Source organism: Thunnus thynnus, chromosome 14, assembly GCF_963924715.1.
Source record: "Thunnus thynnus chromosome 14, fThuThy2.1, whole genome shotgun sequence".
NCBI classification, from domain to species: domain Eukaryota; kingdom Metazoa; phylum Chordata; class Actinopteri; order Scombriformes; family Scombridae; genus Thunnus; species Thunnus thynnus.
In genome coordinates, this window is record NC_089530.1 from 17,953,654 (window position 1) to 18,020,888 (window position 67,235).

At 38.3% G+C, this 67,235-nt stretch overlaps 1 protein-coding gene across 2 annotated transcripts; it reads right to left on the bottom strand.

Annotated features, from left to right (window-relative positions):
• Nucleotides 1-1,180: 1,180 nt before the first annotated feature.
• Nucleotides 1,181-46,015, bottom strand: LOC137197143 (VPS10 domain-containing receptor SorCS1-like). 2 transcript variants are annotated; one of them, XM_067610318.1, is made up of 27 exons: nt 44,934-46,015; nt 30,573-30,640; nt 29,806-29,905; nt 29,420-29,578; nt 27,301-27,374; nt 24,129-24,193; nt 23,401-23,519; nt 22,973-23,062; nt 21,871-22,050; nt 19,883-20,029; nt 18,142-18,244; nt 17,789-17,865; nt 17,046-17,137; nt 16,800-16,907; nt 16,370-16,487; nt 16,101-16,234; nt 14,834-14,947; nt 14,377-14,548; nt 13,901-14,087; nt 12,863-12,996; nt 12,625-12,748; nt 10,216-10,328; nt 9,176-9,310; nt 6,245-6,344; nt 5,811-5,919; nt 4,618-4,772; nt 1,181-3,050 (listed from the first exon to the last, which is right to left on the bottom strand). In XM_067610318.1, exons 1-27 carry the CDS (start codon nt 45,657-45,659, stop codon nt 2,992-2,994), a joined length of 3,762 nt encoding a protein of 1,253 aa, XP_067466419.1. In that variant the 5' UTR covers nt 45,660-46,015; the 3' UTR covers nt 1,181-2,991. The 2 variants fall into 2 exon arrangements, with proteins under 2 accessions (XP_067466419.1, XP_067466420.1); XM_067610319.1 differs by lacking the exon at nt 44,934-46,015 and adding an exon at nt 41,730-41,809.
• Nucleotides 46,016-67,235: the final 21,220 nt, after the last annotated feature.

A 67,235-nucleotide genomic window follows, 5' to 3' on the forward strand; every position in this document is an offset into this window, starting at 1 on the left:
TGTGAAAGAACTAGTAGTCTAGAGTATTGCTTCTTCTCTGTCCTCAGACACAGCAAGAAAAGTGTTGCGAATTAAAACGGCAAAGAGGCAGCTAGGTCGGGGGACATCGCTGTGTGGCTGATTGGCTGAAATAACTCTTCACACACAAAGCCGCAGCAACAAGGCCCTTGTTCCTCTGTTTTGCATTTTGTTTGCCACTTCAACAGCTTCATATGACACACCAATCTTCATCACTCCAACAGCTATCAACGCCCCGAGAGTCTTATTCTTGCTCCTACTCTCAGTCTAAATTAACACCAAGGCCTTTCTCTAACGGCCCTGGGATGTTCCGCATTGCACAATCAAATTGAACGGTGACAATCACTAATGGATGATTCGTTGCAGCCAGACACTGTAATGTAGCACTCAATGAAAGGAAACACGCTCATCAATTTCACACTGTGGCTAACACAATATTGCTGTGGGTTATTGTTGTGGGACATTTTTCATTCAAGGTGCTACTCAGTCTGGGAAAATCTTCCTTGATTATGTGTGTGTGTGTGTGTGTGTGTGTGTGTGTGTGTGTGTGTGTGTGTATGTGTGTTGATTTCCTGGAGAGGGGATAATTAATTTGTTGCACAGTGGGAGAGTCAAGGAACCAGCCCATTAGAATCACTCCAGGCTACTTGGTGCTTTTCATTGTCCTCCCGCTTGGCCCCATTGTATCATGCATATGACTGCACTGAAACTTTGGCATGCTAAGCAACACTTGTTAGAGACAAAGCAGAAAAAACAACATATTTGACAAAGTGAAAGCGCCTGTCGATCAAAACTACCAATTTCTGTGACAGACTCATAGCCAGCTGAAGTGAAGTCATAGTTTTGCTCTTCATGAAGTCTGCTGATTGACTAAATCAAAGGTCAAACACAACAGCCGCAGTCAACTACACGGATTTTAACAGATCGGAGACAGCAAAAATGAGCTGTTTATCGTTGTGTTTCTGCTTTATTCCGCAACCATGGTTACTTCTGCAAGGTCAGATGAAAAACACACTAACAACCCACTGAATAATCACGTTACTTGTAATGAATGAGTTGCCTAGCCTCTGAGAAACATTTTCTAACATTTAATTTTTTTCTCCTAATTAAGACGTATTTTTAGTATCTTGAAAGAGGAAGAAAAAAAAAAACATCATGCAAATATGTTCACAATTGTATTCACAGGTTGATTATTGGGGCTTAACAAAAATCTGTTAAGTAAATTACAAGCACAAAATAAAACTTCACTGATATCGGTGCGGAGAGAGCATTCATCTGATGACGAGTTATTTATGCTTCAGGCTCAATCGGAGCATTGGAGGGAGGAAGTATGGAGAAGCCTCTAGTCAATTTGTCCCAATGACATACGATGCTGACAACACTTAAAAAGAAAAGTTTGATGAAGAAGAACTTCAGTACTTATACCAAAGAGACAGCAGCTGACCAAAGCTCTGTGCGTAGGCTGAGCCTTGTTGACAGGAGATACGTCTTCTCTATCTCTGTGTCCCTCGCAGCTAGAGAGATGAACAAATTTGCAGCCTTTTGTCCGCTGAGTCCTTGGGGGCAAACCTAGAATAAACTGCAGGCTCCTCTGCATTAATGTAAACTGAGGGAAAATGCCATGTGTTGATGTTGACATCGTCACGGTAGATAAACAGTCCAGCGTAAATAAAAGGTACATTTAAAACAACCTGAATAAAGAACATGTTTCCATTCAAATCGGTTACAGTTTCAGTGTTGTGATAGATCCTTTAACAAGGCAGCCCAACCTTCCCAGTGAGATCAGTTCAAAGAAAAGCAACAAAACAAATTTCTATCTGTGTCAAGGAGTCTTAACTTTGTGGTGGTAAATCTGGTATCTGCGTCAAAAGAATAACTAATAAATCTTGAACTAATAAGTAATTATTTAACATATGGATGTGGCACTGTAGTACTTTTTTACTGCATTACAGCAAGTGTTTGCTGCACTGTCGTTAACACGGGAATTATTCAGAAAATTTACATTTTGTTCTCTTTGTAGAAACCAGAATTCACAAGGAATGCTCCTGGCAACAACAACAAAAAAAAATGTGTTTGAAAAGTTTAAAAGTCACTGCATTGTTTAACAGTCGAACTGAAAACAATCAAATATAAGATTTCTGCTGCAACAATAATCCATATGCATGATTTACATGAGACAGAAGATTTGTGTATAATCTGTTTTAGAGTAGGTTTAACATTTATCATTCCAGTGCCACTAAAACAACTCGAGTCCCCTAAGCAACAGGGATTTCTGTTGCACAAACAAGAGGGAGTTCTCATATATACCTATCTAGTATATCCATTTTGATCTTCTGCTCTTATTTTTGCTATGACATATATAACATTTTGAGCGACAAAGAGACAGGCTTGATGGAATACACAGATCTGGGACTCGGAGCCATCCTTCATCTCCTGGATATTGCAAGCTTTCATTTGATGAGAATCTTCTGATAAGATTTACTGATTGTACAGAGCTTAATGAATCTGGTTCCCTCACTGTCTTACTCAGATAAGCTATTTCCACATAGTTAAACAAACTCAACTTCACAAACACAAGCCCGAAGAACAGAAATATGAGCATATTTGGAGATATTATTATACATCACTTCTGTTCTGCTGTTTGATATTTTCATATTTGAGCAGACGCAGCTGTAACCAGCTGAGACAAATAACTTTTACTTTTCCATTATGGATGTACATTATTTACATAAAAAGATCAATGTCCTTGCAAAAATACAAGTATTTTCAGTCAAAAAGTGTCCCTTTTCAAGAAGCAAGTATAAATCTGTACAGTCTCCTCAGAGGGATTAGGCAGCACAGTGTGAACTGGTCCATCCATGCATGGGTAGCAAAACACTCGAGACCATTCATTGTGACCGTGGTTTCATAGCTTGCTGGAAGTAACTGCCAAAGAAGATGTATTGCTTTCGAGTCGGTCATAGACTCTCAACATTAAAACACATGGGGCGCTTCATCAGAGAGCTTGATGTCTGTGTGAGATGGCAGGTAGCCTGGCAAGGGAGAAGAAAGAAAAAAGACAGGAGGAATTTTATGTAGCTATTTGCATAAGGGTGTATTTTTGCAGGGAAACACATTTATCTTGGATGGGTCGATTGTTTAGCTACCGGTAGAGGTAAATCAACTGGAACTTCATAGATATTTCTTGATGAAAATGCTTTCACAACTCCGCTACTTTCCTGATGCACAAATTATTTTATTGGGTCAAATAATTCACCTAGACATTCTCATCACTTTAGCTTGCACTCGATTGTGCCTTACTTACTTGTGAATACTAATACGTCGCTATGACAAACTCAGGTGGGCAAATACATAAATATACAGCACATAATAATAACTATGTCTTGACAACTCATATAATAATATGGGGAGAGGAAGAAATAGCATCAGCACTTAACAATAAGTGAATATCAAGTTTTCCTCCCCTGTCAGTGAGCTTCAACGAATGACCACTGTTCCTCTTTAGCAATTCTATTTTTAATATACTGTCGTGACTTTTGTGACAACTTTCTTGGCAAAAGAGATGGTTCACCCAATTCCTCTCACTTACCCTTTATGGTACCTAACTACAGTATGGTTTCTGAGCTGAAGTTTGGAGATGTCAGTATTTAAACATGAGCAGAGAGACAAAAATTGTAAGTGGTGAATGTGAGCGATGCTGCAGTTTGTAGTTTGTACAAAATAAGATGAAGGCATATTGCTGGTTTTTAATCCGTGTCATGCCAAATATTTGACCTATCCCACATGGGATTATAAAACACCTCTATATATCAAATATCAAAACTGTAAAATTAGATATTTGGGTAACACACAGATAAAATGTAAGTAAGATTATATGAACATCTGTTCGATTGTACACCAAATAGCAGAAGAAAGACAAGAAATGCTATAAGCCTAATTTTGTTTTCTAGGCTTTCTCCAAGTAACTATCTCAACCAAACTTAAATGTTTTGTATGCGAATGGCAGGTGATCACACAAAGACAGGAATCACATCTGTGAATGTATTAGATATGAATAAAAATAGGATGTAATGTGACTATTCTTTTACTCTGGATAATCCACAAACATTGGAGCTACTTTCTACTTTCTAGTCTGTTTGAAAATTGTTCACAGTGTGTTCTGTGGATAATCCAAAGTAATGGAGAAACAGTTTCAGAGAAGAAACAAACACAAATTCATTCTCCTTCACTGTACTGGGGTGGAGGAAGTAAACTTGGAGATGGATAAAATTTCAAAACCTTGATAAATAAATCCAAAACTATCTGGACGGCTAGATGCCACTTGAGGTGAATGAGTACATATGTATTTTTGTAAGATGGGTGAACTGACCTTTTATGTAATTCTGCTGTTTTTATCACACCACATCAAATGTTTAGATACCTGTTTTGTCGCTTTAAAAACCAACACGTTCAATGCAGATGGTGACTAGAGTGATAGAATACAACACTACATAAAGTTGTCAACATTGTTCAACATATACTGAAAAAAATGTGAAAATAATCCCTATGGATACTTGAAGAATGCCTGCAGCTTTAAAGAAGAAATAGACACACCAATACCTCTGCTTTTTGAGTCTAACTGTACATCCACATGATCCAGCGAGGTCAGCTTATCCCCCTCAGGGTTTGGGACGGCTATGGAGGTCACTGTCGGGATGACCTCTTGTTCTTTGTCAGGTTGCTCTGCTGTATATGTGTTGATGCCTGGGATCTTCCTATAGGTTGTGCAGAGGAGAAAAAAAAAGAGAAAAGATGATAAAAAAAAAAGGCAAGTTAATGGAGACCTGCCATCAGGTCTGTTTCACTAATGCTTTCACTACACATAATGTGTCACACTATTTTTAACTGTTAAGGATGGGAGAGGATTGCTTGAAAGCTGGAAACTAGGGCGTTTTGCATTCCTCTGGGCATTGCACTCTCACTTTCATATTGTTCACCTCAGTTTTCAATCAATTTTTCATCCCCTCAGATGCACCCCCAATTCTGCTTAAAACTAGCATCTTGCATTTCTAATTTCAGATTCTCCCCTCGTGGCTTTGTGCTGCAGCTGGTGCTGTGACATTTGAGGCGGATTTTCAAACTCAGAATTGATTTTTTAATGTAGTAATTATGATCCTGAAAGTTACAGTAAGTCATGTTTTTACTTTGTAATGAGTAAAATTCTGCAAACTACAGACAAACTAAAGCATTTCACTGTGATTGGCATGAGGATTACCTGCAGTAGAGGATGCTATTTACTGTATGCCCCTCACTGTATAATATATGTTGTCTCAGGACTTATCTCCTCAACCTTTCCTGCCATGCTGCAGAGTATGCCTCACCTTGAATGGTTGTGTTTAGCATTTCCGAAAGGTCAACCCTCACATTGTCAGATAGATGAATATTGATAACTGCAGGTCTCTGACACCCATTCAGCACTCTGGGAGAATTGATTAGACTGTCATTCCCTGTAATATTCTGCAGATTGAGACAGAGGGGAATTGTCTCATTTCTCGAGCTATTATTGTGTCGTGGCTGTCCATAACTCAGAGATATATGGAGTCTGAATACTTCTGGAAAGTTTTAGGAGTTCAGGAGTGAGGTGCTTACTTGTAGATAATGGGGCCTGCTCTAAACAGGGCCGTTATGCAAACACACGCATAAACAAAACGACATCATAGATATTTGCAATGATATGAGTCTGAAAAGCAGTTTCCTTTTGACTGTGCTCTATAATAGTTACGATGTATTATATTATATCCAGTATACTGTACCTTTTAAATTTATATATTACAAAGACAGCCAAGCCCATCAGTACGACTGACACAAGCATGATGACTGCAGTGCTGCTGTGACCACTATCACTGCTGTCCACGAGAGGAGCTTTGAAGGACAAAGAAGGAAAGAAAATGAGTGCACATGCAGTCCAAAAGAGGACAAATGCATATTTTTTATGTGTATATAATTATATAAAAATCTTATTATATAACAATGGAGAATCACAGCTGTCTTTTGTTGCTGACTGAGGCAGCAAATGCCCAAGCAACACTTTATCTTTTCTTCATCTTCATCTCTAAACTGGAAGAAGTACACAATCTAATCTCATATAAGGAGCACCGAGAGAACCACCTGAATTTAACCTCTTTTCCAAAAATGGACGGTACAGCCGTTTATTCGGGTAGGTGTGCGGCAGAGACAGCATACTCACCTGGAGACAGCCGCGTGGCATACACATTCACCTGCACTCCCGGTCTGAGTGTGAACTGGATGAGGTCTTGGTTCAGAGCACTTAGCAGAACCTGAGAAAGCTATGAGGAAGAGTGATAGAGCAGAGAAGACTGTTAGCGGCGGCTGCACAGCAATATTCTACAGTCATCAATATTTCAGCCTCAGTCATTTCATCCAACGGCCTGAATTATGAATCAGAATTTTTGCTTCCTTCTAAAGAGGAGCAAATGTTGATATGACACAAAAAACCAAACCTACCACACCAAACCCAGCAGACTTTTAATGCCGATGGAAACCCTATCAGGTAAAAGGGCACTGTGCTTATGGTGTGGCAGTGACATTTAAAGAAATTAAATCTTTTGCTCTTTCTATCACAACAGGGACTTTTCCCACCTCCGATTCTTTGTTATATACCTATTTTCAAAAAAAAAAAAAAAAGAAAAAAAAAGCATGCACTGATTTAAAAAGTTCAGTGAGGCAAAGCTATTGGAGATCAAAGTATTTTCTAATATCATAAAATTGCTGTTTTAATTTTCCTCCCTGATGTGCCTCAAGTTCCACTGCTTTTCACACCTAGATGAAGCAGTCATTTAACAAGAGACCAAAATGCCTTCCCAGAGCCCATTTGAGTCCTTAGCCATGCCTCACTAATTCCATCTCGCTCTTTCTAAAATCTTTCCACTGGTTAAAATTAGACTGCTCTACACAGTATGAATAATTACTTTTTGTTCTAGTGGCATATCAGGGTCAGTAAATCTATTACACATTTTAATAAGCTGCTCCACACATATACTCGACACATACACGTGTGTTTTGGGCGCACACACTCACTTAATGCATCCACGTTGCAACTCATTCATTGGAGATTAGAACAGTGAACTGAAGATTTATTACCCCTATTGTCTATGTGGTTCTGCCAGGTAATCAGACAGGATCCAGATAAATACATCTCTTTAATTCCCAATCCAGGCCACCTGCCCCAGTTTGTCTCCTTTCTTGACGGTGCCAATTATATGATGCATCAATGTAATTAAATACCTATTAACTTAGTTCAAGACTGACTGTGAGCCAGCAAAATTATGTTTACTTGTGATACATCTCTTATGATGAACAAATTAGTTTGTCTAGCTGTTGTTTCAAAGACAACCCTGTTTTATTGTTTTGTTTACATATTTAATAGCTTTTTAGAGATCAGTTTTGAGTGTGCCATAGAAGACAGAGATCTTATTTTGCTGTAAGAAAACAATAAAATACATGCAGCACTGTGACTTGATATGTTTATGATGTTAATACTATGTAAAGGTTTATGCAAGTTTCAAAACTTCTAAAAAAGTGACAATGACAGTATGGCATGTACTGAGATACTGTGTGTTATTTCACTGCTGATGCTGGTTTAGTGCTTTTACATGGGAAGACACTGCCCTCTAGTGTTGACATCATGCATTACTCCTCAGGAGGGATGAAATACAAAAAGCATGTGTGGCAACATTACGTCATTAAGCACAAAAGCAATAAAGACATAAAATATAATTTAAAAAAGCTTAAGCTACTGTGATACAATGAATCAATTCAGGGGAAAAGTTTGTTTGTTTGTTTGGTGGCAAAGAAAAAAAACATAAATTAACAATTAAAGTTTGTATTGCCTGATTAAATCATTACAAAATGATGAATGCAGTAAAATTGAGAACATGTTCTTTAATTGAATGACTCTGCAGGGAATCTAAACAGTGTACTTTAAAATGTGGAATATAAATGAGGAAGATGTGTTGTGTTGCTATATTAGATGAAATGGATCTTGTGTGCCTGCATGCTAATAACAGTGAGGCTATAGAAAACATATTCCTCTTGTTCTCTTTGTTTTCACTTAATGGACCACATCAGAGTTTCTGCATGTTTTAGCCCAATTAGTGCAAAAAAATGTATACTCTTCATTACTGCTGACCTTTTCCGAGGCATACCATAGTGATTTCCTAACCTACCAGGCAGCCATTGTTGTCCATTCTTTCCACTGCAGTATTAAAATACATTTGCAAAGACTTTAAACTTGGTTGACTTAGGTAATCCATCACAATGAGCATCATGTCTGCATTTGTTTTTGTCAAAGTTAACCTTATTGTTGCGTGGCAATGGAGTGCAGACTTTCCAAATCAGGCTGCACTTAAAACTGCGTTACCATGCAACGATAATGTAACTTTGACAAAAATAAATGAGAGCAGACATAATGCTCATTGTGATGTATTGCCTCACTGAAAGAAGTTTTAAGTTAAGATTTAGTCTCTAAAAGTAGATTTTCATGCTGTGCTGAAATGAACGGAAACCAATGACTGAAGAAAGAGGATTTAAGTGTATATAAAATGTACAATGCTGCGCAAAAGAACTGGAAAATGATTAATACCAATGTAAATGTTTGATTCTCAGCCTCTTGTTAAATAGATTTTGTATCTCAAGAGACTGAAAAGTAAAATATATGAGTAAAACATAGAAGAAAAATGGGCCATATAATGTAAATACATGGGTTGGTCAATATACATCTGTATAGAAATGTACTAGTTTTATGGCTTTACGATCTTTCCAAAAAGTCAGAGACAAGAGTATTTTTTCAAGTACAAGTATCTTTTCACTGTATCTTGAATACTGTGCACAAATACTTTAAGTGCTGTGCTGTGCCGTTAAAATGTAATCTCCTGGTGAGAGAAACGTCAAAATCATAAAATATGTTCTCTTTTTAAAACAAAATCGTTTAAACTCAGAAGTGTTGCATGACAAACTAAAGGACAGTAAAGGGATGTTTTCTCTAGAGAAAGTCTCCTGACTTCCTCAGCGTACTTTTGTGCACTTTTAATTATCGCAGAAAACCACATTATACTGAACATCTGCCACAGGCCATTAAAATGATTAGACAAGGCAGTACCTGATCCAGGTGTGCCCACTTTTCATCCATGGCTCCATCTCTTGACGTCCTCTCAGGCACAATGAAAATCTCCGCTGTGGTTGGTAAACCTGGAAGCACTGTGACCAGGAGCTGATCTTCACTGATACCTGTGACCTTTAATAATAACAACAAAACCTCACTAAAAGGCCTTTTAATTGACACTGTTCTGGGTGATATTCTACGCTACGCCCTGCGATATGATTCTTGGGGGTCGACTGTATAAATAAGTAAATGGTGTTGGCTTTCTGCTTCATATATCATTTGCCTAAGTACCAGTCACTGTCAACATATAATGCACAAATCAACTGGAACATGCAAGTTCAATTTGACAGTCTTTGGTAAAGGCCAGGGCTTTTAGTGCATTTATGCCATAACCAGAGGTCTCCTGTCAGTTTCCTGGTGTAAACTGTGGTAATATCTGACAAGACAGAAGGTCAAAGTGAATGTTTCATACTGAAGGCTACTGTAGGATATATATAGAGCTCACTATTCAGGTCTTTTACATAACATGCTGCTTTTTTGACATGCCCTATACATTCTGAGAGGGAAAACCAGATGCACTTAACCACATTTAGGCTCCCTTTACTTGAGGTTTTGGTGTTCTCTCGAGGCAATGGCATTCAGCTCTTTAGAGAGCAAATAGCAACTGCCATAGCAGTGCTTTTACTGCCCTTTAGTGTTTTGACAAGTTCAGTTCAAAGTGTGTACTAGTAATAATGATTTCAGGTGATGTACAATCAGCCCATAGAGGTTAACAACTAATTACAGAGCAAGTGAGGTTAAAGACACTGCAAGTAGTGGAGTGTAACACTTGACACAAGACCACACACATACATTACTAATGCAGCAGAACCAAGAATGGAAATGTTATTGGCTCACTGAACAGAGGCTTGAATTTTTCACTCCAGGCTAGTGCAAAGCTGTTAACTGCCAGAATCTGAATGAGGTCCTCTGGATTTTAGCTCATTCCTGATTATATTATGGTTTTTATAATATGAGAGAGCAGCTGCATAACTGACCTGAACCATAGAGCTCTTCACCACTCTCCCGATGTCCTCTCTCCACTCAGACACCCCGGGGTTCAGCTCATCCAAATTAGAAGAAAAGGCCAAAACATGCGACCGGAAATAATCTGAAATGCAAGCAGAAATCTGAATCAGACTTAATATTCTTTCTTACTTCTTGATGTGGGAGCCCTCCTCACGAAAATCCAGTTCAGTAATCAAATAACCCTACCCCTGATTGTAAGGTTGCCTGCACAGAGTAGAATCTGTTTTTCATCAGATAATATGGGTATGATAAGCTTACATGGCAACATGATTGCCCAATAGAAATTGATAATGAGGATTGGACATACAGTATTTCTGTCTCAAAGTTCATAAATGTTCATATTAATCATAACTTCAATTAATGCTTTTTAAGATGCTGCATGGATATACTATAACCTTGAGAAGATACATAAGATGAACAATATGTCATTATTATGTTCACATTGCAGTACAGAGGCCATTTTTTGCATATGCTTTGTCCTTTTAACCTTATTATGGAAATCTTTTGTTGTTATTCATGTTTGTGCATACATCATTACACATGCACTTTGTTTATCAGGTACTATTAGATAGGACAGTCTATCTACTAGATAGTGCAGTTCACATGATGAATAAATAAATAAATATATATGTAGATATACATATAAAAAAAAAAAAATCTCCCTCTCACCCCCCTCCCATGGGGGGGTGGTGATTTGTCTTCCTCAAGCTCGGGTCCTCTAGCAGAGGCCTGGGAGTTTGAGGGTTCTGCGCAGTGTCTTAGCTGTTCCTAGGACTGCGCTCCTCTGGACAGAGACCTCAGATGTTGTACCCGGAATCTGCTGGAGCCACTCTCCCAGTTTGTGGGTCACAGTCCCCAGTGCTCCAATTACCACTGGCACCACTGTTGCCTTTACTCCCCACATCCTTTCTAGCTCCTTTTTCAGCCCTTGGTATTTTTCGATCTTCTCGTGTTCCTTCTTCTTGATGTTGCTGTCGCTTGGGATTGCTACGTCTATCACCACTGCCTTCTTCTGTTGTTCGTCGATCAACACAATGTCCGGTTGGTTAGCCGTCACCAGCTGGTCAGTCTGGATCTGGAAGTCCCACAGGATCTTGGCTTGGTCATTCTCAACCACCTTAGGAGGTGTCTTCCATTGTGACCTTGGGACCTCCAACCCATACTCAGTGCATATGTTCCTGTACACTATGCCAGCCACTTGGTTATGGCATTCCATGTACGCTGTTCCTGCCTTCATCTTACACCCTGCTATTATGTGCTGAACTGTCTCAGGAGCATCTTTGCACAGCCTGCACCTGGGGTCCTGTCTGGTGTGGTAGATCCCCGCCTCTATTGATCTTGTACTGAGTGCCTGTTCTTGTGCTGCCATGATTAGTGCTTCTGTTCTGTCCTTCAGTCCAGCCTTTTCCAGCCACTGTTAGGATTTCTTGATATCAGCCACTTCTTCTATCTGTCGGTGGTACATGCTGTGTAGGGGCTTGTCCCTCCATGATGGTTCCTCCTCCTCCTCTGCTGCCTGAGGTATTCACTTAGCAGTTCATCTTTGGGGGCCATCTTCCTGATGTATTCCTGGATGTTGGTTGTTTCGTCCTGGACAGTGGCTCTGACGCTCACCAGTCCTCGGCCTCCCTCGTTCTGCTTAGTGTACAGTCTCAGGGTGCTGGACTTGGGATGAAACCCTCCATGCATTGTGAGGAGCTTTCTTGTCTTGATAACAGTGGCCTCTATCTCCTTCTTTGGCCAGCTTATTATACCAGCGGGGTATCTGATGACTGGCAAGGAGTACGTGTTGATGGCCCGTATCTTGTTCTTCCCATTCAGCCGACTTTTCAGGATATATATATATATATATATATATATATATATATATATATATATATATATATATATATATATATATACGCCTTTTGACAAAAAAATCTCAGCCATAATTCATGGTATATATATATATATATATATGTGTGCATGTTCATATGAATTTTCATGTTTGGAAACATTAAGAAACTATTTCAACCAGAAACAAAAAGAGTATGTGTGTATGTGTGTTTATTTGTGTATATACAATTATGGATTCCCTTTGACACACTCTGTGCAGAGCTTTCAGCCACATTTGGCTGAGGATGGCATTTTCACATCACCAGAATCCCACAGCTAGGTCATGTGATAACAACTAAACCATCTCCATGACAAGTGAACAAACTCCAACCACTGATCAAGACCATGAATTATGGCTGAGATTTTTTTTGTCAAAAGGCTTCAAAGGTTCAATAAAAACTTTTATTAATTCTCTCTCTCTATTTGTAGTTGCAAAAGTTTTCACTTTATTGTTGTATGCCATGGCTGTTGGAGTGTATTTAGAAAAGTAAAATGAAGCTCACCATAAACTGCCACAGTCATTTGGTCCTGGTGCACAGTATTGCCGACTGAAGCCTGGACAGTGACAGTGTGACTTCCCTCCTTGGAGAAGGTGAAGGACATCCCTCCTTCCAGGGTCACTACAGGCTAAACGGCAAAGACACAGACAGTAGAGAGAGAGAGAGAGTGATGTGACTTGTGAATCCATCATGTAATTTGGTTAATAAACAGCATGGTAGAGAACAAGAAAGCAAAGCTCACCTCTGTTTTGTTATCAAACCACCAGTAGTAGGTGACTGTTCCCACATTGCTGGGGCGTAACACTGTTGTCAGGTTTACTGCTTTGTTCTTGATGACCACTGACGGAGCTGAGAGCTGGACCTGTTCAAGTTGACCTTTGAAGCGAGAAACACACAACCATATAAATCCACATCTTTTTGTCAAAACCTGGCTAAATATACTACTTCCATGTTGTAATATCGCACCCTGACAGAAGCTGTGTTTTCAGTCATATTCTGGCAAAATGATGACTGGAACACACAGAGTATATGGATGCACAGTGGAGAAGTTGATTGCATGGCAGGAGTGGTTTGAGAAGTGTCTGTGGATGTTTTGATGCTTTTTGCTACCATGAAAATGTCACCATTGGAATCCATTATAATGAGCTGAATTCAAACTGACCACCGCTGTTCGTCTCTGTCAATGAGGAAACAACCAACAGCCGTCTTTCACGCCCACGCGGGATGACTGATACTCAAAACTTTGGATGGAGATATTGGATGGAGTTTAACTTTAATGAGCCAATTTAAAGTTACAGAACAGTGGTGAGCATATTTGTCACATTATTTTGTCTGATTTTTTTTCCCTCTATGGGCTCACAAGTTGAAATGTTTTGACCAATTTAAAGGCTTGTTTGATCTTATAGCTGGTGTTTATGTGCCACAAAGGATCAAGAAAATAGCTTATAGTCTAGTCACTTTATGATATCAACCAAAATGAAGTTAGTTCTGAATAAGTTCAGCTTATTATGATGCAGGAAACACTGTCACTGCACTGTCAGCCAATGCAAATGATGAGCCTTTATACTAATCCACACTTATATTAAAGGGGTATTTAATAAGTGATTAAAATAATGCTGACAATAACCCATGTTGAATTCAGGGGGAAAAAGAGCCAGTTTTCTCAAATTAACACATTAAAAATAATTGGATGAATGATCCTGCACTTAATGCTTCAGCAGCAACTATTAGCTATGGCCTGTTACTCATCCTGAAGTTTTTTTTTTTCTTTTTCACTCACAGGAGACGTGGAGGTAGAGTATCACCCTGTCAAAGCCCAGAGTGTTGGTTGCTGTAGCAGACACTTGGTAGATGCCAACTTTACTGTAGATATGCTTGACCCCGTCATCGATGGAGCTTATGTTAACATAGGATATAGCGGTGCCGTCACCGAAGTCCACTGTTATACTCGTCGTGGAGCTGAGACCCTTCAAAAAGAAAACAAAATACTGTCACTCACACTACGCTCGCAGTTGTTTGTCCCTGTCCTCACTGACACCCGACAGAGCGCCTTTTTTCCAAATTATCTGCAAAGACGAGGTCAAGTGGTGAATCATGATGCCGCATATTTATTTGATATTCTGGTGGTCCAGCCTCTGTGCCGCGTTCCTGACAGCGTCTCAATATTCAAATAAGGCGCTAACCAAAGAAGAAAAAGCATGCAAGTACCACCCTGTAATACACAAAACTATTGCTTTATTTAAGTGAAGTCAGCACCTCTTCCAGAAAGACCAAGAAGGTGACATTCTTCCCCAGTGTTGCTACCAGTGTTCCCTCACTGGTGAAGAGCTGGAGGCCCCTAGGGACCTGACTGGGACACTTCTGTCGTCTGGGGCTGTACTGCAACAGAGTTCCCTCAGTGCAGTTGTTAAACAAAGCCCTGCGATATCTGGAATTCACCAAAAAAGTACAAAAAGACACAGATGAGGACTACATGAATGTAAAAGCAGACACAAGCACATATGCACACATTCATGTATAAATATAAGGGCTGGAAGATATTCATAAGGTGTACAATATTAAAAATGGGTCAGTCATTGGTAGTATATATTTATTTATCATTTTCACACAGAATAGCAGGTGATTTTCAAGAAAGTTGAGCTTGACCGTGACCAAGGGCATTTGTGCACACACTGCTCCCTCGGTTCTTGACGAAACAAATGAATTGATGTACCCTGTCGTGTTGAGGAAGCTGTCCCCCGTGATGCAGTCTCTCGATGTTGCTGAAGGAACAAACCAGAAAGCCGGAATGCAGCTCCCATCAATCTGCCTCTCAAATCCATAGTCGCTGTTTCATTTGGAACACAAGACCAGAAAAGATACACGGGTTGTAATAAATATTAGTTATGTTTTATTAAAAATCTCAAATATAATTACTCAGCTCAAACAGAATCATTCATAGTAAGCTAATGTCTACCATAAACAGAGGTGTTCTAGGCTAAAGAAAAGTTTTTATAGCACAACAGCTCAGAGTACTTGAGATTTGATGTTTTATGTATCAAACATCTGAGGCAGAGAAAAAAATCATTGTTCATGTTTACACAAACTATAATTATACCTTGGCAAAGTCAAAGGGATCTATCAGATTTCTTTCATCATGATCAGGGAAAAACAGCCTCAAAAGCCCAGAGTCGGAAAGTTTAGTAAGTCCTTTTAATAATAAAGTGGTGTTAATCTTGCTAAATATACTCGTCACCACGGTTCAATTAGCACTAGATCAGCACATGACGTTCTGACATGAAGCAATACTTCTGTCAGACAGACAGAAGCAGCTTCTAATAGCGACTAGAGTGAGCTATTAGCTTTAGTTTTCATGCAAATCTATTCAAGTGCACTTGATATGAGTAAAACATGCAGCAATGTACTGCTGTCATATACAGTCTTTGAGTGTTGGGGCTGGGCAGTGATTCAATATTACAGGTTCTGTCACTTAAACTGTGTTGTGGTGATATGATCATAGATTGTTACTGTTGATGATTCGATGCAATTTGTAGTTTAAAATTAACAAAATTAATCTTTACATTTTTGTTTTACATGACCACAGAACACAGTTAATTGTAATTTTGCACACAATTACCATATTGTGATATATATTGAAATCTGAAAAATGCTTTCATTAATATCAGGATATTGATAACAACCACAATCTTATATCAAAATGACATCTGATCTTAGAAAATTGCTAAAACCCAAGACTAAAAACAACTGATGGCATGTTTTTTTTTGTTTTTGTTTTTTTAATTATAGTGATTAACTTATATCCTAAGTTGACAAAAAGATAATAGAAAAGATAACAACAAGGCGTGACTTTTGAAATATAACTCTTCAAACACTCTTGTTGTGCCTTAGGTTTGCTTCATAGACTCTGCCTCTGGAGATTGATAAAGTGTTACACTGGATTTAATGAAGTGAAAAGAGTAGCTGCAGAGTGGGGAACTCACCACTCAAAATCTGCCTCTGTGCACAGGCAGGAGTCTGACATCTGGGAAATATACTGATCTCTGGCCTTGACACATTGAACATTTGCTTTCAGTTTTTGGAAGATTCGCTTCATTCCCATGATGCACACTTCTCCCTGTAATGAATAATGCATCATAAACATTTCAGAGATTCTTTTCTTGCTTTTATTGTGTGACTGAGTCAAAAGAGATTCACTTGAGTTTAATCAACGACTGAATCTTCCAGTTAAGGAGTAAGAAGAGCTACTTACCTCATTGTGTAACTGCCACGTCAGGTAATCTTCAGATGTGCAGCGATGTTGAAAAATAGACCGGAAGTCAATCTTGACAAGTTGCCACTCAGATCGATGACTGAAGTGACCAAATATTCTGCACAAGCATGTCAGAAAAACAAGGTCAAAGACATTCAGTATATGGGGCAGATTCAAAATCTGCTGTGTGAAAACCTTGTAAATCCGCTTTGGGCAATTTCAAATCACTGACTTTAATCTATGTTTCTCTGTGGGTTGAGAAAATCCTCTATATCTTAGGCGAATGAAACACTTTCAAAACCACATTAAATAAACTCAACACTGTGTATGTACAGTTCTTAGTCTTCATTGGGGTAATATATAATTAACCAGTACAGTAATTAACTAAACTAGAGACATAGCAATTCTTTATTGTTCCTCCATATCTTACGTCATTATGAGGGTGTCCTCTCCAGGCTCCCCAAGCACCCCATCAACGTAGAGCGGAGAGGAGGTGAAGCTATATTTATCCCAGTTTCTGCCCTCATCGAAACTCAGCCTGCGGGAGAGAACAATGGTTAGATCACAGAGAAACCAACCACAAATAGAGTTGAATTCAGTAAAACATCCCTCTCCTCATTTTAGAGATTGAGTATAGGCTCAAAAAAAGACGAGGCACATCCTTGGAGAGCCTTACCAAATGTGTCTAATTGGCAGAGGTGTGTGTCGGATGGCCACCAGAGATCCTCCTTGATTCAGGAAAAACACACTGTACTCTTCCTGAAAAGCCTGCAGACATAAACCAACTTCACTTCATCACAAATTCAACATAAAGTATCCACTGGTGACAATATCAGGGAAACATGCATACTAGTGGTAGAGAGTAGAAACCACAACTGTACTTTCCACAAGAGACTCAGTTGTGTGAACAAACAAAAGCGTCAATCAAGTGTTGCTCTCTTCGTTGATTTACTGAGTCTTAAGCCGATGGCAAAAATCCGTGTGCTCCCGTTGGTTTATTTGTTTTACAGATCAGAGATGCACCAGGCTGGGTGTCAAACCTCAATATTCTTTTTGTCAACAAACAAATTGTGTTTGTGTCACCAAGAACTGAAAAGCGAGAACTGAAAGCTGGCATTGAATGCTCAGTCAGATTTTTGCTCACTTATTCTTTATTCATATAATGCCTGACTCAAGTCATACTTTTTTTTCATTTTGTTGTATTGCTGTATTTGCTGTATTTTATTGAGGGAAAGTTCAAATAAAGGACGAGTTTTCTGTATTTTGTTACATGGGAAAAAAAAGGTTTTGTAGAAAATGCAGTTGTTGTTTTTTTTTAGCAAAGTAATATATCCAAAAAGCATTGATGCAGAAATGCAAGTACAGATCAGCATCAGAAAATTTATATGCAATCCTATTTTTAGAGTTATAATACTGCACCTCCTTCCAGGTGTTTCCAGCATCAGATGTGATGAAAATGCTGACATTAGTACTGGTCAGTTCTGGTCCAACCACACCTAAATACAAAAGGTAAAGAAGCACTATTTATTATTTCACGCATGTTACATACTGTAAAAAAAGCAAAATAGCTGTAGTAGTTTTTCAACATGGAACAGATGTGCAGCCAAGATTAATTTAATGTCATTTTGTAAACTGTTGACAGCTGAGAAGGCCTTTTATTTATTTGTGCTGGGAATACAACAAAAGAACAGAATGACTATCCTCTGGTAACCAGCATTAAAGGTTGGAGAGTAAACTACAGTATGGATGTGCAAAACAAATCATCTCCTCACCTGACGCTATTATAATTCCTGGAGCTGAATCTTTGCTGACAATGTTTCCCGAGGTGTAAGGATTCTCAGACACATGAAGGTGCAGATGCAGCGAACAGTACGGCTGAGAAACACACAGGAGATTAGCTGACTGAGGTAAGACTGTGAAAATCAAAGTTTCACAAACAACATAAGAACTGCTGTGAATACACTATGAATGTATCCTGATTCAAAATAGTTAATTATTATTTAATTGCTTACTATGAAAAACATAAATGCTGCGTATTATATTCTTTGGACATCTGGCTTTATTAAATCACACACAAGAGAAAAGAGTACCACTGTATACAAGAACTGCATCAGTGCAGTCATTATCACAATAGTTAAGACACAATATGCTGTATCTGTATGTATGCAGTATCTCATCTGTTCATTAATCATTACTAAACTATATAAAGACATACTACAACTAATAATAAAACTAATAAAAAAATAATAGAGGAATGCTGAATTAATAACTTAATATTCTTGGGTTCACCATCTATTAAGTACAGTTAAATTGAAATAACTGTGTCAGTTTAAAAGAGCCTGATATAGACAAGTGAAGTTGTGAATTAGGTTCAACACCAAGGCAATTAGGTTCAACCATGGGTCATGTTGTTTTGGGACTTTTACATTTTGGTTCCACCAGCACATTAGAAATGTAGGCCTTTATGGTTTGTTTATTTCTTTTAATTCATTTCAGTGTATAATTGATTGATAACATATGCAATTTTTCCCATTAGTAAGTAAGTGCTAATAGAGTTACAGCTTATTTTAATACTCATTTGACTAAAACTTACTCATATGCAAATATATGTTCCGTGTTACTCTTTGAGACAAGAGATGTACTTTGTTGATTTTCCATCAATATTTCCTGATTCTGAATCATTTATGGTTCCGATGTTGTTATCTTAGGAAAAAAAACTGCTTCAACACACCATTTCTGTCAGACCACCACCTATATGTGTTGGTGAAGAACAAATCTCTTCTGGTCAAATCTAAAGCTAAAGTTGTGGAATTAAATCATTTGGAATTCACACATTAAAATTTAATTTCTGTTTGGTTAATTAGACTTAATTTCAGCACTGTTCAAATAGCATAGAGCAACCTTGGTATTAATGCCTCTCATCGTCTGTGGGCCGTATTAGAATTAATAAGCTTATATTATTGAGATTTTCATGAGCCTTGTATTTCTTTTTTTTATCTATAGCAGATTTGTAAAAATCATGTAGAAGTTTTAATGTAAACTATGAAAGTCAAAACTTCAACTTTCATCAAAGGGCCGGATATTTTTGCCTGGAGGGCCGGATTTGGCTATCAAGGTGAGTTAAATTATTTTTAAATTTAATTTAAAGCCTGTCTCCACTCAAAAATGTGTTCCAGTTGGATATTTGAGCTTAACTGTGCAGAATGATATATGTGCAGACTGCAGAGTTTGGACACAAATCATAATTCAAAGCAGAGTATTTTTACATGTCTAAATACATGTCTGGGGGGGATCTTTAATTATTGAGTTATTCGTCTATAAGTCTTTTCGCAGCCTGACACATGCTGAACTGTCTTGCTCTGATAACTCCCTCCCATCCAATACTCTAAAAAGCTCTATACAGATTTATTTGCTCTATTTGACCAGTATATGTTGTGACGCAGTGTAGCACATCTAGAGCAGATAATGGAAATCCAAATAACCAAATGTATCCTGTGTCAGTGGCCCACTTACCTGTTCACAATAGACCTTGTTTCCTTGGAGATCGGTTGTTGGAGCCTGTAGAAGACGCCAGTCTCTCCCTTTGTTGTATGTGATATAAGTTTTCACTTGGTTCTCAACAACTTTATTTGACAGGAACACCCCTTTAATCCCGGCAACCTGCAAACATGAGAGACGGAGAATGGTATGGGGAAAAATAACAAAAAAGACAGGAAAAAAAAACAACCTTAAATTATTCAAACTTAAGTAAAGCGGAAGGCCTAGTTCGGGGAAGATGAGATGTCTGAAAGTGCTGGTTTTTCTGACAGGAAGCACTATTTTGGACCATCTGCAGGACTCTGCAGAATCACAACATATCAAAACAACATACGGTACGGCCCTGAGATATTTCTTCTTCTTTGTCTTAATGTGCACGGAGATGCAGACACTCATGTGCAGCTTTCACTTTGTGTTCACATTGCTCTTCTATTTAGAGAGCACAAATGTTTGTCATTTTAAATCCTCTACTGGTCAGTCGTTGCAGCTATAAAAGCTATTTCTGGGCATAAAATGTGTGTGGAGGTCAGTGATCAGTGAGAGTAAGCACTGCTGATGGCTATCTTAGGTGTTTGTGATGCTTTTGCTGCTTGCTGCACATGAGGATAATTTAGAGCGAGGCATACATGTGCAGGCACGGCAACCTCATAGCATGTCTGTCAACACAGATATAACATGCTCAGAGCACATGTTAAAGCTGCTGTTTTGCCTCCCTTTTGACTATGGGCTGTAAGTGATACTAGTGTTTCCTAAACTTGTGCATAGATGGTGGTTTACATAAACCTACTAAATGGTTTTTTTGTGAAAAGGTAATAAAAAAAAAGAAAAGGTAATGAAAGCAGCCAGAATGTGAATGTGAGAGAGATGCTCAAATGCTGCAGAATAAACTGCAACATGCCGGCATCTGTTCCATTATGGTGACTCAGGACATCCAAGACATCTTAGCACAGAGTACACTTAAGGAAAACACGGCAGAGAACCAAGAATAACTCTCAGGAAAGTTTTAGGCTGTGTGCTGGTACTTTATTTGTCAAAGTCTGTCTGTTTTATTGGCTGAGAACTCTCCCAAAACAGGAATGTTCTCCCCATGTTTTCTCCAGTTTTCTCTCACAGTTAAAAAACAAACAGCAGTTAGGGGGGAGTGGAGACTGCATGTGAGGAGTGAATGTGTTTATCTTTCTATAGGTGTTAGCCCAGATCGATGCCGGACTGATGAATAAAGCTAAGAGATACGTTAATTAAGTGTAGGGTTGCAAATGTATTATTTTTGCATTTATTTTATTTATTTTGCAATTATTTTGTCAGTGCAATGTCAGAAAATAATGAAAATTAGCCATTAGTTTCTAAGAACACAAAGTGACCTCTTCAGTTTTCCACTTTTGTCTGACCAACAGTTCAAAACCTGAGGATAGATAGTAGATAATCAATAATATAATAAATAATAATCTGTAATAACATAAAACAGCAAATCCTCACAGTTGAGGTGCTTCAACCAGAAAATGTTTGGCATTTCTGCTTGAAAAATTATTTCAATGATTTCTTAATTATACAAAATATTACTGATTGATTTTCTGTGAATCGATTAATTACAGTAATCTTTTGTGCGCTGATAAAATGTATAATACGTTAAGTACTGGAAGTATTGGAATGTACTGAATGTGTTTGCACAAATATAGCACTGAGTGTAGGAAGTATTTCATTTTGCACAGTAGAAAATAACTATGCATGTATAACTGCATTGATTATTGCACAAATTAGTTACAGCATTCTGAAGGGGCAAAGAGCACAAAAAATTGATTAGTTTTGTAGTTAATATTCATGAACATGACACACTCCTCTTTAAACTGCAGCCGTTATGAAAACAGGTCAGTGATTTGAGTTGGTCCAGCTTGGCATGCCTGACCAACCTGAAAACATGTAAGCAGATGACAGCACCACCCCCCAACTGCACAGTCACTGCCTACCTCATAGAGGTCTATCATGATGTTGCCCTCTGGTCCTCCACTGCTCACAACATTCTCCAGCATCAGGGTGAAGAACAGCCCTCTGGACTCAGACATGTACAGGTTGTAGGAGTCATTCTGGTGCCAGTCCTGAATCGCGGCCACCACCTGGTTATCATCCGTGCTGATTATCTGCAAGTCCTAAATATATTAAATTCATGAGAACAGAAGATGCAGGCGGCTGAGAAACAGGCTTTCTATAAATTAGTCAACTGCAGCCAATACGCATTTAGTTGACTAAAAAGGATGACTGAATAGTAGCGTGCGTAACAGTAGTCACAGAGCCAGTGCAGCAAGCTATTGATTCATCACTTCTTGACATTATTCAGTCAGGATCAGCAGCGATTAGACCTCAGGCGTGTCATGCCATGCACTAAAAATGAAGACAGGCTCCATTTAATTTTACTGAATCTCTTATTCAGGGTGAGGCGAGGTGAAGGATGTGTGTCCTTCTCAAGGAAATTTTGACAGTATACATGGATGGATGGATGAATGGACAGATTGATCGAAACAACACTGTGGGCACTATATCTCTCCTGTTGTTATGACACAGTCTCTCAAATCACTGAGCCCCCCTGCTGTGCTTTTAGTAAATGGAGTCCAGTGCACAACACTGTTTTGTGCAAATGCAAATGGAGTTTTCTGCTTCAAAAAGTTCTCTTGGAGTTCTGGGTAACAATGAATGTGCAACTCCAGAGCCAATTTGAAGTAAATATCTGTTGATATAACTGGAAGGGTAATTGATTAAAAAACTATGCATGAGTGTTAAATAGACAAATGATCTGAACATATAATTATGCATAAATGATCAAATTTCAGGAGGATAATAATGTGAGGAAAACAATTTAATGGGTTTGTCAGCAAGCATTATGAATAACTGGGAACAGCCCTACTTGAAATCATTTGTAAAAATCATCCACAGTAAGTCATCATGACACTGCAAAATAGCCTGAAGGAATAAATTGAGTGTTTCACAGACAAATTAATGTTGCACTTGTTCTGCTACTTGCTCCTCTGCAGGTGCTCAGTTGATCAAACACTGCATCCTTTCCAGTAATCTTACCTTTGGCAGAGTGTACTTGGGAAGCTTCATTGGGTAGAAAGCATTTCTTTTATAGGACACATAATGGACAGATTGGCCACCTACTGGCACCTAGAAAAGCAATAAAGTGCAATTTGCAGTTCATCACATTTCAGATAAATATTCATAAACTTCACTGTGCACACTGATTGCTAGCAGCATGTATCAAATAATTTAAATCGTGATCAAAAACTCTGGGTTTGCTACTAATTAGGATGTTCGGCATTATGGTAGAGTGGAGTTGAAGTAATACACAACACTGATTTCAATTTAATGCCATCCTTTCCCAGGATAATGGGCCCTTTTAGCTAATGAAAGACATGACTGTACATTAAGATGCGATTGGATGCAGTGGTTTTACAGCTTTTAATTGTCTTTTAATGAAGCCAGACCTTGCGATAAAAACCCACCTGGATGAAAACGTATTCATCCTGAACCACCAGGGAATCAGGGATGATAAATCCAGGGAAAGGCTTGCCCTTGTTTCCATCAGAGCAATTCTGAAGTTTACAAGTTATGTACTGTGACCCTGTGGGTAAGCAAGAAATGAATGCTAAAAATACAACAAAGAGAAAAACAAACAGCCTTCTGTAGTGCACAATCAAGGTTTAACAAATGCTGATGGTATTAAGTGAGCTATAGAGGCAAAATTTTGGAGGCCAATCCTTATTCTCACTAATAGATAAAGTAGCGAGAGCTGTCCCAATGTGTTAGCATCAGCCAAATGAGGTGATCTCCCCGGGGACAAGGCATTAACACACGAGGCCTTATGGAAGTGCCCCCCTCTCTGCGCTGCGGCCAAGAAAAGAGCCAAGTCACAGCCTGGCCCTTGAAAAATGAATTAACTTAATCGTATGAAGAGTCTCCACACAGCCAGTGCAGATGGAGAGGAGAGTTTTGGTGCATACAGTGAAAAATAGCTGTAATTTCTCACTCAATTTTTTAAATTATGGTTTACGAGTCACAACAAAGGCTGGTAATTTGATGTGATGTCTACTCTCATTTCAATAGCGGATAACATACTGTACACTAACACATTAAAGAGAGAAGGTGGTCTGACCTTATGTGCTTTAGTATGGTGTTTTCTGACAATTTACTTTTCAGTGGGTTGCCATGGTAACATCACTTTATTACTCACGTCCATCAGTGACGCTGATCTCCAGGTGGATCATTCCTTGCTCTTTGTCTAAACCCAGTCTGGACCTGCAACATTGTGACAAACATCTGAGAAATATTAGATTTCTGCTTATGCAAATGTTCATCTGTGCATTAGTATAGACATCATATACCAACATTTAAGACAGTGGTTCCCAACCTTTTGTCACTTGTGCCCACTTAAAATTAAGTCTGCTTGTGACCCCTCATCACAGTTTATGACCTGCTCAGAATTGTGAGCAGTTCAGACTAAGGCTGATTTTTCTTTCTCAGATGTTTTCAGTTTTTTCCATTTAAAGTTTTTGTCATTTGAAAGATTTTTAGATTATATTTTATTTTATTTTCCCAAAAGATTAGCTACTAAATATTTACAGCCTAATAACTGCCGGCTGTGTAGCCAACTGAACTAACAAAACCAACGGCTTGCCAATATACGACTTGTTTACAGTGGACTGAAGAGTTAAAGAGGTAGATATGAAAAATGGTCTACTTATCTACCTTTGATAACCATGTTAACAAGTAACATTTTAAATTACATTTCACAAAAATAACACAGTATACCTCAGATTACAAATCATAATGCTAACAATGTCCAGGTGACTAGCTAGCTAAATAGTGTTGGTGAGATGAGCGTTAGCATAATCAGATATTTCTCACTCATTTCAAACTGCATGAATACGACTAACTCTAACATACATCTATAAATGTATGTATATAAATAAAAACAAAGCGATATACAGTTACAAAGGATTAGGAGTTCAGTTGAATATACAGATTGTTATTTTTGGCAGTTTTGTTACTTTAGTTTGTTATTTACTGATTAGACATTCCTCAAGTTTTAATGATGCAACCTGATTAAAAAACTAGACTAACTTACAAAGGACTTACACAAACTTATTAATGGATTTACGAACAGCTGGTGCGACCCAGTCTTGAAGTGTTGAAAGTGTTTTTATTTCACAAATTTAATAAAAAGGGGAGCCAATAATTGTGCTGTATGAAGTATGCAGCATGTGTAGTCTTGGTCACAAAGCATTTGCCTTTTAATATTAACTTCCTTTTTATTTATATTGGACATCAGGTGGCTTAGTAAGGCATTGAAGCAGAAAGCCAACTATTTCCCAATAAGGCATATTTTGCTATTGTGAATCAGAGCAAATAATTTTAACAAAAACAAAGAAAAATAAGAAAACTATTCACACAATACATGCATTTAGCTCACAGTAATTGTTTCTGTTTTTCTGTTACCAGAGGCGCAGTATGGTTTACATTTAGACTTTGATTTTCATCTTGTTTTTGTAAGGGAACATGGGAAATAAAAGATGCAGCTGTGTTCTGCACTGTTCTCTCAGGAGCAATAATACAAAATCCTTATCTATAAACACTGGCCTGAAGGACATCTGACCTGAACTGCACTTTATGGGCAAGGTGTATTTAGCCATTTCATTCACTTTCAACGGAGATTCTTCATGATTGCTGTTAAGTGCAGAGTGACAGGAGTGACCACTTGCTGTATTAATAGCAGTGGTTGTGACAGAAGATGGGTTTCTTCTCATTTTCCATACTGTGTCTGAACTATAATATAAAAAGCCCCCGTCCTGCTTCCCTCAGCACTCTGTAATTGCCTCACAGCTCCATCTCTTTTAATGGACTTTCTGTCAAATACTTCATCCAATTCTATCAGTGAACAGCAGCCCTTGCTCTTAAATAAACCCCCTGCAATGTTACACTGTGTTACCCCATAACACATACCGCAATGTCTGCCTAGCGAGGTTGCACGTTAACATGTTTTTGTAAATCATGTTTGTCATATTTTTTTTTAGATAAGATGAGCAGTGCAGGATGTGATGAAAGTAATTCTTTCATAGTGGCTCTCTGATGGTGGGGGGGAGTGTTTTTTCTGGCATGTTTTGGTCGACTTATTTCCTTGAAGACAAAAGGAAGTGCTAACATATTTTATCAGCAAAAATTTGCCCCAACAACCCCAACAAGAAATGATTGTCATACTGTATATCCACATTCTCTTTGAGAATAGACATTAAAGAGATAGTCTCAGTGTTTTGTTTATGACTAAAATCTATCTATTCCCTTAAGTGATTTTTATGTACTGTAACATTGCTAACATGTTGGGTCACAGTATTTTTCCCAGATTAATGCAACATCTGCAAAAAGATGTACTGTAGGTCTCTCCAACCTCCTTGATTAATCTGCGGCTCTGCTTTTTTTAGTGCTATGGAAACATGTGTGAAAAGGATTTTGTAGCCAACAACTATAAAAAAAACATTATAAATTAAACATTTATTCCTGTACTCGCACCCAGCAGCTAATAACACTAAAACACTCAAAGAGACACCCAGAATTTTTCCCATTGAAACCACACTATCAGTTGTGATTCTGTATACAATATACATCAGGTATCATCCAAAATAAATGAAAGATTGATGGATAATGTTTGGATATGATTATATTTGTAATACACTGTTGTATCTCAGCACTATCCCAACAATATTTCACAAGCAGAATGCCTTCAGCAGATCAAATATTAATAGGTATGTGTAAACTAGACGCTTAGTACATTATGTTAAAAAAAAAAAAAAGATAACATACATTATTTATCAATACAAGATCTGCCTACCACAAAACCTAACTCAGCATTCAATAATAAAAGCAGTGGTTTTAAAATGTGTGATTACCTCTTTAAGACTGGGTGGCATGTCATTTATTTCAGCTTCTACTTTCAATAATAAATGTCATCAACTCGAGAAATTTCATGAAAATTCTCAAAAGTGCTTTTCACACTCAAATCTGACTCAGAAACATTTTGTGTTTTTGTTAACTTTAAATGAGCTGCTGACTGATCAGAAACACGTAATGTTGCTGCAGTGTGAGTCAGAGCTCTAAACAGAGTCTGTGAAAAGTTGTCAGAATGGTGAGCAGAAATCATCCAACATTTTCTGGCATATGTAAATATGTACAGCGAAGGCATCTCCCCTCTGTACCACTGTTGTGTGAAAAATCCATTTAAATCCATTTATTAAGGTATAATTGTTCTGTGTTTGTCTATTATTCATAGTATTACTAGAGTATATCAATATGTTGCAGCATTTCTCTCCCCAAAAGACAAACGCTCTGCAAATGATTGATTGTGATCTCACCAGTAGAATCTGTTGGGGACGACGCTGTCATGCACAAGCTGCCATCTCCTCCCAAACTCAACAGAGACATACAGCTGAAAAAGGAGAGGAAAGCATTAACCAAATTAGTTACAGTAGAAATAATGGTTTTCCAAGTGAGAATATCCAAGAGAATTATTTGCTGATTTATATCCAACTGTATTATCAAGCAGCTGTCAGAATTTTAGATTTTTTGGAGTCAATATGTCGATGTTGTTTTGAATACTGCACTACTGAGTGCATACTTTATGTGAAAATGCATCAGTTATGAGGAAATTCAGCAGTTTCTGTAAAAATACAATGCACTGATACTCTGAGGCTAGGTTTTTTAAATAAAAAAGAAAACAAAATGGTAAAGATTATCTGTTCTGATCCCTTCCATCTGTTTTGAGAATAGGGGGTTTTTAATACACAAATTGGCTTTTGTATTAAAATCTAGGGCCCCCTTTACACATTGCATTAAAATGCATTTTGGGTGATCGGATTACAATCAGACAGTGCTTGATCACATGAGAGTACAGGTGTAAATGCACCCAAGATGCATCGAGGATGGACTGTGATGCGATCTGATTGGATCAGGGATGCATTGTGACCACACTGAACACAGGTGTGAATGCAATTGAGCTGTCAATGCACATACAACAACTATGTGGACGGAAAAACGTAATGTTGCAAACCAGCGAGGTAGCAGCCATTAGCCGGTTAGCAAAGCTAAGCTACTAGCAAGAAAGCAGCAAGAAAGCTACGGATATTAAAGACACTCTTGGATGGAGTCAAGAAGAGAAGGCTTCTTCCCCTGCTTCGAAAAGCAAACAAAAGTCCATACAAAAGTGGAGCTTCACAGATGGCTCCCATCTTTTTTTGTTTTGTTTTGTTTTGTTTTGTTTTTGTTTTTTTGGAGAGGAGGATGTGGATCTCATTGTGGACACTGGAGACACATATTAATATCAGGTATAAATGTAATCAGGTTAAATCATATCTGGATACGAGATGCATTTTAATGCAAGGAGTCTCCTTTCACTTACTTACAGTAACTCAGTACGATTCCACCCTAATTGGTATTATAAAATAAATAATTCAAGCCATAAAGCCATTAGTCTCCTTTTTTACTGCAAAGTTGGACTTTTGTCCAAGCATTCAAAAGGCCAGTCATCTTGGCATACTGTAATGATCGAGCAGCAAGCATCTTAAGCTCTGAGCTTTACAAGGATTAGCAACATCATTTTGACTTATCTAGGAGCTTACAACTTTTAAAAGACGTGACGGACAATCAATAAATGGAAAATCAAACCAAGCTAAGATTAATTTCATTCTAGCAGTGATAAAAGAAAAAGAAAAACACAGATGAAATTTAGCTTTACAGAGACATACAGGATGACCTGAAGGCAAACTTCTCTAGAGCGTCTTTATTTTGACCCGTCGATGGCTCTCAACTAAGCTTTCATCTTCCTCCCTGCACCATTTATCTCACTTCTCAGACCTTGACTGTTTTTCTCTCTGAAATCAAGTCTTCCAATAGTGAAGGCCAAGTTTGATGTCTGTAGCGTTGAGTAAAACAGACAGTAGGGTTCTCACAAAGAGTAATGAAGGGTGTGTGTGAGTTTATGCTCACAATTATGTGAGAGTGTGTGTATGTGTGTGTGTGTGTGTGTGTGTATGTGTGGATTGTTTGGACGTGTCTCCATTGTTAAATTTCCCCTTTGCTGTCTAGGACACATCCATTTAAACTTGGAGTGTGCAGCCAGACCTTGTGACCTCGGGGAGCAGGTGATCAGCTGCCTCTGTTTTGGCAACTGCAGCCTTGGCTTAAGTGGCAGATGTCTCTGCCCATGAAGACCACGGAGGCCAGACGCGATTAACAAAATTAATGGTTCAGCCATGACAACAACCTGTGTTCATTTTATATAGATATAAACTTTGTTGTAATCCACCAAGCTTGTGATGTAATATAATCACAGAAACAGACAGAACACTCATACTGAGCTAACAAGTGCAAGACAAGCAGCAAATAAACCACACACAACACCCCTTACTCCCACCCAGAGATTTTTATGTCATATTTTCAGTTTTTATTTCATGCCGTCTGACAGCTACGTGTTACCTTTTGGTCGTGGCTGTAAGCCAAGATCCAGTCCTCCTGCTCGGGGTGAAAAAGCAGGCTGAGGATATCAAACGCTAAGCTGTGTTTCTGATAGGACGCCCCCTCGTCAAGGCTAATGAGCAGGCTGCTCTCCACCTCTGGGTCAGTCAGTAACATGATCTGAGACAAGACAAGAAAGGAGACGGTGGAATCAGAGGCCCACCTTGACAGCAACCATTCCGCAGGGCTTAAGTGTGCTCGTGAAGTGCGCTGCCAACAACACATGCACGGTGCAGGCTCCTGCAGGGCTGCTACTTAGTGAAAATGACACTATCTCTGCTGTACAATGATAATATTGACAGATATATTCAATAAAGATTTTTCACAGCACGCATGTGGAAACTTACCTTCTTCTTGTTGTTTGGACTCACGTACAAGTAGCTCAGTATGGTTTTTGGCCCAACTTTCTCATTAAGTTTCTCATATGTGGTCCCATAATCAGTTGACCTAAAATTCAATTATAGGATAAAGTAAACAGGCTTTTGTGGCGAGTAACGGAGAATTGAGAAACACCTACTAGTTAAGATGCTAATAGTATCATTAAGCATATCAGGCAGGCGGAAAATTGCAACAGCAGAAGTCATAAAGCAATTTGCTAGATGAATGGAGATTTCTCTAATTATTAAAATAAACAACAATATCCTGTGTGGCATGTATGGCAAGGGGATGAGATATTATTATCATTATTGACACTTTGGGTTACAAACATTGTATACTCTAATGTTTGTAATTTTCATGTTTTATAACTTTAATGGAGGATTGAGGACATAAAAAAAATCTACAATTGCAGTGTTTATGAAACTCTTTCAGAACCAGAGATGTCCTCGAAAATAAATGTTTGGCCTTCAAAAAATTGGACTGTTTTTCTCAGTTCATTCATTGTCACCAAAATACATACTGGTCTCTGTTCCTTGGTGACATTTCAGAGACAAGATGGCATAAAATGGTTTATACAGGATAAAACACACAGGCTCCTAGATTTTTATAACAGAATATTTTGTTTTCAAGAGCTTTGGAGAATTATGCCATCACTAAACATTATGCAAGTCATTTTGTTATAAATGCGACATCTATTTGTGTTACCACACAAACACAGACTAGCAGAAGATCTTACCTCCATAAAGAACTCTCCGTTACTCTGCCGGAGTTGAAGTCATAGTATTTTGTCAACATGAGGATCACCTGCGAAAAAGATAAAACAGATTACTAGCTTCGAAGGAGCGCATCATCAGTTTTGAAAAAAGTGTCACATAGTGAAAGAAAGAGCCAAGACGTTCATGCTCATGTCTTTTAAATTACCTGACAGACACAGCTTTATTAAAACCCAGCTGCCCCGTTTGTCTAAAGCCTTGTGCATATTCTCCGAGGATAAACAGATAGCATATGTATGCTACAATGTTTTTAAGTCCCAAAGGAGAACCAGCAAATGCTACCACTGCTAAGCTATGACTAAATGAATAAATAAGTCAATGCTATCATTCATTCCAGGCACACAAAGGCCTCATAAATATCGTGGGCATCTTTTTTTGAAGAGGATCATAAAAAGTGTTATAGTCGTATACACAGGCCTTTACTTAATACCCGACAAGCTGTTGATTTCAATATGTCTTGTAAATTACTCCAGATAGTAATGAATGGCTCATTGTGGACTCTTCTATTTGCCTCTTGTGTACATACATTCAACTTGTATTTTCTTTTTTCGTCAGTGAGGCAATGACATGAGGAGAAACTGTAAAATTTCACTTGTATCTTTTACACGTTGATTCCAGACGCACGAATCCAATGTATTTTACTCAGCGAGTCATCATAATGTAAATGTCAGAAGTCTCTCACACAAAAACAGTTGTTCACCCTTCACCCTTTACACAAATTAATTGCTCAAGCAATGCCCTTCTTGCACTGTGCAATCATAAAATCTACAGATCATACAGCTCTCTTGGGAGGACTCTCGGAGCATCTCGTTCAGCTTTTTCATGCCTATCTTCTAATTATCAAGTGTTCTGAGTGTTCGGAGTAACATTCCCTGTACAAAGCAAGGACTCCATCATGTAAACAATAATTTTTTACTGCTTTTTAAAGCCCTTCTCACACAGTTTGTAGCATCCCTTGTAGTGTTTTCTTCTAGGTTTTCGCTCAAATCAAACAAGTCAGTCCTCATCTCTGCTAGATAAAAGCTTGGCCCATCTTGAAACAAATTGCCTCAGTGATAGACAAACACTGTGCACACATTAGACACTTCCAGGTGACTTATGTGCAACTGACTCCAGCATTTGGCAAGAAAAACATATTCAAAAACTATAAACTATAACTAATTGGCTGAAACCACTTGCTTGTGGATATACTGTGCTGATGCAACACCACAAAATATAATAACAGCAACTCTGATGTAGGTTTTATACCCCTCACATAATAACAAAAACACCATTCCACAAGTACTCCACCTTAAATATTGGCTAATCACTTTCTGATTGTCTTTATTGATACTGTTTATTCCAGTATCAATGAAATAATTTTACTGGTACATAACTCCTTATGTTCTTGCAGTATATTAACTTTTTAGTAAAATAAACATCATTGTCCTAAAAGGTCTTACATTTGCCCTAAATTATGTGTAGTTTTGTTCTCTTTTGTTTCACTTTATGCGCCATCTTGTACATGTAAGTTTGTGTCCTCACTGTGACACCACAAGTTTCTGAAGACAGAATAATGCAATTGAAACTTTAGTTTTAGTTTATTTCCTAATTATTTACCCTCGTTGTGAATACGCTGACTAATGAAACTCTAACTCTGCTGTGACTTTGTGCTGAATGTATAAAATCCTTTATATGAGGCTAGTTCAGAAATAGTCCAGTTTGTTATAGCTGCAGTACCAACTGTCCAGACCGGGTTGCAGAGATTTATGGTCTTCCAACAAAATGGCCTTTACACTTTCCAAAAGTCATACCCTCATGGACACTGTCATACACAATAAAACAACCCACAGCAGCCTGAAAATTAGGACAAATTACACCCCCCTTCTGTATGGCAATTAACTTTATGCATTTACTTGGGTAGGATCCAGGACTACAGTCATATGTAATTTGAATCCAGCAAATTGCAGCCTGAAAAAGTTTCCGAGGGATGTTGAAAGTTTAAGGTGAAGCTCCGTGGCTGCAGTTAACACATCAATACAGTGATACAATATTCACTTTGTAGATTATTCTGTGTGAAACAGGTGTTTGAAGTTCAACATGTCACACAAGCCATTAAATCGCTATTTGAAATGAACTGGACAAAGGCTCTTCTTTTAAATATTGCACCATTCACCAGATAATGGCATAACTTACTTTCTGAATTTAAATAATAATGCCATATGTATTAGCATATCTTTCCCTTTGAATTTCGACAACAGTGTCACATTTGATGTCAGCTACCATGCAGTGCATATCCCATTAGACTGCAGTCGCACCAACATATCGCCAAACTGGATTACTTGACATCCAAGAGCAAGCAAATTGATTTTTCAACCTCTAATCCTTTGTAAATCTTAAACCTTGGAGGTAAATGGACTGGGATGAATTCGATCATTATGTAAGAATGAATGGAGGCTTAATGGTGACTTAAAGGGCTTAGGTTGAAGAGATTACTGGTGTGAAATGAAGGTGTTGTATGAAGAGGAGACTGGGTGAGGTACGGGTACCAAGAATGCAGAGGCGAGGGGGGGGGGGTCTGTTATTGAAGGATGAAAACCTGAGACAAATGAAAGGAGCGACAGAGCACACATTGCAATTCATTCCCACTCTCACCAAGCCGTTGATCCAGCCTTATCAGCTGTTGGAATTAAGTTGCCTCATCAATAAAACTGTCATCACATTTAGCCACTGCAATTAAACAGATGGATGATTCCATAAAAGCAATTGTTACAGGAGTTACTGACTGGAATATTAATAAAAAAGACAAATATGACACATTAAAAACTGGTCATGTGTCTAAAGTGTTTCCCTTACTTTTTGCCAAATGCCCCCTTTGATCCTGAACAGGAATAAGCAATGAGAACAAGTTAATGTTTCACACCTAAAATGTCAGTTCACTTAAATAAAATTTAAAAAATCATATTTTCTCATTTACCCATAGTGGTATACAGCCATAGTTTTGGTACTATTTAACAACATTTTGATATATGCAACTCTGAGATTTCTGCTTTCTACCCATATGATGGAGGTAAATGGAGTCTTGCTTGTGGTTCACACAGCACAGCATTGAAAATGCGCTATTAAAAATTCAACAGTGTCTTTCCTAAAACAGCTTTTATGACTGAAACTACTTTGTTACAGTAAAAACAACACTGTTGTTGACCTCACTGTCAGTGTCTGCAGATAATCCAAAGTGATGGGGACTCTGTTTCTGTAAACAGATGTGTTTTCATTTGTTTTAAATTTAAAAATGTAAAAATCATAGATCTAGTGAGCAACTGAGATAGAAATTTATTCACGCCTTGTTTTCCTTAAACCTACATTAATTGATTTTTTTCCCACTTGTGGGCACCACAACGGCCGTAAACAAAACACTAACATATCACGTTTTAAAGTTTGATATAGCAAACATGTTAACAAGCGTATGAGAAACATTAGTATTCATTTGGAGCTGTGTTTGTGTCTACATGATGAATCTAAGTCCAGTTTTGATCTGTACCAACTCCACAGGGAAATATCTGGCTCTTTAACTGCTAAATGCTCCACTATATTCAGCAGCTAGTTGCTAGAGATTATTCGCAGCCTGCTGCATCTGGATGCTGACGAGGGCAGTCAGAATGAATCAAGACAGTAAAGTTGTGGACTGTAAAACCAAAACAATGAGCTAAAAGAGGCTGAAATGCGCCCTAGGGGAAGTGCAGAATCGGGTCATTACTCTCTGAGGGTTTGTGACTACAAGCTACAGAAGTAGTCATGATCCATTTAAAATATAAGAAAATGTATTATAGCAGCTTGAAGATTTGAATTTCACATTTTCATAGGACATCTAGATTTGGGGTAATAATGATATTTAAATTAGTGAGACTTTAATTGTGATGCCTTCAGTAAGACAAACTCATTGGGAGGGAATGTGTGAGAACATCTGCCTACAAGATGTTAACACTACAGAAGTATTAACAGTGTGGCAATGAATACCTTTCAAGGAATAAAAAACACTCCCGTTAAAAAAAAAAAGCAAGCTTAGCGAGAAAATTCAAAGACCCTGGGGGCTGGTATAGAATTAAGTATGAAACTTCACTTGATAAAATTACCAGATTAAACAGCATCATTTAACACATTTAATAAAGAAAGAATTGTCTATTTCTATTACATCGTCCTGCAACTCACTCGAAAGCAACAAAAGCCTTCAGGAGAGCAAATCCTCGTGCGCTTCAATACCACCTCAGAGAGATATGTAATGTACAGTGGCTTTTGTCTGCCACATCAATTTACATCACTTCAATAACAAAGGCAACATTTCCTCGTAGACCAGATGTTGTGTTGAAGCTGGGTTGTTTGAAGTCAGAGCTGTTGGCTCTCCCATGGAGAACAGGTCACTGCAATCATAAATTATAAAGCAACTTCACAATATCACTTTGCAGAAAATAAACTATTGGTGTCCCGATAAAACCTGATTTACACGGAGGGAGTGAAATCACAGTAAATAATTCCTCTGAAGGTTGGGATATGTGATTCAAACATCTTCTGTCGTTGCTTTAAGTACTTGTAGGGTATTAAAATGATTTGATTCAGTACGTTTTTTAAACATGTAATTCTTGAAATTTAAAGTTATAGAGTTCAGCTTTAATGTGACTGATGGCGACATTCTGTTACCTTGGCAGAGTGTAATACCAGTGATCTGTGAACATCACATCGCCAGCATTTCAAATTGACAGCAAGCAGATACTCCATGTTACAGCTACGGCGTTCAAGCAGAACGGCAAGTGTCTGACTTTATTGGGATCCTCATGTTGAGACAACAGCCCTGCGTGGAAAAAGCAGCTTGGTTGATAAGCCATCTGAAACGGCTTCCTTCTTCTTAGGGCTTATACTCTCGCATCATTTGCTTCTTCACCATAAATGAAAACCCAGGGTAGTTCTGCTGCTAGGCTGCAGCGACCTGCTGAGCCTGGAAGCTTCAGCGTGCATGAGCAGGGGGTCTGATCAATGCAGGCAAGATTAGACAGCAAGTGGGCAGGTTTTTCAGCCCAACCAAAAAGTTGTGCCCACTGTGTAAGGATGTGTTTTTTTTCTCAACTACTTTTAACTCCTCAGCACTTCATCTGAAATGTAGAAGTGCTGAGTGAAATGGTAAAAGATTAGCTGCATGTTGACAAACTAAAAGCTCTCAGGACTCTTTAATAAAGTGCATTTCCTCTGACATAAATAAAGTAAAATAGCTGATTAGAGAAATATGCTGGGGAAGGATTTCTCTCACCCATACGTCTTCTTAGTCTCACCAATAGTACTTGAAATCTTCTGTTTGCCAAAATGCATCGCTATAAATCCAAAATGAGAACTTCAGTGAGTGAATCAAAGTTACGGTTTTGAATGTGAGGCCTCTCTTAAAGTGTAACTCATGTGAGCAAGTAATGGAGGCGCCCACTGTTAAATTAAAGTCTTCTGAAACACAAAATGTGGTGAACAACAGCCAAAAAAAGAACACTTATGAAACAGCAGCCAAACAGTTTTTTCTCATTCATAGATGGAGCACTGAGACATTGACTGTATTGTTTTTTTAGGGGCCCAAGCAGCAAAGCTGATGGAACCCTATTGTTTTTGTTCTAACTTATATTTTTCTCTGCTAAAAGTGTTTGTGCAGCAAAAACCATAAGACCTAGAAACACAAAAATTTGCAGGTGAGTTGCAAAATCCACCCACTACTCAGGCACATGAAATGACATTTATTGACCTCAAAGTGGCGTTGTAAGAATCAAGTTTACGTTTTTGCAGTTATCTCGAAAATGGCTTGGTCTAGAGTCAAAATTCTAAATCTAAAAATGTCAAATTTGTAACTTTTTCTCAATTTTCTCAAAATCCTATTTTCGACATCTCGTCAGAAACCGCTGGGCCAATTGTCCCAAAACTTCATATACAAACTTCACTGATCTTAAGTTGTTAAAGAAATTTCGATACATCTGTTGAATATTGAATCATGAAATTATACATTTTTGAACTTGTATTTAACTTTACATGAATGCTCATGAATCAAAATTGGCTTAAGCTACTGTAACCAAACTTGGTGCACGTGTACGGATGTCAGGTCCAAGCTTCGCTGCGCAGTCCTGGGATGTTCTGCCAAAAGGGGGCACCAAAACCTTAACATTTTTTGTCCCAATGGTCTAGTGTTCTAAACACCTATCCTGTAACTGTAAGGTCACCTGTTCAAATCCAGCCTGGCACAAAGGTGTGTGTATCCTCCTGTTTCTGTCCATCTGTTGTGAACTCTGTGGTTTAAAAGGCGCACAACACATGTATGTTAAATTATGTGCTTGGACCCCACTTATCACTGCTTGCTGCTATAATTTTAAAAATGTTTTTAATTTAAAAACACAGATTAGCTGAGAACTTTACATGTTTAAAATGCAGTGGTTATTTTTTTTTGCTTATTGACACGACATTACCTCACGTTAAAATGAACAAACTGACTCTTTGCTTTCCAACTGCTGCTACAATTATTCAGAAGCTTCTGCAGCTGTTCATGTAACAACACTGAGTCACACTGAAAACAGAGGCAACACGTAACAAAAATGTGGAACTGCATAACAAACACACAAAATCAAAGAAGTGCAAACACAGAGACGTGTCTGCGGCAACAATAACAAAAAAGGTGATATCTCATTAATGCATTGTTCTAGCCAAATTAACTTCATCCTGCTCTAAAATAAAATCTTAGCCTTAGTTTTATGGAATTTCTGCTCTATTGGACAGCACTCAGTGAAGAAGAAAGGAAACCCAGGAGGGGAACACAGCTTGCCGATAAAAAAAACACACTCTGCGGGTTTCAAGGCGTTAGAGAACTTCACCACAGGAAGGCTTGGTGGCTTGGCAGAGCTGAACTCAGCCTGCCAGTAGTTTATGCGCAGTGCTGAGCTTTAAAGAAAAAAACAGCCCCTCTGTTTATCCATGCAATGTAGGCAATGCCACATCCTGGTATTTGTCAGGGAAAATAAATTCTTTGTCTTATGTCGTCTTAGGTTGAGTCAGGGTGTTACAATTCCTATCATTATGTATTTCATGAATTTATTTATGTTTCTTTAGCAGGATGTGTGATGTGATGCTCGCTTCATGAAACAACTGCAAAGTAACCCCCCTCCTCCTCCTCCACAGCCTGTCCATCACAGAAAGGCGCTGGTGGAGGTCTACACTGACTGTACAACAGGGATGTCAACATGCTATATGCAGCATACTACATGCATCACAGTGTCCAGAACAGGGTTGTTTGTAATGGTGCACTGAGGAAGTAAAATCAAGGCGGGGAAGGCAGGCAAGATAAAACGGTAAAAAGGTTTTGCAGGCTTAATTGAATGAACCTATAGATCACTTTCAGTCTCCACCTCCTCCTCCTCCTTAATGTGCAACAAGCTGAATTTTCTGTAGTTATTGTCCCATACTGCTTTCTTCTAAGGATGGGATAATAAGAAATTTTAACAAATAACATGTAAGAACAAAAATATCGATAAATAAATTGTCTGTATCCAGCAGATAAATATTCAAATACTGTACATCTATGTTTATATCCTGCAGGTTTCCATTCTGACAGATGGGAATGATTGGCTATTAATGATGAGAAATTTTAAGAAATCTCATCACAACAAAATGTTCCTCAGAATTCTAAACTGTGGTGAAAAAAAGGGAGCCACCAATCAATATAAATGTGGTTTCAAACTTGGCTCTGGTGTATTCGGTAAGTGCAGAGCATTTTTATGGATGAAAAACACAATAAATATTGTTGCTTTTATTACACAACTATCAATGATTATTGACAAACTGATAAGGGGTCTGAGGCCTATTTTTTGCATTCCTCTGGTTAACCCTTACTGCTCTTTGACGTGTACATTTCTGTAACATTTTCTTCATTTAAGTCATAGATTTTGTTTATACTGTACTATACTCCATAATGAAAATTGTTTTTATTTTTCCTTTCCGCATGAGTTTGCATAGTATAATTTATTTTTGTTTACGCCTACTTTATCATGCATATATTATATCATATTCTATTTCATATCTTTCATATATACGGTATTTGACGTAAGATATAAGGCCAACTTCATACTCAAAACGACAGCACATTCAGTGTGTTTCCACACTGCTGTTGAATATAGCACCTACTTCAAATATAGTATTCTTGATATGACTCCAGCACTTTTTGTTCAATAGTATCTCCAGCAGAAAAGGGAACCTGCAAGTCACAAAGGGAGCAGAAATGACTGAAGTTTTTAAAAAATGCATATTCGATATATTTTAGGCCTTACTTTTGCTGTACTATAGCTATTTTGCATACCATAAAAATAATTTTCTATACATTTATTCCTAAATTCTATTTGACAGTACAATGTTGAAAACCAAATTTGCATACCATGCACCCTATACTGCAGAGACTTTTTATTATTTTAGAATATCTGCTGCTGCAATGAATTAAATTAAAACCTCAAATAAGAAAAACAGTTTCTGACAACCATTGAGCCATGCTGCTCAATAATTGTAAAACATACTGTACATATAGTAATTTCATTTACCCTTTCTATGCTTTTATGCAAGTATTGACAGAGCCTATCCTTGACAGTCAATACAGAGTTAAATTCTTGTATCATATTTTCATTCACCCTGAAATAACTCTCGCTCCATTTGATCTCTAACTGATCATTTATGCCTGTTCGCCTCAGACAAATGACATTGGCGCTCACAAACGTGAATGTCTGGATAATTATAGCAATAATAACATGACATTGGTCTAGCGCCAAGTGTTACAGTATCTTTCATGGAGTTATACTCAAATATGTCTACTCAAGGTATGACAGCCTCTCGCTTTAAACATGAGAACTGGATTATTTTATCAGAGAAGGATAGATGTTTGCGTTTTCATACTTTCACAGCAAAGTCATCTCCAAGACAGCCTCAAACATAACAAAAAATACTTTAGAGACGTTCGGATGGACCTTGAGGAGGATCCTAAAGTGGAACTGGAGAATACAACATAATACAATATTTTATCCACTGTAAGTCAGTGAGTCAGAGACGCAACCAACAGTTCAAATGAAACTGACTGCGTACCTGGCCTTTCTCCAATTTGCAGAGGCAGATGAGATGACTGACTAAGGACTCAATGAAGCAGATGAGGAGAGGCAATGCATCAGGTTATCAAACACAAGATCTGTGAAGAGGAGGAGGCCCTCCACAAGAAAATGGAGGTGCTGAAAACACAACAAAACTTGGATTCGAGTACCCAAGAGCAGGACGTAAATGTTCAAGGGCTGTGAGATGAAGGAGGCATTTCAAGAACTGAGCAGCTGCTTCTTAAGTTTGCTCAAGGCAGAGATAAAGAAGAAGTTTTTTCCCTAAGAGAAGAAGAATCTCTTTACCAAACATGGATAAACTTAACAAATGCTCCAGACATGGAAGGTTTTGAGAACCCAGGAGCTGGACATTAAGCTCAATATAGAGAAAGATTATAACCTCCTTTTGGCAAGAAGAAAAATTATGTATGCTCCCGTTGGTAAACCTTGCTGAAAAAACAAACACTCAAGTACATCTTCTCAGTAATACAAAATAAAATTTAGTTGCTCAAAATAATAGTATTAATATTAAATGCTTATTATTCTTGCTTTTGATGCAAGCAAATTCTTGAAGCACGTCAATTAAATACTATAATCTTTTGCATTTTTTCTTGGTTTTCATGTTGGCTGAAACACTGAATTGGCAGTGCAGTTTAGTTTTCAAACTGTGATAATTGGACAAATGATAAAAGAACATCCACCAACTAGGCTTCAGCAACCAAAGACTAGCAAAACAAAATCTTAAATTGAACAGGAAAACTAAATATCAAGACAAATCAATAAGAGGCAGTCAAATTGGCTAATGTCCTGTAGGCCTAATACTAAAGCAATTATCAGATTTCAGAATTGGCAACAAACACATCATCACAGGCTGTACAAGTACAAAAGTCTTGGCTTGATTTCATACAGTAGTCAACATGTGAGGACAACTGCCTGAAATGTCAAAACATGGTTTGACAGCAGCCCTTTCACACATAAACAGCCAGAATCACATTAACAAGCCAGAGGAGATATTATGCAGAACACTGCAAGCATTTCACCAGTCCCTAACCTTTTTTCTCTTTATTTATGTTTGTTTGTGCAATTACAAATTGTCTCCCACTCCTAAGCCTGTAAGATAAGGTTGCCTATTGAAGTGTGACTGGCTGCCTTAAACCTCTTTCAAATCTTCTTATGCTAATGGAAGCTGGTTGCAGTCATTATGACTGAACTGTATCTGGTTGAACAAGTTTAACTTGGCCAAAGAGATTACGTTTTAAAATAGATTTATAAAAGTACACCAGCTGAGAGAAAACTGCAAGCTTCCTTGCTGACCACCTGGCAGGCACCTACACAGACGGTGTAAGTGCCTGCCAGGGTGTGGCATGTAGCTAAAGTGGGAATTCACACACACACATTAAACTGTGAGTGGGTGGGATATGACTGTCTGCCATCAGGGGGAAATTTATCGAAGCAGGACTCTAAAGTTTGCCATGTAACTGTGAAAAAGATAATGCCAAATCCTGGTGATAATGATCTGAATGTGTAAGACAAAATATCTGAATAATAGCTTCATGTATATAATTTACATAAACATGTTGATTGTTATGAATTATAAACAACAGTTTCTCAAATATGTGATAATACTTGAAACTTTTTATTAATGTTACTGTATTTGGAATACTGCCACTCTTACACTGTCATATAATGGGTTTTTTTTCCCTTTAAAAGTGAATTATCAAAGGAGTAGCTCAACATTTTAGGAAATGCTTCTGAGCTTTCTTGCCAAGAGTGAGAGGAAGAGATCAATATACCACTCTCATTTCTGTACAACAAATATAAAGCTAGGGCCAGCAAGCAATTAGCTTAGCCTAGCATAAAAAACGCAAGAAAGGGGGAACAACAATGACAGCCAAGAAATTGTTCCAGCACGCAACAAACTACACTGTTTGTGTGGAATAAACAAAAAAGATGTAATGTGCTAATTAGTCAAATTTAGAGTTGCTGGTAGGCAGATGTTGTTACCTTCGGACAGAGCCAAGCTGCTTCCCATTGCATCCAGTCTTTATGCTAAGCTAAGCTAACATCTCCTATGACAGTGGTGTTGTTCTTCTCATCTAAAATATCAAAAATATTACATATCATCAGATATAAAATTATTCCTTTAAGGAAGGTAAAAGTTTTAAAAACTGTCACTTGACTCGGAATTTATTTTGGTGCCTTTTTTGCTTCTTTCTATTTATTTGCATCTGTTTTTTATCAAGAATTACAGAGGCTCAGTACTTGAGGATGTACAATGTGCTGTAATAGTTCCAGATTGAGTTCCTTTAAATCTAGTGCTGCATTTGGTGCATTATCAAATTTTCACATCTCACCTTGTGAAATGGCTTGGTCTTGCTCAATGTATTTTAAACTGGTTTTGGTGAAAATGCAGCATTTAGATACATTTGTAGGGCTGCAGCTAAAAATCATTTTAATTAACGATTAACCTGTTGATTTTTTTTCTCAATTAATCGATTCGTTGTTTGGACTGTAAAATGTCAGAAAAAAGGGAAAATGACAATCACTGTTTCCAAAAGCCCAAGATGACATCCTCAAATGTCTAGTTTTGTCCCGACCAACAGTCCACAACCTAAAGATATTCAGTTCACTGTCAAATTCAGAACTAAAACAACCAGAAGATATTCACATGAGAAGCTGGAGGCAGAGAATTTGGAAGTTTACTTCTTAAAAAATGACTTAAAGACGATTGATTGATAGTTGGCGATTTACTTAATAGCTGGCAACTAATCGATCAATCAACTAACTGTTGCCGCTCTAAACATTTTGGTAGGTAAAACTTGGTCCCATCTTCTTACTCTACATGCTGCCCTTTGATGATGCAATCAGAGAACATAATGTCAATTTCCACAGCTGTGCTGATGACACACAGTTAGGCTGTACATTTCTGTAGAGCACACGACCACAGTCAATAAATAGATTAGTAATAACTTTATGCTTGGAAATGAGGCCAAAAGAGATGCACTGGATCTCTGGTCCACCAGATCAAATCAACAAGTTTCCAGCCGAGGCCCAATTGTTAGCATGTTATGCTGTAGCTTTAGTTTTAAATCACACTTTCATCTAAGAAATAATGCCAGGGAACAATCCCTCTTAAGCCAGCAAATGTCAAATACCAAATATAGTATATTGTTCAGCCTGGATTGCATCCTGCACCTTTAACTGGTCTTCCTGAAAAGTCTATTTAGGGGCAACTGTCACTTGTTCAAAATTCTGCTGTCACACTCCTGACAAAAAGAAAGACAAGAGAGCATACCAGTTTAGCTGAACTTATCACAACTCCTTGTATCTTTCAGAACTGATTTCAAAGTCCCTTTGCCCGTATAGAAAGCTCTAAATGTCTTAGGTCCAGCTTATATGGCAGACTCCCTGTTGTTTTGTGTGCATTTCACATTCACCTGGATCTTTCAGTGTTAGATGTTTAAAACCGCAGACATGTGAAAATTCAAGATGAACCTTTCTCCAAACTGTGGAGTACCAGTTCCCTGGATATTAGGGAGGCAACCTCTGTGAACATTTTTAAGCAAGAGCTTAAAACACATCTATTTCTGTTAGCTTTCAGCTAGACTAGAATGTTGTTTTTTCTCCCTACATTTAGTATTTTACTGTACTGCTGCATTGTGTTTCTCTTTATTATAAAGCACTTAAACCCTCATCTTCCCAACATTTTTAACATACAAGGACTACTGACTGGGGTCCCTGTGGACCCCAGGAATAAACTACTGTAAGAAACAACCATCATAGCAAAACGTTTTTTTTCTTATTTCTTCTCAGAGCATTATTGGTTATTCATGTAATTAATGTCATCTGAAAAAAATATTATTTTTAGAAAGTTACAGTTAATTTGCATACTGTGTAAAATGAAAATGCATACTTTTCTTTAATACAAATTGCAGCTTTTATCTTAAATACAATCTTTCCACAAAGCCTTCAAAATGACAGAGTGCCCCTACCCTCGCTGATAGTGTGTGATATTTTAAATTAGGATCCATGGCAAACATGAACTCAATAAATAGTTCCATCTATTAAAACTGCATAGACAGAATTGGGTGCTTTTGACTGGGGTCCCCCAGGACCTCAATGCATCAGTATTTTTTTTTTTAAAGCACTAATTAAAACAGAAACAGAAAACAATGATAAGAAGTCACTAGGAACAAATTGATTGACAAAATCATGAAAAATTGGAATGATAGAATAAAGCACCTGTGAGATATGACAAAAAGTATACCTCTGAGGTCTGCCGGTACCCCTGTCAGTAGAATTAAGATTAAGTGACATTCATTGTATGAAAGGTGCCATATAAGTGAATTTATATTATGATTATCATTACTGTTGTTGACTATGTTATTATTATTATTATCATCATCTTCATCATCTCAACCTATCTGCTGTTTAATGACTTTTTTTGACACTTCTACCCTCAGGTATCAAAAATAGATTAACATCTATTGTGAGCAGGGTGTTCTTCATTATAAGGCACAGGCAGCGAGACAGTGTGCTGTATACTGCACTTAACCTTTTCAGCATTCTCTGTCTATTTTCAGGTAAAGGGTATGTGGCTTCAGTATAGATACTGTACATTTATTGATGCCATTGATGCACAAAATATGCATATAACCAACTGAAAAATCAGTGATTCACCAAAAACAGCACAATGTGTCTGTGTATGTGTGTGTGTGTGTGTGTGTGTGTGTGTGAGAGAGAGAGAGAGAGAGAGAGAGAGAGAGAGAGAGAATGACAAGGATTTTCTTTAAAGTCTATGCAGAACATTAAACTTGTATTATTTTGACTTTTTTCCTTTAAAGTCTAGCCCACCCTCCAAGTCAGCTAATCAATTGTATAAAAGGGCGTGTGTGTGTGTGTGTGTCTGTGTGTGTGTGTGTGTGTGTGTGTGAGAGAGAGAGAGAGAGAGAGAGAGAGAGAGAGAGAGGAGGGGGGGGGGGGGGGGGGGGGGGTTGAAGACACCCACCCGAGACTGATTCCCTCAAACTCTGCAACCTCCCAGCAGCCTCACAGTCAATCTCTATTAAGTCTAGTCTGTCTGGTCGTTCTCGGTGAAAACTAATGCCTCCAGTCTCTTAAATGACCACACAAGATTCATGAGTGCACATTGACCACACTGCGTCAAAACATGCCCGTGCGTAAATCTAGAGCACATTAACTACTTACGCTACTGTTCTGTCCGGACCAGTGCACCATCGCCTGGTTATGAGCCGTGTCCCCGGTGAGAGCAAATGTCGAACTTGTCAGCTGAAACTCCTCCTGGTCCGCAAACGAAGCATCCTCCCCGCCCTCGGGTCTGAAACCGGACCAAGTCTCTGCGCTCCTCGCACTTCGCGTTCGTCTCCAACTGGCCACATCCTCGTCCTCATTCACCGTCACATCGACCTGTGCCCCATTTTCCCCGTAAAAGCTGTCATTCTTTCCATCACTGCTGCTGCTATTTTCGGTGAAGTTACCGTCACTGGGAGAGGGGGCAGCCGCAGGTAAATCACTTTGAGGAAACACTTTCGGGTGGGAAAGTTTCTGCTGACCGTTTAGCGCGTCCTTCTGGAGGCAACTTGTGTTATTCCCCCCCAAAGGTTGCTGTACTTTAGACGAACTTTCTTCGCTCGCGGGTAATTCCGCAACGTTGAGCTTTTCGTCCTCTCCGGTGATGGATTTTGCGCCCGGTGACCCCTCGGTAAATCCAATAAATTCATCAGCTGGTTCCTCGCCAAAATGCGTCAAATCCAGCGCCGAGACTTCCCGGGGAAAAGCTCTGATGAGCGGCAGCTGGCACGAGGGAATGCACCTTACCTCCGCTTTTGTTCCGCCCAGGATGGAAGTTAGGGTGAAGAGACAAATCCACTCAGAGAAAATTAGAAAAAGACAGTGACCGAGGCGCGTCTCCATTCTACGTTAATTCCGACTTCAAGCTAGCTGTTAGAAACACATCATGTTCACTCTTGAGCGTTTGTCTGTCATCACCTGGCGAAGTGGAGTCCGTGAATGCACTGTGGGGAGGTACAGCAGCGCGCGGACAAGTGTTCCCAAGTACTGATGCAAACGATGCATCAGAGGAGGAGCTGGAGGCTGAATCCTGCACGAGAGGGGAGAGGGGCCCAAACCCCCGCATCCTCATCTCAACCCCGATGAAAAAATAGCGACTGTTAGTGCATTTCATTAAGTTCAAGTTATATCTCCAGAGACGCGTGGTCCCCTAGGGGTCTTTAATCTGTTTTTGATTAGTAGTGTGCCAGATATTATGTCTACTATGAAATATTTGACCGCATCATTATCCTATAGGAAATTACTCATCAGATTAAAATAGTTTGAACTGTGCTCACATGCTGGGGTCCCTGGGGAAGACTCTAGAAACATTATGGGTCTGCCTCTGGTAGTCTTTGTGTGGAAATGTTCCTGACAGGGGCTTTATGGAAGATACAATGAGGCTTTACATTTTCCATTAGCGCAGGCCCAGGTAATCAATTAACAGGATTGCCTGTGTTCACTGTCAATTATGCCATGCAGGTAATGACTTTGTTGTGTTGTCTGCAAAATGGCTTGAAAACAGTTTCACCGAGGCTGCACTCCTGCAGTATCCATTCAGTACAGCTGAATGGAGAAAATACATATTCCCTAAATTTTAGCTTCTGTTTTTTTGTGCCCTATTCTCAGGTTAATGAGGGGTTGTCTGACAGAAAATAATGAGAAGGATTCAAACTAGAAGTGAGCATGTAATCATTTCCTCTCTCAACCTTCTCTGGTCTCTGCTGTTGTATATAAGAGTATGCAGGTGTCTGCACTGCCATGGAAATAATTGAGAACCCATTATTGCCATGCAATGCGGACACCCTGGAATATATTGTTATATTTCTCTATACTTTGGGCTTTGTTCCAGTTAGCTAATGGTAAACCATTAGGGGCACTAGAGCCTGTCCAAACCCTGTGATTAGATTCTATTCCTGGGCAACATTTAGTCAATAGGATGAGGATGCTGTTGACTGTTGACTGATGCCGAAGAGACTCCCTGTATTGAGCTGTGTTCTCCCCATCGCTCTGAGCTGCGACGTGATCCTGTTCCACATACGGGTCAACTGCACAGAGACGTCTTTCATTGGCAGCCATTAGTGATGCAGTGAGCAAGAGCTGTCTCAATCTGTTTCAGTTAGCCCCCACCAGACAAGGGGAAACCAGTCTATAATGCAGATTGATGGCTGACTGAGAATTTCAATCATGGGGAACATTGGCTAAAAAGCTCAAGTCTTGACTGTAATGCAAACCTAAAGCATCAGCGATTAGAATGCAGAAGACTTCTTAAGTAATGCATGTGTGTGGCACCAATACAACTTTTTTTTTTTCTTACATGTATTTCTATTTGCTGTGACTTCATCAGGGATACATCTGTAGTGATCATAATGGATTTTTGCCCGACCTGTCTGTTTAGTTTAGACATGGATGGTCGTACACACGCTGCTACGTCTGTGTATGACTTGTTTGGATGCTTTGTCTTGCTTTGCTTGTAATACTTCTACAATAGAAATAATTTCACAAGGGTGGAACAAAGTAGGGCTGCAATTATTTTCAATTTCAAATAACTATTTACACAATAACATTTCAGAAAATAGTGAAAAACACCCATTGCAGTTTTCCAGAGTTGCTATGTCAGAAAAGCCCAAAGCCCAAACATATTCAAGTTAACAGCAAAAAATCTTGAACTATAGAGTCCATTTTTTCTTAAGAAAATGATTTTAATGATTAATGATGTCAAAGTAGCTGCAGTTTTGACAAACTGAGTAGTCAACTAATCATTTAAGCTCTAGATGAAAATCCTATCTTTGATTTTATTGATACTGTAAATTTTTCTTTGAAGCTACAGTGGGAGAATGAAGTTGTGTAAATGTCGTCATACGTAAAATTAATAATTGATTTCCAGCAAACTAAACTGAGGGTTTAGAAATCACGTTACAATTTTTTTTTTTAAAGAGAGGTACCAGCAGACTTTTGCTCATGTAAAGCGTGCAAATCAATTATCCATGGAGGATCTTTTTCACTTGTTCACACATTTTACATTTCTCTGTGCAAGGTGACAGATCTCAGGACTGATGTAGTATAGCACATTTGTGTGCACAACATGGCAGCTGAGCGGAATCATTGTCTTTCGACAGACAAGAATGCTGCTTTGCTGCCTGTCACACAGACTGAATACAAACTGTGTTATGTTCCCTGAGCTCATACTTCTGTGATGGAAGCTAGTGAGCAGAGAGTGTGAAAAGCACACAAAGGAACGAGATGACAGTGTTCCATGTTGTTGGATTGTTATTCTGCTTTTTTTTGGTAATTAAATAGAATTCAGTGGAAGAAGAAAAGAGCGCTGGATATCTCTGAAATTAGACCTCTTCCAATCCGATGTCTGATTCACTTTCACAGCTGCCCTGATTACTTTGGTGCCCATAACAGTAAAAAGAAAGGACCAAAGACACTCAGGACATTAGTCATGCACAGTACATTGTCTCGCCCCTGTGCTCTAACTAAAAAGCTAACATCTGCCTTCAGTGTAGCTTAGTATTGAGTAGAAGCAGCAGTCATATGTGAATGAGAAAAGCCACACAATGTTGCCATAGAAAAGTCATCTTTCCTAATCCTCTTGTTTTTCTTTAAAAAAAAAAAAAAAAAAAAGGCTTTGAGGTAGCAATAGCACAGGGGCAGACTTTATCATCAGGGAAGGTAGGCAACTGTCTGGTGCCCCCAACTAAAAGAGCCGCAAACAGCTATAGATTTATTATGATGATTAGATATGAACAATATTGAATTATGTTACCATTCTAACTCATTGTACTTCAAAGGAAACTTACAAATGCACTTAAAAATATGCAACTGTATACTTCAGAGGAAAACATTGTACCACTATATTTACCTGACAGATAAACGTCACTGGTTACGCTGCAGATTCAGATTTTACTCACAACAATTAAAATATGATCCATTATTATTGATTAAACTATCCAGCATAATATGAGAATTAAAAGCTCCACCTTGAACACAAGTTAAGTACATTTAAGTACACTGTGCTGATAATACCTCTCTTTCACTCTTCACTTTATGTAAAAATTTGAATGCAGAATGCAGTATTTTTACTGTGTGGTATTAATAGTTTTACTGAAGAAAAAAGTTTTGATTACTTCTTCTGCCGCTGAAACTACCAACAGAGTTAGAGAAAGGATGAAAATAAAGCAAAACATAGTTTGCCTGGGGCTCCCAAAGCACTAAATCTGCCCCTGCAATAGCATAGCTCAATTTAATGATGGACACCTGAGACATTCACTTCAATTAGTGCTGCACACACCTCTGGGGCTCCAGGAGACAAAATCGCCTTTTCAAGTAATGATTTCAGTTACATTATTGAGAGATAAAGTGAAATGCAATACAGGCAGCAGGTTAAATACTTTGACTCCAGTGAAATGCTGCAGGCTGTATCCATTTGATATCACAAACCCTTCAGTTACACCTTCATATATGATATAGGGTGTGTCTGCTATGTTGTCAGTGAAGTTGAGTGGTGACTAGCATACTACTTTGAGTATAAAATGTTTTAAAGAGACTTGAGCAACTGAAATATTTCATATATTTTCTATTGATGTCTTTTTCTACCTCAATTCATTTTGTTCATGTTTTATTATACAGTAGATGTTGCTTTAATCCACTGACCTTCAGCTCAGCATATGAGGTCAGATTCAGAGAAATCATTTATTCAGCACAGATATAGCAATCAGCAAGGTGGATTTTCCCTCTTGAGTACCACTTCACCAATCTTCATTCTACCCCCTCCTCTCCCCTTCCCTTCCAAGTGTGTAGGAGAAACTATGGTGGCCATGAAACTCGCGAAAAACGTGAAAGGCCCTTTGTAGAGCCAGTGTTTGGTTTGTCTGTTCTGGACTACTATAGAAACATGTTGACCTCCATGGAAGAGGACCCACTCCCTATGTACATATTGAGGGTTCATTCTAAGGTAATGAAAACACAACAATTCTTATTTTCAGGTGATCATACACTAATCAAAATATACTTAAGCAAGATTACACTTGAGGGTGTGTGCTTTACCATCATTGTTGCTACTTCAGTGATACGGTCAGGAACGAGGTGCTTGTACCAAGTGTAATTTGCAGTTATACAGCAGTTACCAAAAAAATAAAAGATATAAACAAAATGTATTCATATTGTGGGGCAATTTGCTCTAAAAATAAAAAAAATTGCTAGTGTTATCTCCTGTTTCCATGGAAATAAATGGGGTAGGACTAATACCTGGAAAACAATCAGTCACGTCAGTAGACTTCTATGTAATGAAACCTAGTTTACTACTCCAGCAAGTAGGCCGACTTTTAGTAACGACCTAGCAACAGTGATGATTTCTAGTCCCTGTTGAGTCAGCCAGCCAACTTGAGCTAATGCTTTCTAGAGATGGTGGGATTTCCCAAACTGAATAAATACCACATTTATAAACACAAAACTGCTTTGCTAGCTTAATCTTGTTGTAACTAAGATATCTGCTGAACATTTTTTTTTCAGTGGACAGATTTAGCTACTACGTCCGCGAGCTTCACAGACATTTTTAAACTAGTGTTGCCGTGTCACTGACTCACCGGCACAGCTGATGGAGGATGCCAGAGGGGAAGCTGAGATATACTCTCAACTGAAGGGAAAATGGTCTTGTTGTGTATGGGGGTGCCAGGTAATGATAAAGAGTGGAGAAGGGTTCGGGTTTTTCAGTGTGTGTGAGTGTGTTTGTGTGTGTAACTCGTCCCACAGTCTCAGAATCAATCCACTCGGTAAAGGGTCCATTTTGTTTTCCCCACAACCCCAAACCAGTTCAGTTCAATCCAGTTTCACAAACATAAAAGAAACACAACTTAAAAGTCCGCTTGGGGTTTTATGGCTGATCCCCACAAAACAAAACAAACCAAAGACACTAGAAAAGCAACACAGTACATAAAATAAGCACAGCAAAAACACCAGATAGATTGGACCACTGTGTTTAACTATATATCTTCAAACCTTACAGTTACGGCTGAAAATTACAACAGAAATAAACAAGTTTACCAAGTTCACATATTACCAACTCAAATCAACTGCCAGTCATCTACCTAGAAGTGACTGTTGTCGTTAGCATAACATCACAGTCTATAGTTCTAATCAATAACTACTATAACTATAATATTTATAGTGATGAGGTGTTGTCATGCTGTCAGATACCACTAAATTCTACACACTGCACTTTTAACCTTCAGTGTTCAGAATTTGCCTCAAAGCAGCTCAGAACAACAACAGCAACCTAATACTATCACAAAATCCTACTAATCCACATTTAAATGAGCACATTATTCACACAATTTTAGGAAAATATAAGAAATCAAGGTTTTGAGTTACATGGCATAAAAAGTTTTCTTCATTCCATTTCTGCCAAGAAGCCAAATGCACTGACCTTAAATCAAGCACAAATTAGTGTGAAAGGTCTGAGCTCATTAATGGCCTGTCCTGCTTATAAAATCAGAAGAAATTTAAGTTAGCCTAGAGCGCCAGGTACCAACTTTTTTTACCATGAGCAGCATAATGGTAAAATATACCAAATTATGTATTTTGGGCATATTTTTTAAAGTTGTTTAGGTTGTTTTATTTGAAATGAGTTTCAAATAAATATAACCAAGTTTACCAGTCAAGTAATGAACAAATAAGATTAGAGCAGCTTACGATCAATAAACATATTTCTGTGATATTTTTATAGATGACACACTTCCCTACCTTGTTTATCATTGCACTAATTTTTCTGCCAAAATAAATTTAAGAATAAGTTAACAATTTTTCAAGTCTGTCCTAAAATAATAGTCAGGTGCTCATATGAATACTGACACACGTTTTTCTTGCTGATCATACTGACAATTAGAAGATCCATTAGAAGATAATGCACTTTTTATGTAAATGATGGGGAACAAAATCCACAAGAGTCCCTCTGTGCAAAATTTTTTTAAAAGTTTATTTGAAGATAACTTGAGGCTTCAGCTGTCCAAATTAGTCAATATCAAGTCAATATCTTACAAAGTTACTTTTTAGTGCTAAATTCCCTCTTTTTGTTACTATACTTCCACCGCAGTTGAACAGGAAAACACTGTCCGTCAAGACATGAAGAGTGAAGTCTTTACTAAAAAGACTGTAATTGCAGAAGATATCACCTTTATTTGACCAACTCAGATGGCTGAAGCCTCATATTATCTTCAGATAAACTTTTAAATACATTATTGCTCATAACGAGGACTGTGGATTTTTTCCCCCATTGCTTACATTGTAAGCACATTTGGAGGGGATCTTCTAAAGCAAGGAAAACCTCTTTCAGTGTTCATATGGGCACTTGACCGTTGTTTTAAAACAGATTTGAAAAATTTGTGAACCTATCCTTTAAGGGTTTTCACATTACGTATCCAACATGAACTACTTTATATGATTTTTAATAACCAGCAAATATTAGAGTTAATTTTACTACTTAGGAACAAATATAGCAGGACAATTATTGTTCCATATTGAAGGTATGCATTATTCACAGCATTAGTGCTGCAGATATTGATAACTGTGTTTATATTCACATCTGCCAGCATTACCAACCAACTCACTCAGATCCACTCAGAGCTACTGGGTATTTTTAGTTAAGCTACTGTATATTGTGTAGAAAAACACCCATTAAGTTGTATTGTATATGTTGTGTTGGTTGGTGTTTGTAGGTTTGACCACCAAGACAGTGTTAAAAAAAAAGAAGTGGGGAATAAATCTTGCCTTGATAAAGTCTATCACAAAACCTGATATAATGGATTACCCAATTAAGCATAGATTAATATTTTTTCGTGCAAGATCAAGTATGTAGAGGACATAATTAAAAGTAAGTAAAATAAAATAAACCTGAATATATTTCTCCAGAGTGAATTAAATTTGTTCTAGTCCCTAATAAATTAAAAATGTCAAGATATTAACATAATATGGCCTTATTAAAAAACTAAATGTCATTATATTTTCCTTCTGTAAACACTGTTTAAAACAGTTAATACCTTTTAGGCTAATAATATGTGAAAAAACAAATGAACCTATTATAGATGTCTGAGTTAAAACCTTAATTGCTATTAAAATAAAACAGTCTGTAATATCCCAGCGGTCGACACACTTGACCACTCCTTGAGTTACATCCCATCCTAATAGTCAGTTTGAATAGGACATGCATCAATTTTCAGAGATGAAATGTTGTTAAAATTGTGGATTTTTTATGGACCTGTACATTAGACCCATATGATATGTTAGTGCTGATGGCTTTTTTCTGTATGAGTGCATGTAGCTGTTAAACAAATTAATCTTTTATTCGGTTCCCCATATAAGCAAGAGTATGAAGAGTTTGCAGACTGCCCCATGTCTTATTGTGCTTTATAATAATGAACCTGGGGAAATGATGGCGAGGTGATTCATCCCTTTATTAGATTAACAAATTTGATTCCTGAGGGATGGCCTCAGATATTTGAGGAACCCCTGAAAATAGGAAAAAGAAAAAAGAAATCTGAACCTGAAGTTGAACACACCCTGTCTGTAAACATTAATATGTGAGAGAAATATTGAAATGTTGGCACAGCGGGGTCCAAAATTCTCCAGAAATAGCTTGTAATTAAAACTTTTAGAAGTCCTTCATGTCCACTTAAAGGCTATGTGATGATAGTCATGTCTGGGGACCCCACTGATTATTTTATCATTAATCTTTTTTTCTTTTTTTTAAGATAATTGTATTATTGAAATCTCAAGCATTAGCTCCACACGTAAATATTATAAATGAACTGGGTAAACATTTGTAAAGTATTCTTGGGGCGTATTTAAGCGATATAAAGAACAAACCCATCCTTCAGCTGGACGAGTAAAACAATTTTCTACACAGTGGGAGTTACACTTCATATCAACTTGTCATCAGCCCACAGCTGCAGAACCGCAACCATGATGCACAGACTTGTAATTATTAATTATAGATATCCCCATGCAGACTGTTTCCTCAATTTGCAAATGAGAGAGAGTCATAAAAGCCAGTGCTCTGTTGTGCTATTGATTACTGAATAATAATTAATACAATTATGAGTTTGACATATTCATCAGATGGCGATGATTCACTTAATGTTGAATAATGGCAGAGCTTTTTCCCATCAAGTCCAATTTCTTTTGAGACATCTTCATCTATCTGTCTATACAGTCACAAATGTTTTTATACCACCAGTGTTTCCTATATTTTCTGCAACTTTTCCTACATCACATCCTTCAGACATTTATCCACCCATTCCTGTATATACAAATTCATACATACAGGGCATCCCATCCCATAGATATGCTATTTAGTGTGGTGTGGAATACATCCTGCTTTTTACTCAAAGGAATAGTTAAACATTTGAGATCTGTTAGATATATTGTGTTAATTAGAGAGTTCTTGAGGTGCTGGTAGGTGGATTTTGTTATCTCTGGACAGAACCAGGCCAGCTGTTTCCTCCTGCTTCCAGTCTTTATGCTAAGCTAAGCAATCTGGCTGCTGGCGGTAGCTTCAAATTTACCAACCAAACATAAGAGTGGTGTTGATCTTCTCATTTAATTCACAGCAAGTAAGTGAAAAAGCGCATTCCCAAAAATGTCAAATAATTCCTTTAGACTGGCTCACACACCCTTTGGTAGCATCCCTTGGCAGCAACATACTGTTCTCATGTTTCTCCTCACAAAGCAGTTGTATTCAAATCCCATTTTCCCTAACTTAATTAGTTATGAAGAGACACATACGAGAAAAGTAGAAGGTCATTTATGTTGTTTAGCATACAGATAGAAACTTCGGGACACAGATCACTAGCTTCGTGCGCTAGCCAGTAACCACTAATGAGGTCAGCACAGCTTCTCCCTACTAGTCTGAAGGCCAAAGGAAACTTAAAAACACTGAACTTTGCACAATAACAAGGCAGCCAGGAGGGGGTGGGAACTCCCACACAGAGCATCAGTAATTCACAAAGTGAAATATTTCATCCTGCAGAAGACCCCTCTTATTTTCAGGAATGTCATTTTTGAGTCGTATGAAGAAGTCAGAGAGAGACATCCTTCCAGACATCAATTATTAACCAAAGCTTATATCACAACCTCATAGATCAAAACAGCAAGCTTGTAAGATACTAGAGGGCATCTCATATATTTAGCGCTGCCAGAGAAACACAAACCTAAGACGGAAAGGTTAGGCGTTTGAAATCTGACACAAGCTTACGAGTCTTTGTAATTTCCCTGACAGGTACACGTTATGGCAGAGGAACACTGTAGGGTATGTGAGTCTATCTTTGTACTTCTCCATCAGAGGCAGAGGATTTTGCACCACCACAGAATAGGGTTCCTGTGAAAATGAATATTTTATGATATTGCTACCAGGCTATGATTGGTAGCATAAGAGTGGATTTGCATTCCAAACTGCCTACTGTGCAGAAAATTCATCATTACCAACTTTAGGTGAGTCTTAATGCACCCAGTAGTCCAAAAACATTTGGCGTGATGTTTTGTATTGTCTCCCCTGAGGTTAAAAACCACAAGGCAGGTAAAAATATTTACCCTAGGTTAAAATCCCACAATTGCCTGACTCATTAGAGCCATATTTAGTACTTGGAATACTGGATTTCAGCATATGCTGTGTTTCATTCTGCTGTTAGTGATGATAAAAAGATTTCCTCTCTCCTTGTGGTGCATCTAATAATGATGAGAAATAGTTGCCATAGCGATTTTTATCGTATATTTCCAGCTGACAAAAATCTATTTTCAGATTTTTTTTAAATGCACTGGGTGAATTTTATCTGATGTTTTTGGCAGCTTCCAGTTGGAAATAAAGCATCTCATGAGTTAAGGTAGTGGTGCTGTTCTGCTTTAAGCACTGTTGCACAACAAAGACATTAAGAGGTGAAATGAATAATGTAGAGTCATTTCTCAAGAAGTCTGGACACTTGCCTCAAGGGGTGCTGCGTCACTCTCTAAGCTCATGTAACCTATATTTGTCTGAGACGGTTTTAACAGCCCATTGGGGAGCGCAGCTTCCAATACAACGAGCTTGCAACGTTAAAACAGATGATTCATTTTTGTCCTTGTGCTGTGATGCGAAAATGTGATACAGTATGTTCATCCACACAGCAAACCTCTGAAGTTATTTAAAAGTGTTTTACATACTCTTGGTTTCAGTCACAGATACGAAAGTGAAAGTGTTTTGTAACAAAATCCAGGAGAAGCAAAACCCATGAATCCGCATCTATTTGAAAGTCTAAAACAAAAATAACCGTGCTGTCTCTGCATTCCTAAGCCTACTCCATCCTGATCCAACGAACCTGTCACTCTCCACCTTGTGACACAAACAAACTGGAACCACCTCAGGTACTCGATGCTGATTTGCATTTTGTATCAAGTTCCTTGGTCAGGTGCCAGCAGAAGCATAAAAAGCTCTGCTCCCCAGATATGGAGGCCCTGATTGAAACTGTAGGCAGAGTGGAAGCTCTCTCTATGTGCTCTCTATATAGAGAGCTCATTAGTTGGAGAGACCTGTGTGCATTGTTCCAAGTCTGCAGAGTCAGCGAGGGAGCCACTCAACACTCCGCACAATCCAGACTCCTGCACATCTGGTATTGCAGCTTCAGGGTGACCTGCATGCACAAACACAAAGACACGCAAATGCAAATGTTGGCAAACATAAACATTCACCATTGCACAAAGACTACCCTGAAACCTGAATGCACAGTCTCCTGGCTGATCATGCATACATTGTGTAGAAGGATTGTAAAAGATTGTACTCGTATTCTGTTGCACACACACACACACACACACACACACACACACACACACACACATACACACACACACACACACACACACACAGACAAGCACTGTCCTGTATTGCCTGTGATTTACTGGCCATTTTACACCCAGCTGAGGTGGCCACCTCCAACGCTGACCCTTCGTTGCAGCTCAGGGACGCAGGTACAGCATTTGGCAGCACTTCCCCAAGAATCCCCAAGCACAGACGGAAACTGTGCTGTCAATCTTCACTTATGAAGGTTTTAATTTAGTGCCTTGAAGGTCTAAAATACACAGGTGCTTTCATATAGGTCAGTCCTTTCACTGCTACCCCCAGTTCTTAGAAAGAGCTGGTCTGCACTGCAGCATACTTTGCCAAACTCTAGCTGCAACTGTGAGTGCTCACATTTACAATTCTTTGGCAACACAAATCTGTAGGAAGAAGTCATCAGCATGCAGGTGACTGTCATGAATGGCATATGAAGAAAGAGAAATTGAAGTTACTCTATTGAGAACATGTCAGTGTGTGTTATATTGACAGACCTGCTTTATCAGGCTACATCATTGCCAAGATACACTGAGCTCTGAGTGGAGAAAAAAGCTGACTGAGAAAGCGGAGAACAATATTGTAGAAGGCCACATATTGACTCTCTGTATCAGTATTAAAAGAAATATACTTACCAGACCCACAGCTGCCATTTCAAAAGACAAAATTAATCAATGGAGTTCATAGGAGCAGCTTTCACATAATGGCATTCACAGAGAGCTGTCATTTAAGATTATAGCCACCATTAGAAATCAATACTTCAGATATTTTTGCTTCCGATGCCACTGGCAAGATGTGATAGCGGCTGCCTCACAGCGTGGACCCGGAGGTACAATAAGATCACCTCCATATTTGATTCAGACGTGGTGTGTATGTGGAAGAAAAAGTCTTTTTTCTCTGACAAACAATGAGAAAATACTGGTATTATAAAGCCACTTTTAAAAAGATCTGCTACAAGTAGTGAACGCAGTTTTAGTGAACACACTCCATAAGACAACTTTGTGAGATCTGTGAAATTTCAACATTCCGTTTTTTATCCACACATTGCTCATTGTCTCCTGTCAGATAATAGTAAATGGAGTCACAGCGCTCCTTGGAAACAACAGAACCAATGTCACGTTTCTTTTTCTCACTCTCTCTATTGTAAACTTTCTTCCTGCTTTCAGCTAAGCTGTGTGGGTCCCCAACCAGTTTACAATGGGCAGGTGTGATTTGTGACTGGTCTACATTATCTGGCAGCAGACAGCAATTACAGGGGGGTTGTTTAAGCAGCTTGGACAGATGTGCTGTAAGGATTAGACCACCTTTGATCCAAACATGTCTAATCAATCATCACAATACTTTACTTCATACAGGTTTCTGGATTATTATCAAGCTTCATATTATCTTTGTTAGACACTGACAGCGACTTCAGATAAGCTTTAACAACTGTAAATTGTATTCCCTGACTGTCACAACACCTCTTCAGAAATCTGCTAATTGGGAAGACTCAGCCTATTCTCTGTAGCCATGGGAAGAAAAAAAGAAAGATAAAGAAAAAGAAGAAGAGTGCGAGACTTCGACGTCCCAGGCTCAACTGTCATAGCACAACATACCGCTGCTCCTCTGAGATTTGCCTCTGTGAAAAGCACACACAAAGGCTTGCATACTCCTCAGTTGAGTTTTATTGGAGGTGTGAGAGAAGAGACAGTTGTCAAGGCCATTAGAAATGTATTCACAAACCTTATGTAGGTTCAAATTAATCTGTGTGAGAAGTCACACTGTGACGTCAATAGACTGTCTATTAATGGAAACATTAGTATTCAGTGTTAGTGTGATGACACTGAGACTTTATTTAACCGCATGACCTCATCATTATACAGCTTCACTGCTATACTTTGTTGTGAAAGACTGAAATAAAAAAAACATGTCACAAATGAGGTACAAGCATCTCACATGGGAGACAATCAGAGTTCAGTGGCTGCTCAGAACATTTTTGATGTGACAGCATTGGAAATATTGCTGGCATCAAAGCTACAAATTTTGGGGCAAAGTCTTCCTAATGATGAATTGCAGCATTATTATGTTCCTACATATCTCATGGCTGATACATTTGTGGACACTAAAACTGAACAGAATTCCGTGTGACATAAAAATGGGTCTATTAGTGTCAGTCTAAACAACAATTTCACAAAGATGCATCCATTTCCATTTGGTTTGTGATTCAAAGAACTATAATTTCATCTGAAATCCAGATGAGAATCTTCAGAGACCCGTTAGCTGCAAGTTTTGTAGAAGAAAGATGCACTAGGAATGTGACTTTGAAGTAGCCCATCGGCCCCTGCAGTGAAAAACACTGGCATTTTTTTTGACATTTACACTCTCCATGAGGGGTTTGAAAAGTTAGCATGTAATAAGTTAGCTTACATCTGACAGAAACAAGAATCGAATCTCAGGGAAAAACTCAGAGAATTGCCTTGCCAAACCTTTCTTCTATGATTTATGAATGGAGATGGAAGGTCCAGAAGGGGATACCCTCAGAGTGCACCCAGAAATATTCCCATTTTTGGATGTGCAGTGAATGTTTTCAAACTTTCAATGTGAAATGAAATAATTAAAGACAACATGTCTGAAGTCTCCATTCTGAAAGGAGTTGAAACTTTTATGAGCACCATCCAGTTTTTTGAAGCCTGACGTAGGAAGCTGAGCCTTCTCTGTGGCACACTTTTCAGATGTTATAAATAAAATATGACATTCACATGGGTGTGCTTAAGCAACAAAAAGAAATGCTGTCTGGGTTGTTCTACAATGATATCAAACAGATCTTTTGTGAAAAGGAGAAAAAAGCCACACAAACAAAATCATTGTCACTTTCAAAGTATGTAGCTCTTGATTAAAGTGTCTGAGTATACTGCCCTGATGTAAAGAAATCAATCAAAAGTGAAGCATCTTAAGGTTGCGATTTCATTATTTTTGAAAATTAGAGCCTTAATGATGGTTTAATTGCATTGTGGTGCAGTCAGAAATGATTCATTTGTTTGTTAGATTCCAGGCATATGGGGGTTTTGATTAAGTCATTTAAAGGCAGGTAAGCCATTAATTCTGCTCATAAAAGTATCAGTGACAGCAGCTGTCAAACACTGTAAGTCATGACAGACAATTTGAAGCTAATTCAGTGCTGTGTCAAGATCAGATTACAAACTCAAGGTGAGTTTGCTAGTGTGTGTGTGTGTGTGTGTGTGAATATGCTTGTCTAGTCTGGTCTAACACAAGCATGGGTAGCATCGATAGGACTGAATCATCTTTATAATTACCTACATTACATTCATATGTGATAGTGATTGGTTTGTTTAATTAGCATGAACCAGCCTGTCATCCTGCATGGTCACGGCCATGTGCGGGGTCAATTTATGCAGAAATGAAGTTGATACAGAAAATGTATGCATTAACAAAAATGTTTAAAACATATCTGGTTCATGTTCTGAGCTAGACAGTATATTGATATTCCACTAATTTGCAACAAATTTTGCAATTTGTAATACCACCTGAATTGGGTTTATTTTTTGGCATTTCTTCTTCGGATGGCAGATGTGGTCCACCACTGTATGGTCCCGACATACAGTACCAGTCAAAAGTTTGGACACACCTTCCCATTCACTTGAATGAGAAAGTGTGTCTCATTCAAGTGAATGGGAAAGTGTGTCCAAACTTTTGACTGGTACTGTATCCCCAAAAAATTTTGAAAATTATTGATGTGCTGTTCTTAACATCAGCCTCTGTGGTCCAGGTTATCCAGGCACTGGTTTTAATCTCGTCTTGACTATTGTCCTGCTGTGTGGTCGAGTGCAGCAAAGAAGTAAGTCCAGTACCTTACATATGCATAAATGCCTATGATGGCTCATGGTAGAACAAAGATTGCTGGCTAGTCTCATTTTTTTATCTGTGTCAACAAAAAACCTAATTGTTTGTACAAATTAATTCATTACACTAATAATGGACATAACTATTCTACCGGGCAGGTGGTAATGGAGAATTTTACAGTGCCTATGCCTAAATCTTATGCAATGAAGAAAACAGTTATGTATATAGCTATGGCAATATGGAACTCCTTACCTCCCACAATCTTTTTGGGAGGAAAATTAAAGAAAGAAATTAAGGGCAGAATACATTTTAAAGAACAGCTGAAATTCCATCTTAACTAAACAACTAAGCTAAACTAAACTAAACTAAACTAAACTAAACTAAACTAAACTAAACTAAACTAAACTAAACTATAAAATAACACATATGGAATCATGTAGTAAACAAAAAGTGTTAACCAAACCTGTCTTGATGACAGCTTTGCACACTCTTCACACTCTCTCAACCAGCTTCATGAGGTAGTCCCATGAAATGCTTTTCCAAAGGTCTTGAAGGAGTTCCCACATATGCTGTGCACTTGTTGGCTGCTTTTTCTTCACTCTGCAGTCCAATTCATCCCAAACCATCTCAGTTGGGTTTAGGTCGGGTGATTGTGGAGGCCAGGTCATCTGATGCAGCATTCCATCACTCTCCGTCTTGGTCAAATAATCCTTACATAGCCTGGAGGTGTGTTTTGGGTCATTGTACTGTTGAAAACAAATGATGGTCCCACTAAGCACAAACCAGATAGTATGGCGTGTCGCTGCAGAGTGCTGTGGTAGCTATGCTGGTTAAGTGTGCCTTGAATTTTGAATAAATCGCCAACAGTGTCACCATAAAAGCACCCCTACATCATCACACCTCCTCTTGCATCCTTCACAGTGGGAACCACACATGCAGATACTCTCCATTCACCTCTGTGTCTCACGAACCAAAAATCTCAAAGCACAGATTTCCACTAGTTTCACTTCTTATTGGTCTCCCTCAGTAGTAGTAGTCTTTGCAGCAATTTGACCATGAAGGCCTGATTCATGCAGTCTCCTTCAAACAGATGATGCTGAGATGTGTCTGCTACTTGAACTCTGGGAAGCATTGATTTGAGCTCTAATCTGAGGTGCCGTTAATTGGCGATTTCTGAGGATGGTAACTCTAATGAACTTATCCTCTGCAGCAGAGGTCACTCTTGGTCTTCCTTTCCTGGGGCAACCCTCAACCCTGGTGAGAGCCAGTTTCATCAGCGTTTGATGGTTTTTGTGACTGCAATTGAAGAAACTTTCAAAGTTCTACAATTTGACTGTAGATATCTGAAATGGGAGTTTTTCATAGTAAGAATTCTATTGCAGATATCAGAATGTTCATTCTATATATCAAAAATGTAATTGTGGATATCTGAAATTGAAAGCCCAATACACAGGAATGGCAAAAGTGACGTCATTTGTCCTAGGAAGAATGTCATTGTGGATATCTGAAATGTTCATTTTGACTAGGTAGAATTGAATCATGGATATCTGCAATATATAACCAGTCTACCTGTTAAATGTAAAAAAAAGAGCTTGCTATGGGCTCTCCTTCCAGTCTTTGCCAGATCGTTCCATCACCCATAGTGGTAGTCAGATGCTCAGGCCAATTTTCTAGTGTATTTTGTCTCCCTGTGCTACAAAACTCCTCCTTGTGTGCCAGCCAGCTTGCTCTGTTCAACAGTCATCTGCCTGCCTGCCAAGACTCCTCTACAGCCACGCACACTACCCAGTCCTCCATCTACCTGCTCACTGCTCTGCTCCCCTCCAATCACCTGTCTGCCTGCCCACTCTCCACCGCCATCTCAAGCTCTCCACTCCTGCCCGCTCAGCCACAGGTTGACTCACTCCCTGCTGCTCCGCTTAGCTCATCTGGCCCTCAGTCCCCAGTGCTCTTCTGCCTCTCACACCCACCACCTTCCTTCATTCATATCGATAGATCTAAGTTGTGCAATAAACCTTTTTAAACTTCTTCCCTGTGTCAGTGTGCTGCGTTTGGGCAAGATATTGCCAATAGTGTGCAAAGCTGTCATCAAAGCAAACAATGGCTACTTTCAGGAATATAAAATATGAAACATATTGTGGTTTGTTTAACACTTTTGTCTTTACTCCATTATTCCGTATGTATTATTTCACAGTTTTGATGTCTTCAGTCTTGTTCTACCATGTAGAAAATAGTAAAAAAAAAAGAATTATAATAAAAACACTGAATGACTAGAATCCAAACTTTTGACTGGTACAGTATTTGGTAAAACAAATTGGTGGCATACATTTCTAGGAGACAGGGAAAATGGAGGCAACCTTTTGTGCTGATTTCATGTACCTATCCATGTGATCGACTTACGTGATGATTATCTCCATGAGAAGAGAGCATTGTTTTGGTGATACTAGAGTACATTGTGAAGAGTGCAGTGTTTCTTTTGGCCTCTTTTGGGATTTTATTCACCTTTAACCTATTGAGCTGTGATGTGTGTGAGCACCACTGGGGATTGTACTGTATGCGTGTAATTTTTTGATTGTCTCTAAGGAGCAAGGAGGGGACCCGCCTCGTTAAAAATGAATGTATCAGAGGGGAAAAAAAATCAATGGTTACAACAATAGAATATATTTAGTTTGGACCCTGCAGTGACATCAGGGACATCGCAGTCAGCAGCAGTGATATGATGAACTCATTAAAATGATTGAAGTTGGTCTTCAAAGAGCTACAGTTCAAATCCCAGGACAGCATGGCTAACATGAATCAGAGCCAAGATACTGAAGTCATGACCTTAATTCTTTCATTTAACCGTATCCCTCTGTGATAATGACAATGACAACCAAGAGCACCAGGTACCTGGGCTATATTTCATGAGCCAAAAGGCCTTTCATTTCCATCTATTACATTCATTATTGTAAATTATCGGGAAAGATCTCCTCAGGTTTTTATATCTTTCTTTCTCCAGTCAGTATAAAACAAAGGAGAGTGCAGCAAGAGACTATGTATAAAAGCTGTAGTAAATATAAGGTTCAATCCATTTCTACAGTGCCTTTCTAATGCGAGCCATACAAAGTGCTGCATGAGTTGATGAAAAGAAAGACAGGTACACTACACACAGAGCAGCACACAATGTCAATGAACCCCAGTCTGTAAAAACAGGCTTTCCGATGTTGATTAAAAACAATCCACATTGCCAACTAACTCCTAAGAATTAATGGGAAAAGATCACCATACTTCACTTCAACTTTATGTTTATTATCCTCAGGAACATTTAGGTATGCAGCCAGGCATTTGAAAGATTAAATAATCCATAATCAAAATCATATAATCAGTGTGAACTTTATAAACTTTAAATTTACATTTTGCCTGAAGGATTGGTCAGATGATGAAAAGTCTTGTGATCTCAAAACATATTGACATATTTGCTGTGGATACACTAAACTGCACCAAGGCTAAGGAAGATAAAAGATATATTTTAGATTACTACAAACTTTTTTTACTGGTGTCTAGACAAGCAAGGGTGAGTTTAAGTAATAAACATCATAAAAGTCATAAAAAAAGGCATCAAGAAAAGGCACAAAAGATACACAAAGTGGTATAAAAAAGACACATATAAGTAGGATATTAGAAGAGACAATAGAAGATTTTAAAAAATAAGATACAAATGAACAGTTTAAACGGGACAATAAAAAATACAGTAATTACAGTAGTAGTAATTACAGTTGATTTAATAAAAAGCAGGGGCAAACTGAAAGTTGGATTTAAAAGTTTTGATTTGAAAAAATGAGAGTTGAAGCATAATTTTCTGGGAAGTCTGTCCCAGAAGACCTGAGAGGTCTTTATGGTTCGTAACGTAGCAGCAGATCTGAAATGTATTTTCCACTCAGTGCTTTACAAAACCAATAGCAGTGTTTTTCTAAATCAATTCAAAACTGAGAACTGGAGGGATGTGTTTCACTTTATTGGTGTTAGTGAGAACTCTAGCAGAAGCGTTGTGAAAAAGCTGCAGCTGTCTGATCGACATTTTAGGGAGACCTGTTAAGACACCAGTGACACCTATGCCACCAGTCCATCCTATTAAAGATGAAAGATAAGAGCAAAGACAAATAAATCCTTCTGAGGCATAAGTCCTTTAAATCTTGTACATGGCCACACAGTATGCCTTTGCAATTTAAAAACTGAGCAGTATACAGTTTGTAGTTGAGATGCTGAGATACAATAGCATATAAAAGATCTTATTTTGCTGTTGTTGTCTTGAACTATGACATCGAAAACACAATACGTCGCTAATGTTCCTGAGGACAGAGAGAGTTTTCTGAAAGATGATTTAGCATTGTCTGATAATGCACCCTGACAAATTTATCCACATTGTATTTTAACTCACTCTTTGTGTTTGTTGAACAATACCTCAGAATACATTCTGCCACAGATATAATAACCTTATGTCCAGCTCTTTATCAAGTATGAAAAAGCAATCTGTTACATAGTGGAAAATTCAGCTGCATCAACAATTGCTTTGTGAATAATGAAAACCTCCAGAATATTGATACTGAAGGGTTTCACACATGGTTTAACTGTCTTTTCAATGTAAGACAAAATGATTAAGCCTATTCTCTCATTTCCTCTTGAGTGTGTACAACACTGTGTTTTCAGAGATGAATTGTATCTTGGATCCGAAACTGTCAGCTGTGGCCAAAGTTAAGTGAAGTTTGAAGTCAGGAGACTGTTTGCTCCACTCTGCATTGATGGTCATATTTTCTACCCTAAAAAGTATGTGACACCCTCTCTGCTTTCATCTTTAAAGTTTAAAGTTGACAAGTCAGACTGAATTTGATTACGGTGGCCCAGCACCTCCTCTCCACCGGTGCAGCTTTTGTTGGTCAGAACATAAAAACCCAGTGGAAGTGAACACTGAATTGCCTCAAAATGACTCACCCGGTGTTGCAACCTGGTGTCAGACTCCACTTTGATGGAGGGTCCACAAAGAAAGATGCAAGTAATCATGGTTTTTAGCCACCCTAGTGGCATGGCTGTAGGGGTTGTAATGTCGGTATGCTGGTCAGTCTATCACTTTGGTCCAGACTGAACTATTTAATGGAAAGCCATAACATTTTTTACCAGGTATTCATGGTCCCCAGAAGATGCATCCTAATTACTTTGGTGATCCCATGACTTTTCCTTTAGTGCCACGATAATAATAGGTTGATATTTTTGGTTTTTAATTAAATGTCTCAGCAACTGTTGAATGGATTGCCATGAAATTTGATACAGACTTTCATGTCCCCCTCAGGATGAATTGTAACTTTCTCCAACTTTACATCCAGAGCCATCATCAGATCAAAGATTACTTTGGTTTATGGCCATATATCTACTAAACAAATTCCCATCAGCCTCATCCGTACACTGTGTTTAGTGCTAATTAGCAAATGTTAAACATTATGTCAGCATTGTCATTGTGAGCATGTTAGCCTGCTGACAATTTAGCACAAAGCATCACCATGTCTAAGTACAGCCTCACAGAGCTGCTAGCATGGATTTTTAATCTTTTTAAATCAGAACCACAGAAGGGGAGTTGATTCAACCTTACATCCAAAAGACTTCATATTTTTTTAACAGTAGTCCTCACTTAACAGACCCAGTGCTGAAAAGTGTTGCCATAATCATACTTCTAAAACAAAACACGGCAGATTACATTAGCCATTTATGTCTGTGCCCCCCTCACTAAATGCAGCCCAGAGCTGAATGGTTCTGCTACAGTGACATTATGTCGTCCTGCACTGTTAAAAGCCTGGAAGTACTCACTGATCATTAAATCAAGGGCCACCCAGGGATCAAGTTCAGGTGCAAGCTGAACATGTTCTGCTGACGCACACGTGTAGATTAATAGTCTGAACAGTCTCTCCAAGGATCTTGGGGAGAAAATAACCAAGAGACAAAGTTTTTTAGTAATTGCTTCTGCAGTTACATCTCATCTAAGAAGGAGAGATATGTTTATTCAAAGCTTAGGTGCTGAGAGGACACTGAAGTCTAAAATATTATTTTTCCATCAGCTGAAACCTCATTGAAAACAGTTTTTGATCTCTCAGATATGAATTCAAATGACCCAACTGTTATGTGAATAACACAGCGTGGTGTTTCAGATCACAAATACTTTTGTTCCTTTGAAAAAGACCAGGAAGATCAAACAAATGATTGAGCCCCCTGGGGACAGTAATAAAAAAAAGGTAACAGATTACACCATTTCTGAGAAAACATGCTTTACACACCCCAACATTAAATTCTTTCTCAACACTGTTTTACATTAGAAAGTTCTCGTATCACTCTTACAGCCAACTTATATGCCATATCAAAGTATTACAGCTCTCAGAGGAGTGATCATCCACATCATCATCTCAGTCATTAAAAGTCAGTGAAAGCAACTTTTAATGACACATTCCCTTGTTATTCTTCTAGAAATAACTAGAAAATAATTATATTTTAAAAGCCAATGTTAGAGCCACTGACCTAGAAAATATAGAAAGTTTCTCAGCATGTGTTAAACATTTATCTCAAATCAGCTCTCTTATTACCTTCACTAACACTTATGTCTTTGCCTCTTTGTTATTATGTTTGTCTCTTGACCAGACATCCCCAAATGTACAAATGCATTCACATGATATTAGCTGGACAGATAGGCCTTGAGCCAAAGAACAATTGATTGCATTTTGGTA

Coding starts and splice junctions, on each gene's coding strand:
- LOC137197143 (XM_067610318.1), bottom strand. CDS start 45,659: ATGGAGACGCGCCTCGGTCACTGTCTTTTTCTAATTTTCTCTGAGTGG. Junction 29,906..30,572: donor ACGGAGAGTTCTTTATGGAG/GTAAGATCTTCT, acceptor ATTGAATTTTAG/GTCAACTGATTATGGGACCA. Junction 29,579..29,805: donor GTCCAAACAACAAGAAGAAG/GTAAGTTTCCAC, acceptor GTCTTGTCTCAG/ATCATGTTACTGACTGACCC.